Genomic DNA, 72,089 nt, shown 5'->3' with positions numbered 1-72,089 from the left:
ACTCAAAAACTTTTAAGTTAAGATTTTCCCACTTTAGAAGTCTTTTTTACCAAAAAAATTTACCTTTCAAAATATTTTCAGTTTTTTAACTGATTTATGCAAAAATTCTAAAATATAAATATTCTAAAGCATTTTTTTTCAAAAGATACATCCGAGCATTGTCACATATCTGAATTTCAAATAAGCTTTCTTAAGTTTCCTGTTATTCATACTGTTGAATTTATTTAGAAATAATAAACAGAAAATGCTCTGTGATTCAAAGTTGCGAAAATATTCAAATGTAACTTGATTAGAAAGAGTTAAAATATTCCAATAAATTTTTGTTGGTGCATTAGAATTTTGTTACTCAGATTATGATGAATAGAATAAAATCGCAAAATCATCAGATTTTTATAAATGCTAAAAACCTTCGAATTAATTGAAATTTTAAAGACATTCACAATCTATTTAATTTTCAATGAATGTTTACGGTTTTTCTCCTTGTCGATAATCAATGTAGTTTTTAATTTTCTTACCGTACTACTTTTAGAATTTTTCACGTTCTTACGATTTCGTTTTAATCCTCATATTTTGGATCAAGAATTATTTTTCACTTTTTAGTATTATTTTTTATATAGAATAAATTGTTTATATAATATATTTTTTAGTATAAGCTTATTATTATTTTTTCATGTTTTTACCTTTAACATAATTGATCAAGTTTCATAGTAAATATTTTGGATTTCCTGCAATTTTATGTCAACCTTTCAACCAGACGTTGCCTGAAATAAGTAAATAAAATTATAAATAATATAAAAAATCAAATTAAAAGTTATCAACTAAAAGATGATTATATTCTCAAATTATTTTAAAAAAAATATGTTGTCATAAAGAACGACAACAATTAAAAATATCGGAATTTAAGAAAGTGAACGAAAAAAATTTCACTGGAAAATTCTGCAAGCATGAATTTTACAAAAAAAATATGTTAAGTTAAATAAAAGCATGTTTAATAATTTTTTTCCTAATAATTGAAAGGTCGCTGAATCTTTCTCCATGTTGCTAAATAGACAACAGATGGTAACTTCATTTATATTTCACAATACTAAATATCCACAGTAAAAGTTAGATCCTCATCACATTTATATTAGCTTTTTCTCTTCACTTTTCTGTACTTCATGAAAACAATCCATCAAAAACTTCCGAAAATATTATTTAAATACCTAACCATGTGACATGAAATATAATAATGAGAAAATGAGTGTTCTCAAAGCTTGAAGCTCTATGATAATCACATCCTCATTATCTTTAAACGGAATCAGAATAAAAAAAGAAAGAATCAAATCTCAATAAGCAGAATGTATACTTCAAAATTCTCAGGACAATGGACGTTCTCCATTGGTTCTTAATAAACAAAAATAACTTTTGCAGCTACAGAAAAATAGGTATGCATAGGTAAAAATAGGTAATAGGAAAAAATAGGTATAGGTATGCATAGGTAAAAATAGGTAATAGGAAAAAATAGGTATAGGTATGCATAGGTAAGAATAGGTAATAGGAAAAAATAGGTATAGGTATGCATAGGTAAAAATAGGTAATAGGAAAAAATAGGTATAGGTATGCATAGGTAAAATAGGTAATAGGAAAAAATAGGTATACGTATGCATAGGTAAAAATAGGTAATAGGAAAAAATAGGTATAGGTATGCATAGGTAAAATAGGTAATAGGAAAAAATAGGTATAGGTATGCATAGGTAAAAATAGGTAATAGGAAAAAATAGGTATAGGTATGCATAGGTAAAAATAGGTAATAGGAAAAAATAGGTATAGGTATGCATAGGTAAAAATAGGTAATAGGAAAAAATAGGTGTAGATATGGGTAGGCAGAATAGGCACATCTTTGCAAAACATCATAGCGAGCCTCCTAACTGTGCCCTGGGATATGAGGAAACCTAAAATAAACTTCAATCTAGATTAATTGAAAAAATATATGCGCTTGCATGTATGTGTGTAAAATAATTTTTGCAGATCAGTGCTGATAAGAAGATAAATTAGGAATTTAGGATTTTATTTTCTCATTGGAAGACAAGGTTTGTACATAGGATGACAATGGAAACGCGTCCGTTTACATCGGAATACGAGCGAGTGAAAAGTTAAAGTTCTTTCCTTCAGCGCATTTACTCAAGCATATGTAGGGATTTCTTTGTCAAGTGTCGATTCAGGAAAGGAAATCTTAGGTATCCTTAGAAAGAATGCTTTTGGCGTTAGGAATTTTTATCCTGCTCTTGAATTTTGTAAGTTATATTAGTCATCCACTGAGAGTGTGCGTCGGAAAAAAAAAAATTAAATGAAAAAAGTGAGACTTGAATCTGGAAATAAGAGAAAATTTTTGAAATAAGTAATATGGACTAATTTAACATAAAAATATGAAATTAATTTTTATTTAAAACACACGCACAATCTTTCCCAGTTCATAAAATTACAATTATTAATCACACAGGATATATATATATATATATATATATATATATATATATATATATATATATATATATATATATATATATATATATATATATATATATATATATATATATATATATATATATATATATATATATATATATATATATATATATATATATATATCCTCTTCAACACCAGATAATTTAATTACTAAACCTAACAAATAGCATACTAAAGTGCATTACTTGAATGAGATCCAGTCACTAAACTTTTTAGTGATTTTTGTGCAATTGGTACGTTTTATTAGTTAACTGTTTTCAAGCAAGAATTGTTTAAATGAAAATAAAAACCTGAATGTCGTAAATAGTACTGATGAGGTATCATGAATTTCCTTTCTAAGCCCATTCATCTTTTTATGTAAATAATACAGTATTTAATTAACTTTTGGGTAAAATAAGTGTAAATAAGTATATAATTATCAAAAGTATAATATATGCACAATACTTTTAAAATTAATTATGCACTTTTTTTATGTCTTTTTGCATCTTTTTGTGTAAGTTTTTATGCTAAATCTGTAATGATTTCTTAATGAAGTATAATAGATGCTCCACATCTGTTTAATTCTTCGAATTATCAATTATTCTAATTCTAGGTGGAAAGTCATAGAGTAATGCTCTGCATCTGTGAACCCTGAAATACTCAACCTGGAATATGAAAATAAATTTTGCTGTTATTAAATTGCCCCATGAAATTTTGTTTCATAGGACAGAGATCAGGATAATACATTTTTTTATAGCAATTATCACTCATGCTTTTCCTTATATTACATATATTTAAACGTCCACTGATGCAACAGCAAACTCAAACTTCACACGACATATCACGTCATTCTATAAGTTTGGTCAGCCAAAGGAAAGGAATTAGGATCTGTGCGAATTACTTCTTTTTCTTTTAGTTTATATTGGTCAAGAACAATTGTATTCTTCGAAGATACTTTAAACTTGTTGTAGCTAATGATTATTACCGGTCAAAAATAATAGAAAATGAATTATTTCTAAGTGATGTTAAGGGCTTTTTATGAAAGAAAAGCATACAGAGACGAAGAAACATAAAGGTAATAAGAAAATAAAGAAACGGAAGATGAAAGATTACCAGTTTGGGAAATAGAAGACAATGAAAGTCTCAAGAATATGAGTGAAAAATGGGCGGTTGTTTAAGTAACCATTTACGTCGGCCGTGAAATATTAGAACATTACCAACATATTTTTAGAGGAAACGAAAGAATAAATGAAAGGAGGAAGAAATGTTTTATCTAGACTAATATGATTTTCTGTACTTTTCTAAACTTCATTGTAACTTTTATCAATTATAAAGTAAACCTTCTTTAGAAAAACTAGGACTGAGACATATTTGGGTAATTCATAAATTCTGTACGATTCTGTGAACCATTTCAATTTTAGTAATTATTTCCAAAATGTCACATTAAGCAGAATTTTTTAGACTTCACAATTCTGCTCAATAAGAAGTCAGTGCTTATTCCATGAATATAAGATATTTATTTACATTTTAAAAAAATTAAATACCACCGATTTTTGATTTTTTTTACTAATTTACTAATTCTTTTAATCAGAAAATATCTCTCAGGTGCTTGTAGTCCAAAAATTATTGTGAATTTATGACAATTTCAGTTACTTAAAACACAATACTAGGCTTAATATTATAGTAATTAGAGAATATTTTTCTACCAAAAGTTTGTAGTCCATAAAGGTTGTGATTGCAATATTTATTCGAATTTCAGTAACTTAGAATACAATATCTGGCATAGCATTCCATATTCTCTGTATAAAATCTGACAGTGAGGATTGTTTCTACTATTTCAATAAATTCTCGAGACAAATAGTATTGATCGCAATACTTTCTCAAACCTTGAGTGCAATATCTTCCGTCAAAAGAAAGTAATCGTTTGGTCTATCCCGATTTGGATACTTTATTTTAGAGAGAGAAAGGGTCCCGAATTTGAACTGACCTTCAAATAAGTGTTACGGTTGCTTACACATTTCAGTAAACATTTAGTATAAAAAATTATAAAAACAAATTTTAAAACAAACTTTTGCAATTGTACTAAAAAGCAGAATTTCCTTATTTTAAATATTCTTCATGTTTAATAATTCATTATAAAAATATTATGGGGTGATTAAAATAAGTCTTCTTTTTATTTGGTGACTGCATTTCAAATGAAATTTGAATAAAAATGTGTCGATTCATTGAAGACTAGTTTTGGGAATATTAAAATAAATTATGGTCATCGGGAACACACTTGTATACAAAAATGTATCATAAATGAAGTAAGTGAAAACTCAATTACAACATTTCATCACTAAAAACATGAAACAAATTGAATTAAATAAATATGAGTAAAAAAAACTATATTCGTTCGATTTCCTAATTATTTCGAGTTTTGGAAAATTATACTTAGAATATCACAACCTCTATGTAATCTTTATAGATGAGTCAGAAGGAAAAACAGTAGACATTTCTGTTATTTATGCTTTTTATATATTTTCTTTATTTTTTAAAAACAATAAAAGTTAATAATATCTTTGTTTTTGAACACTTTCATTTTAGTAGAATGAATAATTAGCTCAATATCCTTCAATCCTAATCATATTTAAAATGAGATAATCAAGATTGTGACTCAATAGAAAATTTTAGTGAGCTCATGGTGTTTGAATTATACTAATACATGACAATCGGATTGCAAAGAAACTGAAAAATTCGATTATAAAATTTCCATATTTGAAAAGACTTATTTATTCCAGTAATTATGTAGTTTTCTAAATGGAAATGTGCCTAATTCGTGTAATCTTCAACTGAAACTACCTCCCGCACTGATTCAGTTTTGAAATTAATTATTGAAAGCAAGATTTTCTTCCAAATAATTATAATTGTAATAGAGTTGAGATGACAAATTTCACGAAGAAAATTATTTAGATAGACGTAATGTCATTCTTCAAGCCCTTCTAGTGTCAACATTTTTTTCTTTTGTATTAGCCTTTGAACTTCGCAAGCTTTATATAAGCTCGGTTTAATGAATGATACCTAGAAGCACATAAAATTATAACCTTCATGTAAAACATGATTTTAAACGCATCAATATATCAGTGTGATATGAAATGTTTAAACTTGTACCTTTATGAAGCATTAATTAATGCTGCGAATGGCTATGATCTAATCTGAGTAGAGCCTTTCTACCATATCGGTGGCGGTGTGTCAGCTCCTGAAACACATGTGCCTTTGTAGATGGCTGCGCATTGACGTATTAACATGATTACTATGAAATACATATTGCAATATTCAGGACCAGTATATATTTTCACTTGAATAAAGATCAGCATAATGGCGACGAAATTTTCTTTTTATGCCATTGTATTTTATTTTCATGTGTCCCCATTTTCCCAAAACAGTAAAAGAGAATATTTTGTTCTTCACAAAAAATTTTCTTCGTATCATTTTTCCAGTATCATCGCATCATACAGACAAAGCATTTCCAATATCTTATTTAAATAATCACGTCACGAATTCTTATTCTTAAGTGTTTATGCTACTTCGATAGAAATTATAATCTGCACGAAGAGTATAATTGAATGTGAAGTAATGATTCGTTTTGCAAGAATAATTGTTTCTACAGTTGTGATGACTTATTTTATGAACAATTTATTCGATGAAAGAAATGGCGATAAAATACCCTCTTTTCAAACATGATACATTTTAAATTAAATAAGAGGGACATCCAGAAACTAAATTCCGTAAAACAAAAAAAGGAAACTATTATTACACTTTTATTACATAATGAAGTGCAATACTTAGATTATTTTTCAACATAATTACTACTGTTTTTGAAGCATTTATTGTAGCGAGAAGTGAACTTTATATGTTATCATTGCCCCCAGAGGGGACGCCTCATTTACAGGGATGAGAAGCTTCCGGATTGGTTCTCACCGCTCTGTTAAGAGCAAAAATTGTGTGGGGTAACTACTTCCTATCAACGACGGAACATACCTTCTTCTGAAGGGGTTTATCTGTGGCCATTAGGATTCAATCATAATTTCCACTATACTGTCGTCGCTTCAGATTTATCCGTGTACCTTGGTGTAGTCAGCTGTGAAATGTCTCAACCTTATCTGATCGTCTGATGTGATGAAAAAGTGATGGGAAAAATTGTGTGAACAATTGGATTATTTAATTGTTTCTAATGAATAATTAATATTGTAGTATTTACCAATATAATGTAAATCCGGTATAAATTACGGTGTTTGGATCTGGGTGTAAATGTAAATTCGGTAATGTATATCCGGTAAAATATGTAGTATGTATTGTAACATTTAAAATATTCATATTGATTTGATGAAAAAGCGATGGGAAAAATTGTGTGGGGTAACTACTTTCTATCGATGACAGAACCTATCTTCTTCTGAAGGGATTTAACTGTGGCCAGTGAGGGCCATTAGGATTCAGTCATTATTTCCACTATACTGTCGTCGCTTCAGCTTTATCCGTGTACCGTGGTGTAGTCAGCTGTGAAATGTCTCAACCTTATCTGATCCTCTGATGTGATGAAAATGTGATGGGAAATTTGAGGAAAATGCATTGACACTGTCCTAATGGCAAATCTAAGGGGCACCTTAAATTTCTTTTCAACGTCTGTAAGCGAATCTTCATAAATCGGACACTGCCGCCCACTTCGTTCTTCATCGTGAACATTCCTTGAACATCCTTCCTTGAAAGTTCGCACCCATCTCCTTACCATCAAATCAATCATCATATTTTGTCTGTAAACTTCATAAATTTGTCTGCGAATTTCAAATCGTTTTGTGTTCTTGGGCTTAAGAAAATTGATGACTGGACGCAACTCGCATGCGGGGGATTGTTCTTTCTTTATTTATTTTTTATATATATATTAAGCAATTAATGTGTAGTATATTAAAAAAAAACACCTAAAAATGACTTCTGTTTTTTTTTTTTTTTTTATCAATGAATCAGCAAAATGAACACGCATGCATTAAATCCTGATCCCTGTGGTTCCGTGATAAAAATGGAAAACAGGAACTTCATAGAAATGGGTAAAATTATAAATCTAGTTGGGGAAATTTCTGTATTTTTTCAGATTCCTTTGCCTGTCTTACACCGTAACCCACTTCATCGTAAGTAGATAAATTCGTTATCATCGTAAACTAAATATCTACATCAGTGTAGTATTACTAGATAAATTTGCTCGGCAATACGAATCTCACTGACTGATACTTTCGACCTAACTATGCATAATCATTAATCGAACGGGAATAATTTGTTGAAAAACATAAATTAAGCTCAAGATACTTGGTTCATCTTGAAAATAAGTCTCCTTCAGCCCAAATGGCATACCAGATAATATAAATCTGATTATTTCTCCTGCTGATTGCTAGTGTAAGTCTGTGATGAAATTTAAAAAGTGTCGATAGATTTCAAGAGAAAAAAGTTTATGTAATTAATTTTCGGAAGATAATCAATGGTGAGAGAATTCGAGCATGGAAGACTATGGAGAACTGGTGAAATAGCTTGTAGAAGATAGCCGTTTCACGACGATTGGGGAACCAGGAGACATTTCTTTTTATCTGAAATTGTCTTAAAGAACCTGTTGTTATGGAAATTGAAACCCATTCAGAGACATAAAAATGTTGCATTTGTAATCCTTCGTGCCGTACTGTGGTTTCTATTCCAAACAGTAGATTTCTATATTGCACGAATATAAAAGTTATTCTTACAGCAACTGCATTGATTGCAAAGATACATATCTTTAATATACAGGGTGTTTATAAAGTCCCGGACCCATTTTGATGTTTAATAACTCGTAAAATAATAAAGATATAAACAAACTTATGGCATTTATTGATGAAATAACTCATATATTTTCCTTTTCAGGTTTGAATATTTTTACTTTTGTAAATATCGTCTGCACGTGTGGTTATTTTCAGATAATTTCATTTTCCAGTCTAAATATCTGTACTTTTCTAAATATTGTCTGCTTATTAATTGCATTTTTCTCTCTTTTGTTTTTGGCAACTATTGCAATGTTATGTTTACTTTTGATGTGTTTGTTCTATGTAGTACTTTTGTATGTGATGTTTTATTCGAGTGGATATTAAGGAGAATGCGTACACCACAAGAGAAAGCACAGATTTTATGGTGGTTCATAGAAATGAAATCGATAGTGCAAGCACAGAGAAATTTCTGAAGAATTTACCAAAAAGATCCTCCATCCAAAAACAGCATCTTGCGGTGGAAAAAGAATTTGCTAGAAATTGGAAGTATCGAAGATAAGAAACGTTCCAGACGTCCTTGCACAAGTGATTTTGATGTTGAGCGTGTCAGAGAGACATTTTTACACAATCCTAGAATATCTGTGAGATCAGCGGCAACAGAATTGGATATGCTAATTTCGACGGTGTACAAGGTTATTAAGAAAAAATTAAGACTGCATGCATACAAAGTTCAAATTGTTCAAGTTTTGGAACCGAACGATAGGCCTAGGAGGATGGCCTTTGCAACAGATATGCTAAGGAGGATAGAAGATGCTGCTGATTTTCTGAAGAGCATGAAGTTCTCCAATGAAGCATCCTTTCATGTTTCTGGCATTGTTAATCTCCATAATGTGCGCAAATGGCTCTGTGGATGCCGACATGCTTGTCGCTACCTGGCGTGAAATTGACTATCGACTTGATATTCTCCGTGCGACGAAGGGGGCACACGTGGAAGTTCATTGACAAGGGTCATGAAACTTTTTGAGTCTATTTAACCATTTATGTTATTAATTTTAATCTATCTTTATTATTTTATGAGTTATTAAACATCAAAATGGGTCCGGGACTTTATAAACACCCTGTATATCATCATTTGGCGCATCTGCTAAAGTAAATGCTTTTATTGAACTTTTCTCTCTTTATAGCTCTAAGTAAACTTATTTTTTCGAAGCTCAAAATGCGCATGAATAAATTCGTACTCAGTAGAAGAAAAATATAACTCTGTAGTTTTTAAAGGTACAAAAGGTACTCTGTAGGTACAAAAATAAAGTAGATTTTAAGAATAATGTAGAGTTCATGTTAATAATCATGTAGAAAGGAAATTTCATTGAAATTAATGAATTTTCTTACAATGTATATTCATCTTACTACTGTGTAGCAAAAGCAATTCTGTTAAGTAGTTCGAAAGCCTGTTTAGCACATTCCTGCTTTATCATTCTTAGAAAACAGATAGATTGTCCTTCCATGATTTTTCATAAGTGAAGACTCAATCCACGCTAAGTTTGAACTAAATGTTTTGGCAAAGAGCCGAATAGAACGATAATCTATTGAGTCAAATAATCCTTCCTAATGCTATAATCCCCACAACTTCAGGTAAGACTCACCTTCCAATATTCTAGGTCAAACAAAATGTGAGTCATTATTATGAATATCTGAAAATGGCAATACAAGGTCAGTGGTGAATTGTTATCATTGCTCAATAACTTTAATCTATGTAAAACAATAACGATAATTTCTCATTAACTTTGCATCTAATTTTCATGGTGATATCTAAATATAAATAAAAATCATACATATATATGTGTTTCACATTTCCTATTAAACAATTGGGCTTATTTCTACCAAATTTTTAATACATATTATGTAATAAATGGAAAAAATATTGTTAGCTTTCCAAAGTACAAAAATAAATTAGATAATCAATTAGTTAGAAATTAACGAAACTACTTTGAACTATTCTCCCTTAATTTTTATATGATATCTCTTTTATTTTAATACGTCCATTGAAACACTTTTTCTATTTTATAGATAATGATTTTAATCATGCTTAACTTAAGTGAATTGGTTGAAGGAAGACAATTTTTTTAAGATTCAGCATTTGTGAATAAAATTTGCACCAGTAGTATAAAAAAATATAGTTTATGGAATAAAGTATCTACAGTGTATTTTAAAAATCGTCTGGTTAAATCGATACTCTAATTTCCATTAAAAGTAGACGATTAAAGGATTTTTAATGTTATAATATTTTATATAAAAGTAGTTTTTACGTTAAAAATATTATACGGGGGGAGTGTTTTAATTCCACACAACGCCGAGCATAAAAACTACTTTCAAAGAATGCATTTCATGCTTTGCTTGGTTAATATTTTTTCTAAATGAATAATGGGCTTTTCTTTTTCCTTATAGAGAAATTTAAATTTTTAGGTTGTATGAATTTATTGAACATTCAAAATAATAATAAATGATTATGCTTCCAGTCAGAATGATAAATACACGCTAAATAATAACTTTTGTCAATCTAAATTTTTCTCTTAAGTCAGAATAAACTATAATTCATATAATAAGCGATTTGTTTTTAGCATCTGTGGAACTGAGAAACTTTCAAAATCAATCAATTCAAAAATTTCAATGTAGATTTGTTTACTATTCTACTACAGCTAAAAGCATCCTACATCATTGCACTTTTATTGAATCAGCAAAAATCTTGTCGCTGTTTAGAAACCGATAAATTGGCGTTGAACCTTTTGAACTGAAACATAAATCCATAGAATCGTCAACAAAATACTTCAAACTGAATCAGTTGAATACGCTTCAAAATATTTTCAAAATTATATTTATTTCAGGCTCTAGGTTGAATGTTGCATGTAAACTATTTTATTCCTGTTCTAAGAGAGCTTTGAAGTAGCATATCCATTGAATGATAACTAAATCATTTTAGTTTTTACCAAGTACTTTTATATAAACTTTGTTACAATTTCCCTGAACGTTTCAAAATTCACTTAAAGCATACAAGCGAGCATTAGAAGTTTTAAATCTATCGCTTCTATTTTCTAAAAACGAAAATGTTTCTGTTGAATACCTGAGAGGCACTTCCTCCTGAAGGATTTATACCGCACAGTGAATCTCAAGTTAAAGGGTATTTACCGTAGACCACCCATGTAAAAGATGTTTTTTTAGCAGTTAAGAAGGTTGAAAAAAAGAAGACCAACATGAAACGATGGTTGAACAAGTTGAACACTTCCATGTCTGGCTCAACATTTTCCGCAAAGGATAAAGAAACATCTTTGTGAATCGAATAGATGTTGAAATAGAAATCTAAAAGGAAGTACTTTCTGTTGTCTCTTTAAAATCTTTCTGCGAGGATTCTTTAGGAGCAACACAAAAATCTGAAATTTATCTTACTAAGGAACATCATCCTTGCGATACGATTTTTGGTAAACAATGTTTCGATGCTTTCCACTTATAAATTATTCAAAAATGCTGCCTCTATTTCAGCACCGTAGAGAAAATTGTATGACATAGTCAAAAGAAAATTATATGATTCATAAAACAATTGTCTCATAATTCAGATAATTTTCTTGTACTTTTTAGTTTCAATATTTGTATTTGAATTATAGAGAAAGTATAAGACTTTCCAACTGTAGATTTTTTTCTTTATCGTTAGTCAGATTCAATGTTTGCCGATTAGTTCAAATATTTTTAAAATAAAATGATTGTTATTCCTACAACGTCATATTAGTTTAATGTAATTTAATCCTTATTGGGCCTTATTTTTTTATCAAATATGAAAAAATTGTGCCATGGAAAAACAATAATTATAAACCTATATATAAAAAGATTTTTAAAAAAACTTATCAGCTTTAGCAGTTTTAATATAATGAATATACTGTAAAACTATACTATATATTAAAGTAATAAGTAGTAAAGTAATATACATTGTATATTAAAGTAATAAGATCTTAAAATGTGTGCATTTAAGTGAATAAAAGCTTAGGTGTGAAATTCCAAGCATTTTAAGTTGTATTTGGAGCATTTCACTATTGGTATTTCTTTACATCAGCCAGCATAATACACTTCTGCCCAGCATAATTGTGTACGGTGTGCTGCCTGCATCATCTTTGAGTTTCTTTTTCTGGAAATATTGCATTTGATTTTCTTTTCCCTTGTTCTTCTAATTGCTAATTTATATTGTAACAACATTTTTTTCATATTGATTCCTTTGTGTTCTTGACCTATAAACATGATGAGATGTTAGTTTTAACATATAATAAAGTATATTGTCATTTGCGTTTGTAAAAGGCGATAGTATTTTATCCTATTATAATAACCAAATGCTTACAACCATTAGCATAAAAATCTGAAAATAAAACAAATAATAAACATTAACCTAAATATACCAATAGCTGCCACAATCGTCCTCTGTAGTAAGAGAGTCACAAAACTATATTTCGCAAATAGCAACAAAATGATTATTGAAATACGAACAAAAAGTTATTATTGATATAAAAATCCGTAGCTATTATGTACGCTTTTTCTTGGTTTGTAAACATCCTCAAAACCCCAAATAATGCCAATTGCATAAGATGGTTATGTTGATTTCTATTTACAGACAACTTGCAAGATATTTAATTTGATATTACAGGCTGATATTGCTACCAAACGTCATCAATACGGTTACTTATTGTAGTCAAAACATTATATAATAAGATATATATGCTATCTTGCGAAAAAAATTAGTAAAATGTCGATATATAAGTATCTGGCCAAAAAATTATATAGATTGATATAGGGTTGACATGACTGTAGTTATAAACTTGTTAGCTTCTTCCAAATCACAAGCTATGTAAAAATAATTAATTAGCGTCGAATACACATATATGGCGAATAAGCAGCTGGAGTGTTAAGCTTTGTCTTAAGATGGTATGAACGTTACGCATGTGAATATTTAATCTCTGAACCAGTGTTGGTATAGATATTGTATCAGTAAATCATAATTTTTATGTGGTTTACTAAAAACTAATGTATTTCTTTTGTACAAAATTCTTTTCTGGTGGGCGGTGCAGCTATTATTCTGCAATTCTTTAAAAAAACCTTTCAAAAAGGCGTGGAGTAAATCTTACATTATCCAACTTTTAGGATTTCACTTCTTTAACAGAACAATTTTGCTAGCGATGTAATTACAAAGAAAACGGTTTTTGTAATATCAGTCAGCCTGAGATTGCAGAATTTTTTGCATGCAGAATTGGTTGCATTAAAGATTATTTGGATGAGATTATTGAGGACATAGAAATTAATGTGCGCAGAAATTGTACTGAAAAACAAAAATACTGTATTATAAAAATCTTATATAATTAAAATAAAAACATTTTAACTACTCCACTGAAATGTTCCTTCAAATGCTTCACTGTTTTCCGTAATAAAACTATACGGTTAAACAATCGATATGACATGAGTATCAAATCGATATGGCATGAACATTTTTACAAATGCTTAAATGCTCCAAGATGGAATATAAAGAATATTTCTCTCAAAACCAGATTCTGCTTTATTTATATATACAATAATTTCCATTTTGCGGAAATTAGAATACATTCTCTGTCTAGCTCTCTTTTTCTTTCTGGCACTGATAATCGACGTGTTACTTTTTTCCGACCATCTTATCTCCAAGTGGTTACAGAACAAGTGCCTTATTATTTCTTCTTTATTGAAGCAACTTTGCCTGCGAGTTGACGAACTCTGACAATTCATATCGCAATGAGAATATTTGTTCCGATGCCAGCAGTCGTTTGCCAACGATAAAATCGACTGATAAACTAAACAGAGGAGAAACATTTTCAGCTAAGAAACCAAAGTGTTGAAACACAGGTCAAAAGCATAGCGTTACTCCTATTGGACCTAAGATAAACTGGTTGACGATAAATGCTGTAACCCCCTCTGGGAATATAAAAAAGATAGCTGTCCGCTACTCTAGAGATATCAAGGAAATAATTGTTTTCACAACAATGCTTGTGGATAAATGCAACAACTGTAGTTTCACATGTGTCATGATACTTCATTGATTCATTTGATTTTGTTTGAGGAACTAAGATTTTTCAATCGAAAAAGAAGTTGATTCGGATTTCTCAAACAATTAAAAATTGTTTATATATTCTACAGCGGAAGCTCATTAATTCGGATGATAACAAAAAATAATAAATAAAAATGGCAGCTAAAATAAATAAATGTTACAGATTATTTTAGAAAAAAAGACTCTATTTCCAATTCTTAACCTATTCTTGAAAACATTTGAAATGCGCTTTTAATCGTCTTATATTTGTTCAATTAAAAGTTTCTTTTCAAATTTTCGGTTTATACAATGCTTGTACTACAAAACGAGCTAAATATCGGATAAATATGAATTTTTTTATAATTTTGCTAGATAATACAGGGTGATTACAAATAAATTTTCTGTCATTAGTGAAAGCATCGTCAAACCTGGCCCTTGCGCTATTAAGCGCACTAAACCAAACTCAAATTAATACGTGAGTAAGGTGGTGAGTTAAGCCATTGTATGACTAAAGAACTTGCATCGAAGGAAGAAAGTCATGACTTTTATCCCAGCCATAACCTTAACCACTATTATTTAAAAAGTAAAAGACCAATGGCACGCTGTGAATAGCATTTCGGGTAAATTGGGATTGTTGAGGGTTTCCTGGTTTTCCTACCTTCGAAACACAAATATGGGACAATCTCCACTGACAGTCCTTTAGGAAGTCACATACCCTCATTTGCTGGAGAATGAATCAGATTTCCCCCTCAGAGTGCATGTTGGTGTTTACTTAATCATCAGGAGTTGCCATAGGGATCTTATGTCATCTGTCCTAGGGGATATTTAGCATGGGACCTAGAGTCATAGATTGGATCATTACACTAAACAAAACGGTATTCGTTACAAAACAGCAAAGGATTAATTTCTCAATAATTTGCAAGGGAACCAGGAATACGAGCGCTCGTAATAATAACATAGAATCCCTGTGGGGTGGGTATAAACACAATGTATAATAATATCTATGAAATTACAGACTGTAGAGTAGGCCTATTTTTCAACATGAACATGTTGTACAGACGGAATCGCATTTAGAAGGATGGTGAGATTATAATATACAAATAGTACTGTTATTGCTCATTTCAAAACACATCTGAAGCAATACAGCACTTCAGTCTGCGTTGTGGGAATTCCTTGATCCCCAATAATTAATTCCAACAGGGGTTGAAGGAAAAGTTTATCGATTTTTTTTCAAGGAAGTACAGGGTGTCCCAAAAAAATGTATACACACTTTAAATAATTGTAAATTTGGGGTTTATTATAATTCGAATAATTTTCAACATGTAAAAGATTCTACAAATATCATTCTATTGTCTTGTTATCGCATGTTCTCAAACTGATGTCCTTTCTGCTCCAGACACTGCTGACAACGTGAAGCGATGGAATAGCACCCATGATGGAACAATTCCCTTGGGATATTCGTACATTCATGCTCAATGGTTGCCCTCAATTGAACAACTGTTGCAGGTTTATGGACGTCCTGAACAGTTCCATCAGCTTCAAACTTATCTCTAATTCGAGTGATGGTAACTCGTGTATATGGTTCTTTGTTAAACTCCCTCTTAAATTGTCTTTGCACTTCTACTGCATTTTCATACTTCCAGTAGCATTTTAGAATAAATTTCCTTCTTCAATACAGAATAAATTTCCTTTCATCACTCGGTTCAATGGGTTCAGTCTGTAAACAAAGAAGTAATAACTTACTTATCAGCTTCTAAAATGTGTATACATTTTTTTCGGACACCCTGTATTTCAAGGATTAATTTTCCGGCAGTTGTTCGATTTAATATAGTATACTCGCCTTTTCATCACATCATCACAGTGACATAGATTTGGGACCATATAATTCTATATAAAATGATTTATTTGTCTGAGTTTTATCAAACTATTAAACATTCTTCCGTGTATTTACAACATGATCAATAATGATTAACATATTTGAAATTTCAGACTTACATTATTGTTATTTAATTCTTTTAATAATCCTGCCAATACCACAATATTATCTGCCCTTAATAATGGTGTTACATCCATGAAAATTTGACAAAAAAATTGACAAAATTTTTCCAAGAAATTATATATTTCTGAAAGTTATGAATTATACCCTGTGTCTGACGAGTTGGTAAGTGTGGTGTGAAGATTATGTGATATCTGATGAGTTTATTTTGCTAAATTCGAAGACTGGCGAAAATCAAAGCTTACCAGAATAGTTGCTTTCCGTTTCTTAAAACAGGTGACTGAAGGTATCTAAACTATGAGAGGAACGAAAGAAGTTCGTGCTGAGTTCTAGATAATCATATTTATTACAGCGCTATTATTCCTCCAAGGTAAGTTAGATTTAAACTTACCTCTATCTCATCAACTGCACTCGACTGTTTGAAGTCTCAAGTCAGCTATAAACTTTTCTGAACCATACTAAATTGTGTTATAACTTTTATTTTTTAGACAGTTTTCAATAATATTAATTTATTAATGGATGATATTATCTCCTTTGCTCTGCATCTGTAGTTTCTCAAGAGTTAAATATTTCTCTAATTTATTTAACTAAAATAGAAATTAAATTAACAAATGTAGTTGATAAGATATAGCAAGGGTCGAAAGAGGCTCTTTTTTCGTATTATGATTAGAAATCTTAAGTAATATATTTTTTAATCTCTCAGGCTATGTGCTTCTTCATGAATAATGAACAAGTAAAACTACTCTAAGTATTAAATTAATACAAAATAACATTATGAAAAAAAAATTCGCTTATGAAATTCAAAGATTTTTTATAATTTTTAATACAACGAAATAATACTTAAAGGTCTGATTTCGAAACGATGTACTCAAATATTAGTTTAAGCTGATCGTACCTCATTAATGAATCTCGAGCATAATGGACATTGTTTTTTATAACTTAATTGCAAAACTCCTTCTTTTGTTGGACTCCTTTATAATTGAAAAATGTGATCTACTTATTTTTTCCCCCTAAAACCATCCGTTGTTTCCGAAAAGGGAGAGAGTTTTGGCAAAATTCTTTCTAGAGAGAAACTCTCTGATATTTCGAATATGATGAAATTTATCTGAATCTGCTTTAAATTTTTTTCGCATTCTGTCTGCATTTTTTTTAATACTTTTGTGAATTGTTCCGATTAAAATAATTACAGAATTTTATGACTTGCTTTGTTATAGTTAAATTATTAATGTGTTGTTTAAATATTCCCATTTAAATTTCAATCCAAGTTTAAAAAGACTTCCACTATTTCATTTCTTTTTTAATGTATTTTAATCCCTTTGAAAGTATTTCAAGCCGGTAGGATAAAATTTAGCATTATTCTGATTGGTAATATTCACCTGGTAGAAAAAAAAAATTATATTTAAATATATTCACAAGTGTACTAATTTTTAGATTAAGATTATACTTTAATTTTATTTGTGAAAAATGTTGAAATGATGTCTTGTCTGAGATTGAGCTCTTGAGAAAATGTATTATTAATTTAATAAATAGCTATTCCTGCTTCCTTTCATGTAAACACGCTTAATATTTTGATTTTGAATATTTGCAGACAAATTCTATCTAAAAACTTGTTTTGCAATATTACCCATTTTATTATATTTAGTGCATTTTACAAAAGACTGTTCCTTATAATATAATCACAAAATACCTTCAAGCTAACGAAAAGGCGAAAAATTTCTTTTCTCAAAGTTATTTTTTAATTTTCATTATTTCATTAAAACGTTCAATTTTTAGTCTTTCTTAAAGATTATTTGTTAAAAACTTTACACCTTTTAGTCTAGTTTGGTTACATTAACTTCCAGTTTGAAACAGGTGAGGGCTAATATGGGAAGGATCTAGTAGCTTTAAATCCCTTTCGAAGACGAGAACGACGACTGATCTGGCAGTTTTTCTCCACACTTCGGCACAAAGTGAAATATTGTTTAAATAAGTATTTTTTAATTCTTAGGAATTTATTAACTTTGAATATTAATTTTTTATATATTAAAATCTAAAAGTTATATATTTTGTAATTGTTTAATACGAAAAGTAAATTAGTTATTATTACTCCTAAATATATAAAAATAAATATGATGTCAATTATAATATACTTTTTATAAACGGTATACGTTTTATAGATGAATCAAAACGTTGGAACTGAAATTTGTAAAAAATTTTTCAATTGCCCATTTTAATACAATAGAAAGGCCGATGATGCACAAGTTGTTAAAAAATATTGATTGTTACATGAACAATCGATTGACAACAATCTTGATAGCATTTTCTCTTCCGAAATGACATTTATTAATAATATGAATAAACTTTTAAACATAATTTTATATTTCCGTTTCAAACAACATAACATTACTGAGCTCTTTTATGTACCATTTTGATGGCTATTTATAGACAGAATTTATCGTTTTTTAAGCTACGATTATGAAAACACGATTTTATAAGAACACGATGGGGATCTACTCAAAACGCTTATACATGCTCTCTAAAAAATGCCAGAGAACGCTTACATTGTACTGGTGAACAATAGTTACGAAATATGAAACTTTCATGGGAATTTGGAATTTTTCTTGAATCTATCGTGTGATGCTTGGAAATTTTTTTACAATTAATCCCTGCCATATAGTAAATAGTTTCCAAAAACTGAATTTGTGCTTTTGACGCTTTTTTCCCAACCGATTGAAAGAAAAAAATGATACAGAGTTACACTCGTAGTCACAAAATCATGCGACTATATTTAAGATGTTAGGTGCTTTATATGTTTAAGATATTATGTTTTGGACTTACTTTGCTTTAGGTTATATTAACGTCCCGTTGTAAAGCAGCACAAGGGCTATTTTGGGACGGACCTCGTAATTTTGATCCGCGGTCAGATGACGAGGACGATACCTGAGCTGGCAATTCCCTCGCCAAACCCAAAACAGCGGGAGGATGTTTGGCATGACGGATTTAACGTGCAACAGAACCCCTCACACGATGGTTCTTCTGTGGAATCGGGTCTCGAACCTGAAACCTTACGGCTCACAAGATAAGACCTTACCACCAGGCCACCGCGGAATATTTCGCGTTTGAGTAATAGCATTTGCATGTTTCTGAACGTTCAGACCTACAAACTGCCAATCCCTTGTTGAATTTGGTTCAAAATTTGACAGTTGTCTACACTATAAATATTAAATCTGTGTGCCGAATTTCATCCATCTGGCTCTCTTCGTTTTGTATTTATCGCGTGTTGAATTATATTCAAACATTCGGATAGACAGGCATCCTCTTAACTAAGTTTGATCAAAATTTGATAGAAATCAACAAATTTGGTGTATAGATTCTATAAAAAATTCAAACATCTAGCTCATAGCGTTTTTGAGTTATCTGCTTCACAAACAGACAGACATAACACCAAAATTGTGCTTTCCGAACTCAGGGAGTTTTGAAGCGTGGAAATTCATCAAAATCAGGAGTTCGAATGTTTTGATGATAACAATATTTTCTCTTTACTTCCTATACGGGAAAGTAAAAAAAAAAAAAAAAAAGTAATTCTAATCAAAGTAAACTTTTAATATCCTTGGTACAAAGTAATTCAAATAAGAATAATTTACTATGTAAGTCCGAAATGTATTAATTCGCTGTGAAGAGGTGACATTATATCATACGTCGGTTGCAAAGCATAAAATACTAGGGCATAAAATGGATGGTGAGCATGAATGGATTCAGCATGGATTCAGCATTACCCAGCAATCCTGAATTCAAGATTCCAAATTCCGACGCAAACCTGCCGCCATATTGCTCAGTCATTCAATTATCTTTGATGCTTCGACGCCACAATGTACTTATAAGCTTGATAAGACCATTATGTTAAGCTGCAGAGTGCATTAAGATAAATCACTTTAAGCATCATCGCAAGTGTATTGACCGATGCTGTTTACAAGAGCTAGACCCAGATTAGCGTCGTAGAACATATGGGCAACTAGTTGCTCTTGTATCCATTAATTAAATACTCAGAAAGGAATAGTTCGCATGATGTAAATTATGTCAAATCGCATCAATGTACTTATTACATTACATTAGATTAAACAAAGAATAGGCCATCACTAAAAGAAAATCTCCACGAAGTTTTAAATATTTCTCCAAATTCTCGTTTCACAACAACAAAAATCAGAACACTTTCAAGCTTTCAGACAGTTGATAAAAAACTGACAATTTTTGACATCATGTCCTTCAGAGTTTTAAGATTACTTGGTACCATCAGTACTGTATTTAAATCATTATTTTCCATTTTCAGATTTTTTCTTAGTTCCGAGATTTCTATGCATTCCTTTAAATAGTGGTAAATAGTACCGATTTCTCCACAAATGCATTTATTTTCCTGCATTCTTCCAAATATTTGGTAATATAAAGGAAATCTCCCATGTCCCGATATAATTTGGATTACCAGTGGGTGGTATCTTATTTTTATTTCTGGATTGGGAATAAAGTAGTAAGTTACTCTTCCTTTTTTGGACATATACCATCTGTCAAACCATTGTAGCTTTATTTCTTCTCTTAATTCCCATTTTAAGACACCATTTGATTTGGGAACAATTATATCAATACTATCTTTCTATGCCGCCTACTTTGCATATTGATTCGTCTTTTCATTACCATATATCCCAATATAGGCCTTAACCCTTATTCAACTCTATCCACCATTTTGTAATACTGTGCAATTTTTGTGAAACTTATACAAGCCTTTTGAGAATGTTGTAACATTTATTAATTTCCACTAGAAATTGCCATAGTGTCTCATTTTTTTCTCTAGCAGAAATTTCATGAAATTTTTAAACGCTTCAGATCACAAACTCATTTATAATATGCATTCAGATTTTTTTTTATGATTAAGTAACTAAAATGCATTTATTTTGCAAATATAATTTATTTTATACATATTACACAAGCTTCCATCAGATTTCTTTCAAAACTTTACCACCTCAAAGGCAATATTTTTTAGAAGCTATCATGCTGAAGCAAATCTGCTGAAAATTAATTTTCCATTAAACAATAATGGTAGCATTCAATAAAAATATGATAGTTAAAATTTAAAAATAAAGTCGAAAGAAAAACATGCAACTTTTGTCAGTCGGAATTTTAAGTTTCAATCTTTGAAATCCAAGTATTCACGCTGGAACATTACTCCTCGGAAGTCTTTGCAGATATAGAATAGATTTCGGAGCCTTTGCAAACAGATTTTAAAGCAGAACACAAAGTATATACAAATGATCTGACAAATAGCATGAACTTAGCGGATTGTTAATTCTAGCGGCAGCAACAGTTCTCAAACCCTTTTCTTGTAAATTTTTCAAAGCTGAATTGAAAATGAATACGATGTAGCTCGACTTACTTTAAACTCAATTCGTATTGTGCGACATTTAATACATAAATTGCTAAACATTGTTCTTTCGGTGTAATTATCATATAAATCATTCGTATTCTTTTAAATCATGTAAATCATTCTTATTATTTTAATACTTTATTTATTTATTTTATTAGCATATTATAAGGTAGATCCTGCTAAATGCTGTAAAAAGTCAGTTGTTAAAGAATATTTTATCTTTTGATTGAGGTATTTCTTTGTTTCAGCAATACATTAATGCAAAATTTTTTTAAATCTTACTTTATTATTTTTTTTTAACTTTTAGTGATGGATTTATTGTTCATTTGTGTGTATTCTTGAAGTTAATTTTTTCTTAAACTCGCTACCACATGAAGCCACTTGTAAGAAATGAAGATGAAATTGGTCAAACAATTGATTGGTTAATGAAGGTAATAATTAAATTCTGGATATATTTAGAGTATATTTTCATCAAAAATACAAAAGTATACAATATTTCAAAACTAATACGAGCACTTTGGCTAAATATGGTTCTTGCGCCAATAAACAACACAATGAAAACCAGCTCATGAGATAAAACGTGAAAAATCAATCAGAATGTCTTATCTTTTCACAAATGAAGCAAGGCAAGCTGAATAAATATGTATAAAAAGAACCATTGCAATGATTCTTGCATTAAGTAATAATGCAATTCTTTTATTGGAAGTTGGAATCTTGTCTCACCATTTTTTATCACTGTCGAAACCTATTAATTAAACATATTACATCCGTAATACAACAAATGCTATGACGTACTCATAATAATTCGTATAATTTTGGCATTTGCACTGCATTCGACTGCTAATTCCATTTGGCATTTTCCGCTCTGCTACTCATTTAATCTTTGGTACAAATGTCCTGTCACTGAAAGTGAGATTAGTTTTGGTTCGACCCTTTTTGAAATAATTTGGTACGGACCTGGTTATTTTAAACCTTAGTCAGATGGCAAGGACGACACTTGAGCTGGCAACCCCCACTAAAACTTTCGCTTCATAGCAGCGGCTCCTATTAACTGTCTAGCTTCGATGAATTTCGCGATCACAGGCCTATATATACAGCAGATCTTCGACGAAATCAGTTTTGAACATAAAAACCTCCTCTCCCGAAGCAACCATCGAGTTACTGTAATTTCATAACTTTGGGTGAGGAATTTAAAATGTAGTTACCCTTCTAATGTCTGGTAATTACCATTCCAAATTACTAAATTTTTTCGTAAAAATCCCCTATGCATAGTTCGAAAACCTAAAGATAATCTTACGAACAATTAAATCAATATACCATAAAACAAGATATTAATTTGTAGATAAATATTAAATTCCTTAATTTTACATTTGCTTTCAAACGCAAAATAATCTTTATGTTTGTTTATTATGAAGGCTGTCCAAAAGAAATTTGTAATTTATTTTATTCTTTTATGGAATTAAGCTGAAATCAGATCTTACTAAACTTGCTTGTAAGAATACAGGTTGTTTCCCTTTTACTCGGTTATATTCTCAAGAATTTTACAATATCTTTTATTCTGCATAACAAGCCTCATTAACACTTCAATGATATTTAATTGTGATTTAATTTAGAACACCTGAGATTGAAATGCTGCGACAATGAGGTGAAATTTCAGAGTGAAATTACATCATCCATTTTCTCCTTTATAAAGACACATAAATTATTTTCAAATACGTATAATTTGCTCTCTTAAACTGAATTTATTCTCCAGACAATAAACATGAGTATTTATTTATGCAACTTTGCATTTATCATCAGTAGGTAATGATCTCAAGGGTAATAGTTAATTTTCTTGAGTCTAAAGGAATTGAGAGATTTATTTAATTCTTGACAATTTATAAGAGTATTAAATATTAATAATTTCAGTATTTTAACTATCAAAACGTTGTATGTCAGTGCAAAATTGTTTAATGTAATTGTCAAAGCAAATTCCCTTAGCAGAACGAGTTACTTTCCAGTTTCTATAGCAATGTAAGTTAATAAAAATTTCTGATTCTTATTATAAGCTTTAAATATTCTCTCAAATATTTAAAATAGTTTCCATGTTTGAGTATTTTTTATTTGGTATTTCACACATTTAAGCTGTTTTCCCCGTTATTAAACATCACCGAAGAGCTTTATTATTTTTCGTTCAAGATAATGGGTTTATGAAAGGTAAAACGGGATTTCATCGTAAATTGAGTTTTTACAAATTTTCATACAGCTAAAATATGTATGTCTGAAGAAGGCGCAGTACAAAGAGGTGAAATATATTTATATTCAGCCATTTACTAAAAAATGAAAAACAACAGATTTAAATTAATTGGTTTTTTATGAAATTTTTATTTCATAATGTTTTGGCCATGATTTCATTTCTTAGTTTCTATACGGACAAAATATCAATATTTTTAGACTTAAATTATCATATTGATGTGTTTATATTGTTACGAACCTGTGATGCGGCTTCCCAGCATAGCTGGTTCCATAGGAGATCCCAGAGCTCGTCGACAAACTTTGCGACCATTTGCCGACTTGGCGACGAATATAGATTATACTCTAAATATCGAGAATTTTCCCGATTCGTCCAGTAGGAACGGAGATACGCCTCGAACGTTCCTTATTGGTTGAGAGGCTTCTAGCCCTGCCTCCTGAGACCTATAACAGGAGCTGCAGCTGCCGGGAAGTGGACGGTGAATTGAGTAGTCGAAAAGTAGTCGGAACCGACGATAAAGAAATGGCCTTCCAGATATAAGCGGAGCAGCGACGGATTGAAGCTAGTGCTGAACTAAGCTGTGTGCTACTGTCTGCAATAGAGTCTGTTGTATGCTGCTGTTTATGCTGTTTTGTATGCTGCACGTCACGGCTGAAGATAATCGTCTTTTGTGCTGTATATAGTTGTCGTCTTTGTGCTGTCCTGTGTGTCTTCGTGTAAATAAACGTCTTTGTTTTATTTTCTACTGCCACCTGGTTATTGAGCGTTCTTCACGCCATATAACTTCCACTATCCAAACGAACCCCGGAAATTTCGTAACAATATGTTTGGTATAGGAAACTCATGTTATCATAAATTTTAAAATTCTATTCTTTTTTTCCATTTTGCTAATTATTTTGTTTATATGTAAATTCTAATTCTAATATTAATTTATTGCTATAAATATATATATTTTTTATTTTTCAATAAATAAATATATCAGCATTGATGCTTCAAAGTTTTAGTTAGAATGACTCCGAGGTTTTCATTTCTTAATATACTTTCAGTTTTGGAAGGAAATGTTCAGTTACATTTTTTCAAACACTATAATTTCAAATTTTATCCCTCTTTGTTTTCATGAGCTTTTATGCTTTATAAAAAAATCGACATTCCTGTAATTGATGTTTTTAGATATTCCAGACAGTTAAAGAGCTTTCATGTCTGGAGTATCATCTCAATTACCGTGAATCGACAATTTTGAAATAATTTTGTCTTTTCTAAATGTAATTCAAGTTTCATCATATAAAGAGATTTTTTTTTAATTATTTCTGACCCGGGGTGATTTAAGTACTTAAGAGGCAAACAGTTATGCAAATGATTTCCTAACCCTTCACAATTTTAAAACTCTATGTAAGATTAGAAAATAATTTTTCATGAAGCAAATTGAAAATGTAATGAAAACACTATAATTTAATTGGAATGGTAATTTAGAACAGGAGACTTTAAAAGTTTCCAGATAGTTTAGGAAATCACTTTAAAATACTAAAAAATAATAGCAGTTTATAGAAGCAGGAGAAGACATATGGAGGATTATAGGAGCAGGAGAAGACGTCCTGACATAAGGGTAGCACGTCTTCCCAGTGATCTGGACGTCCCGTGTTCGAGTAACTGTTCGGGCATGGCTATTCTTCATCTGTGTTCTATCTGTGAGGTGTTGAATATGCCCTAATGTAAAAAAGGGTTGTGTAAGCGAATACGCATGAGTAGATAAGACGCACTCTTGGTCCTGGATAGCGCTACTGAAAAATAAGAGAAGCTCACTCGGTTTAAAATGGCTGACTTGTCTATGACAAGTCCCTAAGAAACAACAAAAAGCAGGAAAATGTATGCCTTTTTTTTTGTCAAGTTACTCCATATATCATCAAATATCCTATAGTTTCTCTCTAAAAAAAGTCATTTTGCCTTTTATTTATCTTTTTATATCTGAGCAATTGAATATTAATTTTGCTATATTAGGATAACTGGATAGTCATTCGAATCATCAATTTCAGAATCATAATTTTGGATGATTCAGAAGCATCGAATAGCATTTTCGATGTTTTACTTTATAATAAGAAGATTCATAAGGGTGTGGGTTTCAGGGTATTTAATTTGCCAATGAAAATAACATGTTACCAAACACTAACCTCTCTCCTCTTTTTCCCATGCATTTTTGAATTTAAAAGCCAGACCTTCTTTGTCAAAGATTTACAATCATTTCGTAAATGTTCTATTATTACATGAGACTAATTCATTTATAAAGTAATAAGTAAAATATTCGTAACAAAATAATTTAATAAAACGTAAACAGAAAGACTTATCCTTCGATAAGCTATGATTCTTAATATTTCAGAATCATAATGTTGGACGATTCAGAAGCATCGAATAGCATTTTCGATGTTTTATTTTAAGATTCGCGAAGATAATTATTATATAAATTAAAGTATAGGCTTTAGAGTATTTAATGAGCCTGCGAAAAAATGCATTACAAAACACTGACACATTACCAATTTAAAAGCGAAACCTTCTTTGTCAAGATTTACCATCACTTCGTAAATGTTTCTATTATTTCATGTGACCAGTCCATTTTAAAGTAATAATTAAAATATTCGTAACAAAATAATTTAATAAAATGTGGACACAAAGACATATTCTTTCGGAATAACTTTGATTTTTAATATTTATTGAATTATTTTTATTCACATTTTTTTTCCTATATATGAAATCAATAGTGTCGTGATGACACTATTGATTTCCTGACAGTAAAAGAGATACTTCTAAACAGTAAAAATGATGAACAGATTTGAAAATTCATTTTACAATCCTATCTTATGTAAATTATCTTTTATTATGCATTATTTCGATCCCTTTTATTTATCATAATACATTTGATTTGCAACAGAATATTTGATATGACAGTAATCTGTCATCACTTATTTGATTTGACTGTAAATGCCTCAGTCCCCTTCTTAAATTGATTTAGATTTCATAAAAGCATAATCAATTCCTGTTTTCAAAAGATTTCAAGTAAACTAAAAAGGGGGCAGAACAAAAACCAATTAATCACCAATCATTTTGCAAATATTCGAACATGTTGTTGGGTGAAAAGGATAATTATTTGAATTGAAATTCCAAACTAACATTTAGCTTATGAAAGAGTTATTAATTATTTTGAAAAGCTATGTCGCCTAATGAATACCCACTGACGCATAAGCTTCTCACAAGAGGATAATCAAAAGTTTGAGTTCTTAGTAAAAGAGAATATTCTCGACTTAATTATCAATATGGTAATTTAAAACGAAAAATGTAAAAAGGAGTAATTTATAAACATTCAACATTTTTAATCTTGAATGATAAATTATTTATTTTTCAATTTGAACTAGATGTTTTTATATTGAAACTGTTCTTTGACGTGTGATGCTATTAATTAAATTAGATTTAAGCTTACCTTCATGTTTCTTCTTTATTAATTGAATTCACCTTTCAATTCTGAGGACAGGTTATTGATAATTATTTTTACCTCTTTATATAAAGCGAGTGTTGTTTACTGTAAAATGTGCTATTAATATAACATAACTTAAACATTTCCGCTTATTTTGCTATTTTTCCTATTAAATTTTTTTAAAAAAAATACTCAGCATTGAAACCGAAAAACACTACTAGGAAAATAAAATAGATTATTCGGAATTTTACAAAACACAAGCTTTCACTTTCATCCGTCTAAAGACCCTAGATCCAGAACCGGAAGATCCCCGAGCAGTTGAAATGGATAAAAGTGGAGTAAAGGGGTTGGCATAAAAATAAATATATGAAAGTAGCAAGGAAAGAAAACTCCTAAAGAATAATGATACGTGTCTTTAGCAAGATAAAGTATTAAGATAAAAATATGAAAAAAAAATCATGCAAATCAGTCAATGAATATACATTTGGTAGTTCCTTACAAAAAATGTTTTAAAATTTTTTATCCGAAATCAAAAGCATTCAATTGGAAAGTTTATTGTCCAGTTATACATATGAAGCAGTTGCATTGTTTAACGAGAGAGTTTTATAAGTGTATATACCTAACTTTCATGTTCTGTTAAGAATCCTTGTTGGATTCGTATATGAAAAACTAGTGATTTTTATCAGAGCTATTCTCTCTAAGCTGCACCTACTGAATCATGCTTTTTGACTCCGTAACAAAAAGATCTAATCATAAATCTACATGAAGTTATTCTCAATATTATCGACCCGCCTTCTCACCCCAACAACCTTATTCACCCCGAACATAGGGGATCTGCCGTGGTCATTCACCTTCCGACCCCCTACGGTCAACCCCACCCTTCTACATCCCTTTTATTTCACCAAGAATCTTACTCTAGAAGAAGGTAGGGGAGGATGTCGGAAATAGTTCGCCTTTCCCTGGTCAGCCTTTGGGGGATATCAGACTGCCATCTAGGATCATTAATTCTTAAAAACCACATAGAAAATTATTCAAAATTATTGGTTTTCAACTGTTGTACGACAAATGACAGTTTTTGGTTTTCAGATGGAAAAAAAAATATGATCTACAAAAGTCTTAAAGGTTTTGTTTCATCATTCCATCATACTCAATGATGTAAAATGTCAAGTTATAAGAAAGCATTTAGTATTATCTGAAAAAAGGAATGCTATATTGGGCTTCTCCAACTAAACATAGATTGACATTCTAGCATTCATATTGCAAATTGAGATTTCATTGGTGAATGCATGTCAGGAGAAATATGCTATTAAATAATTAATAGTGATATGACGCTACACGAAACATGACAGAACAGGTACAAAGAATCCCTAGTCTCAGTGTACGTAAATTCAGTTTTTATCATCATAAGGTTTTAGACGAATCAACATTTGCAACCGAATGCACAACTTTTTTTTATATACCATGTAGTGCAGTTTTTTATACTGCAGTCTTTTTTACGCTAGTGATTAGGCGGATTGGTCTGTTAGTGTTTTATCCCACATAATTAAGATCATTGCACTGTCAGAAAGAGCACTTGATGTACACCCAGTGAAATACGCATTTTTATTCACTGCAAATGTTGATTCTTCTAACATATTATACCAAAAAAACTATTTCCCCGGGATTACTTCTAATATAGGTATGTGAAACTTCCAGAAAGGAGGCTGATTCTCGTCACCCGCTTGGTAAAAAAATGGAGTATGGTGTTGACTACCCTCTACCAAAGAAGGGACGTGCCTCCTACGGGAGGAGTTGTACCGCGACCGATGATGACCTTTAGTACTCAATCTTAGCTCTTTCCAAAGTAGTATCGCGGCGGTCCAGTTATTCAGATTTTCCCATGTGTCTTCGGAAGGGTCGGAGTAGTCAGCTATAATATCGACAAAAGCTAAAACTTCTGTTTGAAGGATTTCTTGGCATGACATCACTTGTTTTATCGCTTCTCTTTAACACAACGATACATTATCACTTGTTACGGGACGTGCCTCCTACGAGAGGGATTGTACCGTGGCCGGTGACTTATATTATTTTACAACCTCTATCTCTTAATATCTAGAGAAAAAACCCCTCAAAGTTCAGCTGAGTGGAGCAAATCTAAAAGAACACCAGTCTCATTTTTATTTGGCCGCACATTATATAACGTCGAAAGTTTGTAGAGAATTCAAGTACTAAGCATCTTAACTTACACTTCAAGTTCTAAGAGTTTTTTTTTTTTTTTTTTTTGGAAAATTGGAAATTATTTGCATACATAGAAACAATTTTGGAATATAAGTAAGGATGCATTTGAAAGGCAAACTTCTAATATGCCAATACTATAGTAGCGCAAAGATATATAGGATCAAAAGATAAATGCATCTGCTCTTGGTTATTACATAAAGAGTAAATTCTTTTTGCGCGAAAATTATGAGTTATTTTACCAATGTTAAAACGGTGTTTACTAGATTATGTTAATGTGGACTAATAAGTGCTGTCTTAATCTCGCAAGAATATATTTTAGGGATGCTGCCACATGGGACAAAGAAGAATGTAGTATCATCCATCACATATCCGGGGGAAGCGTATTTGTACAAGTGCTGTCTTATTCGATGAACAAAAAAAAATGGTTGATCCATATTCAGAGAGCTAAATGACGCAAAGGGCCATCGATACGATCTCCCAAGGACCTAATGTGATGAAAGACAGATATATTGTGGTCATGGATCGCGATTTTAACCTACAATGCTTGTTTTTATGTTTCCACTTAGGAAAAAAGTAACGTAAGTGATGTATATTTAGCATCTGCACAAGTTAATGGAATCTTCTTTCTTGATCAATTATTAGGTGCTTCTGACCTTTCTAGAAATATAGATTAAGATGCATACAAAACTTTTAAAATAAAATCTAAATTATATCATCTAAAAAGGTATGAAAATTTGTCTTGAAAACTCATGGAATTTTGTTTTGAATAAGAGTTACAATACCTCTAAATGTGTGCTAATATTTCCTTAATTTTTAAACATTCTTTTTTGTCGCTTAAAAATTGACTGGTGAGGCAACGAGGAAAATAATGCTTTATGTCAGTAGTATCGATTTGTGAATTATACTGCAAAGGTTTTTAATATACAAATATGTATTAAAAATTTTCTGACGTCTCGGATGTCTCAGACACAAAAAGTACATGTTTGAAAAGTAAACTGCGACAAAGTGTAAAATTGAGCATTCTATCATTACCGATGTAGAAAAATGCACAAAAGCATTTTAACCATCAGGAAACGTCGATTGCACATGTCATTCGTTTTTGACGTACCATTATAAAGCATTTTTAGGAGCGAACTTATAACACAGTTTGAAATGAATTAAGTAGAAGTTCATTCATAATTTTTTAAGTTAAAATACTGTTGTTGGTGATAATGGCACTTGCCATGGACAAGTTCGCTGACGAAGTCAATGATTTTAAGCCAAGGGAGCGTCTCTTGTTTTTAGTAGCGCCAACTAGGGCCAAGAGTACGTCTTAGCTACTCACGCATCACATTCCCTTGCACAACCCCTTTTTACAGGGGGACACATTCACACATCTCACAGATAGAACACGAAGAACAACCACGCTCGAACCAGGACTCGAACCCAGGACACCCAGGTCACGGGAAAGACGAGCTACCCCTATGCCAGGACGCCTTCAAGTTAAAACATAGTCTTATTAAATCTCTTTTCAATTCAATAATCTAGATCATTAAGAAAAACTTTAAATTCAGAGATTTATATTTAAAAAAAATCAGCATCTGTACAAAAAAGCCCAATCTTACAAGGATAATTATTTCTTCTTATAATTTCCATGATGCTAACATTTTTATTATGGTTTAACCATCACACAAAATATTATCATATTAAATGACTTTCAAATATTACTTGATCTCTAAAAATAAAATTGTTTTGTACATTTTCAGAAACTTATATATATCGTGTAAATATTCTGTGCATTACGGATCTCAAAAGTTCATATCAAATATAAAAAAATATATATCAATACTTCATAAATTGCTCCCGCAAAATAAGTACCTCGAAATGAGTTTCATCTATCTCGTTCAAATTCAATCATTAACATAAATAGTTTCAAACATTCATACACCACTTCAGTTGTTAAACAGCAGAGTTTGTCTCCTAAAACAGATGACAGAAAACTATTCTCTTTCTCAGAGTTCTTCAACGTTCTCAATTTATCTTATAGATTGCACTTTGTGATCGAAAAATGTGTCGTGCTGCAGCAGATAATTACAAATCTATCTTTCCACGCACAATAATTTTTTATTATTAAGTTTAAAAATTTTTATTAAGAGCAAACCATTATACATAAAAAAATTCGGTTTTCAGATTTCCTTCGGCTATTACTTAATCTCCTAAAATGAAGTTATTCGAATATTTTAAAGCCATGCGTACTATTTAAATACCCTGTGTATTACGCAATCTAAAAGTTTGCCTCAAATCTTAGAAAAGTTCAATTCCTCATTACTTGCTCCCCCAAGATTAGTTTCCCAAACTCCATTTCATCAACTTCGATCAAATCCACAATCCCCCGATCATTAGGATAAATCCTTTCAAACATTCATGCATGGCCTCCGTTACTAAACAAGAGGGTTGCTCACCTTCTAAAGGAGATCTTCGAAAACTTTTCTCTCTCGCAGAGTTTGGGAATAAGTGAAAGGAAGCGAGAAATAAGTAAAAGATAGAAAATAATATTTGATCTAAGCTCCACCCCCTGAACCTGTCCCCTTACTTTTTCGGAGGAACCCGATGATAGGTGGAAAATGTGCGTTTGCGCAGAGGGTGCGGTGAAAAAGGATTAAGAACATATCAACCTCAGTCTGTGGCAGCACACAGCTAGTTGCTCCTCCGACAGTCTTTCAGGAAGACGCGCACCATCTTCCTGCTCCTTCTAAAGTTCGACTCTTCTTCTCTTGAGAACTTTCTCGTTCGTCAGGTGGTTGGTTCTTGGAAAGGCTCATCCGAACATCCAAAGCTCATGTGATAGTTTGAAAAGAAACATCCGAAGTGAGAGGAGGGTAAGTTTTATCAATAATTTTAAATTTTAGGTAGTTTTGAAAGCGTTAAAACTTTTTTAAAATAAAAGTAATATTTTAGAAAAACATTTTATCAATTTTCTTACATCAATAATAACAAAATAAATTATTTAAAATGATTGGAAAGTTAATTTATTTAATAATTTGTGTATATTTAAGTAGTTTTAGAATTGATATTACTTTTAACACCAGAAATGATTATGCGGTTATATATTTAATGTAAGTTAAACTGTCTTTAAAATAAATATTCTGTTGTTTAATATGCATATTTATATTATAATTTATTTCGATTAATTTTTTTGTTTGCTGGGTGCTTAAATAACTGTCACTTTTTCTGAAATAACTTTCATATAAATAATTAAAAAGTCTTAAATGCGTAATGATGACGATATATCGCATTTAACATTTTTCTGAACCGTATTATTATTATATTTATTGGAAGTATTATATTTTTAACACGAATTTATGTTTGTATTGTGATGATTGAATATTTTTTGATTATTTATATTTGTTTTCTTACATTAATATTTTTCCGCATATTTAGTTTTTTGCGAAAAATATTGAACGCATCTATATAATTAGTAATTCAATATGCAATTAAATAAAAAAATATTTTTCACTTTCCGGAAAGAGATAAACAGTACTTGTCTATTATGGCAATTTCAGGTTTACGGTATACTTTATAATAATAATAATAATATCATCCAAGTTTCAATAAATTTTACAGATTGCTTTTCTCGTTCCATCTATATTCGTTATAGTTTAAAAATTACTGAAACAAAAAAATATAAAAAATTAAGATACATGAATTTTTTTCTAGTGTTTTCGATTGCATTGCGCTCACTTTTAGTTAAAATGATTGCTCGCAGCAAAAGAAAAAATTGTGCATTTCTGAGATATATATTGAATGGCAGAAAATAAGGTTTATTTTTCGGCATTATTATATGCACTGCATTTAATAAGTAGTTGAATGTTAATATTAATTCAAGATATTATATTTGGTATTTTAAATGAATAATTGCTCAGCGAGTAATAATTTCGCGAATATATACCGCTCCTCGATGTTATTTATTTCCTTGAATATTAATAAATAGAATGTCGCTTTATCATAGGTAAAAAAGCGAGATCTGATTAATTTATTTTACGGAACAAAATAATAAAAAATATATTTTTTTTTTTGTTTCTCGAAAAATGATATCATAAATATATATACATCTTTCATACAGAATATGACGAAGACAATTCTCAATACTTCGTTCTGTCCAGTGTCAGAATTTTTTTAATAAAAATTACAATAACGTGTATAAAATATTAAAAAACAGAAGACAATTATGTAGCTTATAAAAACTTAAGGACATAATTTTTAAAATCTCATTGCAAGTATCGTCCGAAACTGTATAAGCTCTGACTTCTGATTTTTCGAAGCATTGACTTTTGACTAACTGAATTCCGATTTTGTTTCATGTTTTGAGTTTTCTCGTGATGTAGCCAAATTATTTCTCCTTTGATATCGTACTTACGCCACTAGGATCCAATTTTCGCTTGATCATCGCTGTTGTGGCGATTTAAAACAAGAGGAATAAGATGTAGTTTTATATATATACTACGCACAACAAAGATTTTTTGTATTTATTTGGTGTAGTGTTTATTATCCAAATAAGAGTTTTTATCCGGTTATATGAGTCTTCAATGAAATTGTTCGTTATCCGAATCTAAAAGTCTTTCTTGAAAATGTTCGATGTCCGAATGAGAGAGTTTCTCAAAAGCGTTTGATGTTTGAATAGCATATGAATCTTCGAAAGTGTTCCTTGATCAAATATAAGTCTTCCTCGGTGGTGTTTGTTGCCAAACAAGAAACGAAACGGATGTTTTCGTTGCAAATTTTGTTGGCAATATGAGCTATTTTGTCACTGACCATTCACTGCATTCTCCCGAAATTCAAGATTTGGAGGCGATTCTGATTTTCTTCTCACACTTTTATTTCTATAAAAATTATTATTCTAAGAAAAAAATTCCAAGTTTTTTCAAAACTAAGCTTAATTTTTTTAAAAAAACATTACAGTAATGGAAGCTATGGTGCTTTTTTGTGTCAGATTGGCAAAAAATTGGAATTATTCCTTTGTATCGAAAAGTTACTAGAAAGTATATATATATATATATACATATATTCAATTTATATATATATATATATATATATATATATATATATATATATATATATATATATATATATATATATATATATATACAATTTTAAAAGACTGATATCAGGCGAATATCGATATTTTCCAATTTTGTCAATTAATTACAGATATTACGATATCAAAGGAGCATATGAATAAAATAATTCAAAAATTTAACTTTTTATAACAAAATTTGATATATGAACTTGGTACCAAAATTATGAATGCATATTAAATTTTGGTCCCATGAGATCAAATTGAATAAGACCAAATTAAAACTCAATTCTCTTTACAACGTTACAAAATGAAATGCAAAAAACAAACCGTGCTGTATCGACACAATAGAGAGTTAAAGTGGATATATTTCCATTGACTGATTTTTAGACAACGAGATCGCAATTCTTTTATTTCCTTTTACTTAGATATAAGCACAAGATGTTATTCGATATATCGTGAACTCATAGAAGTTAAGCCTGCGAGCACAGTTTCGTTTCATGTAGTATAGGTACTATTATGTCTTGGAAGTAGGCTGTTAGTTTCAGAATAATAGGGATGCTGGTTCCAGCCCTGATTCCATTGATGATCTTACGCCGATTATCCCATTAACGGACTTAGAACACGGGCTAAATCCAATTCAAATCTGTCTTCGTCAACTGTCGTCAAGCTGATTTGTTGTGGAAATTTTAAGAAGGTTTTCATGTCAGATGCAGTCAAAAATACATCCTAAAATGGCCTTTAAAGAATTATAAAACGAGACATTAACGCAAGTAAACTTAGCCCATCCGGGAAGGTGCATTGGAGGTCATTCCCATAAGCCGAAATTTGCAATTCAATATCATTGCACACACTGTGTGCTATCAGTCTTTTGATCAGAAATTCTTTGCAATCATGATCTGCAATCCGTCTCGAATAGGTTAACTTTTATATTGTGAGCTGTAAATTCAGAAATGGTGACAAGAAATCCATATTTGGGGGTGACAGCCTTTTTATCAATTTTCATAACCGAATGCTAATAATTCTTAAAGAATCACTGAATTACTTAAAAAAATTATGTTGATTTTGCATGATATCATTGGGGTTTAAATGTTATTAACATAATCATAATCCCCTCTTTCAATTTCTTTAAAATTAGTTTGTTTTAAAAATCAATTGTTATTTTTTACGTCCTTTTAAATATTTAACATTTTATACATTTGAGTGTCTTATACTCTTGAGCTTCATAATTTTCCATGCAGGATTTAATTCAAATTTTTAATAACTACCTCATGCTTAAAATTTAGAATGTTTATGAATATTATTTCCTTTATATTTAAAAAATACATAAAGCTGTTCATTTTGAACTTTAGTATTGGATTATATACATTATTTTTTTCATGAAACTTAGCATGCATGTATGTACAGAATGTACATACATACATGCTAAGTATGTATGTATGTACAATATGTACATACATACAATAGTGCTTAGCAAATGTACAATATAGTAGTATGTACAATATCAAATCATGCCTATGCATAGGTTACAATGGAATTCATATTTACAAAAGATATTTAACATTAATAATACTTCCAAAATTTATTTTATTTACTCAGTTTTTTCTTCTCTTTAAAATTTTATGTTAATATATATCCCAAGCATTGAAAGGTCTTAAAGATTTGAATTTTAGTGTACTATTGAGCAAAAAATTCTTTTTAAAGAACTGAAAAAAAATGTTTAAACAACTTTTGATGAATATCAAAAATATAAATTCTGTCTTCGTTCACAGCTGTTTCATCTAATAAAAATTTAGGAAATATAATTTTTGCAATTTCATAGAAATTTCTTTTAAAATTCTTAAAGTTCATCGAACTTAAATTCTCTCTGAAAGAATGACAACATTTATAATGTAGAAATACAAGATCATTTTTTTTATATTCAAAAGAAATTTCTATATGAGATAAATCTAATTGCCGACAAATTATAATTTATATCTATCCTAAATCAATTCAATAAAAATTTATAAGACGCTTTTCCTAAACATCATTAATATTTAATGCTTTATTAAGATGCAGTTATCTCGAAATAATTTGAAATTATGTTCAAGCATTAATTAATTTAGTTCACATTTGCTTTTACAAATATAATTAGAATATTATATAAACACTTACTTTATTTTCAAATTTATTATTATGTCTGGCTTAAATATATTTTGAAGTATAAATTTGCATGTGGTTTTTTTTTATTTAAAAATGGTTTTTATATGTGATTATAAATATTATTACGACATATTCCAAAGCAATAAACGAAAACTTTTAAATTCCAAATAATCTCTCTAATAATTTAATTTTTGAATATTTTTATTATCAGTGCTCATATTTTTTATAGATAAACTAACTAATATGGTTTGCAAATATATGTACGAAAAAACTTTATTAATTAAAAAATCCTAGTTAAATTATGTAATTTTTTTATAATCAAATAATCTTTATTTGCATTGCAAATTGATCTGATGCTGGTAATTTCAAATATTTACCAAAACATTTTTTTTCAACTGCGCACAACAAAAATAAAATTAATCATTAGCGAAGTTAAAGGAAAAATCAATGACAAACTTTAAAAAAAATTCTGATGGCTTTTTTCTTCCATAAATAAATCCAATCGTGCCGAATAAAGGCACGAATTCGACATAAGTACCTAAGTGAATTTTAATTCTTTGTGAAACTCAAATATTTTTTTAATTCTTTTGCGTTCTCTGTTCAGTTTTCAGTTCTTACATATTTTATTTTCATCCGTTATTAAAACTGCTCTTATTATTTTATTTTTTTTATTTTATCTTAGTCCTTTCTAAGACCTTCTACTAATTTGTAATGTATTATTTTCTGAATATGCATTCACAAAAATAAATTGTTTATTTTCGTTTAAAAAGTTTGATTTTTTTTATTCAATTGTCAGCATTGTTTTTTGAATTTGATGAATTTTTTAACTCAACATAATCATTATGTTATTGTTTGAATTGTCCAATATTTAACAAAGTTTTATTTCTCGCGCAAGCAGCAATTCCTCGCTGAGTCAAACTCAAATAAAAATCACAAAAAAACATCCCTTAACTAGAACTATTTATTTCAACCAGAGCAAACGCTCACACACACGAACATACGCACGCACACACATATGCATACACACATACACACACACATACACACACACACACACACACACATATATATATAACGTAAATAGTGAGAATTATCATAATCAATATGTTATTGTTTGAATTGTCCAATATTTAAAGAAGGTTTTATTTCTCGCGCGAACAGCAGTTCCTCGCTGAGTGAAATTCAAATAAAATTCATTAAAAACATTCCCCAACTATCCGATGGATGTTTTTTTCTTCTCATACTCCTCGAAAAATCAATCCAAAAGTTGAAGGAGAAAAAGGTAACAAGTTGGGAGAAGCTAAATGATTTCTAAGGGTATTGTAAATCCAAAAGATCTTTAGTTATTTTACCACTTACTCCGAAGTTCCGCCTTAGAGACAAAAGAGTTGGAAAAGAAATTAAATGTTCTTCAAACTGAACAATACAGAAAAGACGTGCAAGGCAATACTATTATTCTCTTACGCTCGCCGGTAATTAAATTTACGTGCCACCGGCAAAATGCAGCAGATGTTTGTCAATTATGCAAATTCAGTTCCTAATCCATGTTCTTCTCATAAGGTATTAATAGCCTGTCATAGAGGACTTCCACTACAAAATGAGGTTTACGACTCTGTGAATGTCAAATTCTGTGTGCGAAATATTCTTATCAGACGAACTCGTTTCGCAGTTTTTGAGATTTATTTCTTTCCTTCTCCAGTGCTGACGTGTCAAGGTCACTGGGGGGGAAATGAACCATGAAATTGCTTTAGAATAGCATGTGCAGCGTCTCTATTTCTTTTCATGGATCATATATTGGAAAGAGATAAAAATTCTAAAAACACGCATTTCATAGCTTGTTGGATAGCCATGCATGATTTCGATTATATGAAGCCTTATTTCAAACCATTTGCTTTTTATTTTTAATCGTTTTATTACCATTGGAAATATTTTCTGTGCATGAGATTTTACTGCTGAGCTAATTCGAACTGATTAGATCGTTTCTTTTTTAACCAAACTTCAATTCCAGGAATTATTTTTTTGATAATTTTATTACTGAAAATTTTAAGTAAGCGCAACTTGTTGAATTTTGAGTCAAAACGCACTTTCAAAGTGTGATATGCATAGAAAGTTTCGTGAGATTCTCAATAATAATATTATATACAATATATTGTCAATTTTTACATGCATTGCGTAGTATTTTTAATTATTTATATGAAAGTGGCAATATTGTTAAGTTGTCCAGTAAACTTTTTTTTAAAAAAATGTTCTAAAAATTCTTGGAAACTTGAAGGTGTATTATTACTTCAATGAATAAATATATTTTACTGGAAACGAGCGACAAATAAGAATAATGAACACATTTTATATTAAATATATACTTATAATGCTGTGGTGACGCTTTATAAGTCAGATAACAGCTAGTGACTCTTTATAAGCCAGATAACAGCTACGAGACATGAGAAATTTCTTTTGTCTAGTGGTCTTGTTACTCGGCTACGAACCCAAAGGTTGCGAGTTCGATCCTCGCTTATCGCCAGTAGCAACATTGGTGACCCGATGACGAAAATACACAACCTTCATACAACTGTTGTGGCGCCCTCTACCAGAGATAAATAAAAAATCAAAAGCTGATAAATAATCAGCCAATAAAAAATGGAAAAAAAAATGAAGCTGATAAACAATCGGCCAATAAATAAAATGAGGCTGATAAATAATCGGCCAGTAAGAGGAAAAAAAAAATGCAGCTCATAAATAATCAGCTAATTAAAAAAAAAATGGATAAGGCGCAACAACCAATATATCACCACTAATAACAGCAAAAACAGGACAAAAAAAATCGTTCCTCTCACCTCCGACGAACTGAAGGAGGAGTAATGTGGTGACGCTTTATAAGTCAGATAACAGCTACGAGACATGAGAAATTTCTTTTGTCTAGTGGTCTTGTTACTCGGCTACGAACCCAAAGGTTGCGAGTTCGATCCTCGCCTATCGCCAATCGCAACAATGCCTAAAAATGTTCAGTTTATTTTATTTAAATGTTTTATTACACATCGGTTTGCGGCAACGGTACAGAAAAATAATATTAAAAGGCAAAAGTACAAAGTAGCGTACATATTGTGTATTGTGTTAGTAAAACATTTCCCATCACAGTTAGCATGGGCCACTATCAAATAACTGCTTTTTTGGTTAAATGCTGTATGGTGGGAGTTTCGAAATTCGTTATTAATTAATCATTATCTTACAAAATGATAGCCGGAACTAATTGTATTTTTAACTCAGTTATAAAAATTTGGCACAATTGTATTCTAAACAATTGGTTATATTTATTCTATCATTTTGGAGACCACACAGTTACACATTTGTACAATTATTTGACGAAAAAAAATTAGGTCTTCGTTTGTTGATGCTAGAATATATAATTTGTTCTTTTTCGCGCTAAAATATCGGAAAGAAATTTGTCATCAGTTCCAGAATTAATGTTATTTTGGAATAATTTGGTACATTTTTTTTAGTAATAACTAAATCACAGTCATTCTTTTGGTTAATCAATTTTTGTACTTTATTATATAGTCTTCAAGTGTTTATCTATTCAAATTTGACACGTGAATTTTAATTATGTTGGCATTTCCAACATATAAGACTTTAACATATCAATAAGTTTTTTTCTTCTTTTTCTCTGAGACCTTTCTCCTCCTATATCTTCATTCAGCTCGTAGCTGCTTCACATCTAAGCCAGCAGGTGTTGGATTTTTTTTATCATTACGACAAACGAGAGAGTGGCGGGATATTTGCATATTTTTTTCTAACTTAGAAAAAAAAAAGGAAATTTGATTTTTCTTTAGGACATACTTTCGTTTTGGTGTTGCTATTTATAAGAAAGACAAGACAGAGAATTTAATTAGTCAGAGGTTTGTTAGAATCATTATTTTATTGTTTTAAAGAAGATTTCAGTTGATGGATCCAATATATAGATAGATTAGCATTTCCAACATATAAGACTTTAACATATCAATAAGTTTTTTTCTTCTTTTTCTCTGAGACCTTTCTCCTCCTATATCGTCATTCAGCTCGTAGCTGCTTCACATCTAAGCCAGCAGGTGTTGGATTTTTTTTTATCATTACGACAAACGAGAGACTGGCGGGATATTTGCATATTTTTTTCTAACTTAGAAAAAAAAAAGGAAATTTGATTTTTCTTTAGGACATACTTTCGTTTTGGTGTTGCTATTTATAAGAAAGACAAGACAGAGAATTTAATTAGTCAGAGGTTTGTTAGAATCATTATTTTATTGTTTTAAAGAAGATTTCAGTTGATGGATCCAATATATAGATAGATTAGCATTTCCAACATATAAGACTTTAACATATCAATAAGTTTTTTTCTTCTTTTTCTCTGAGACCTTTCTCCTCCTATATCGTCATTCAGCTCGTAGCTGCTTCACATCTAAGCCAGCAGGTGTTGGATTTTTTTTATCATTACGACAAACGAGAGATTGGCGGGATATTTGCATATTTTTTTCTAACTTAGAAAAAAAAAAGGAAATTTGATTTTTCTTTAGGACATACTTTCGTTTTTGTGTTGCTATTTATAAGAAAGACAAGACAGAGAATTTAATTAGTCAGAGGTTTGTTAGAATCATTATTTTATTGTTTTAAAGAAGATTTCAGTTGATGGATCCAATATATAGATAGATTAGCATTTCCAACATATAAGACTTTAACATATCAATAAGTTTTTTTTTCTTTTTCTCTGAGACCTTTCTCCTCCTATATCGTCATTCAGCTCGTAGCTGCTTCACATCTAAGCCAGCAGGTGTTGGATTTTTTTTATCATTACGACAAACGAGAGAGTGGCGGGATATTTGCATATTTTTTTCTAACTTAGAAAAAAAAAGGGAATTTGATTTTTCTTTAGGACATACTTTCGTTTTGGTGTTGCTATTTATAAGAAAGGCAAGACAGAGAATTTAATTAGTCAGAAGTTTGTTAGAATCATTATTTTATTGTTTTAAAGAAGATTTCAGTTGATGGATCCAATATATAGATAGAGCATAATTCATAAATAAGCAAGTTGTGATATGCATTTATAGAAAAATTACTTATGTTATATTTTTTTTTCTAACTAAATCTTTTCGAAAAGCGATGAGATATTTTTTTATGTTTACGAAGACGGCAATGTCTCATAGTCGATCAGAATTTGTTATGATCATCTTTACCCCTCTGGGAAGTGCCATTTATCCGGAAATGCCGTAGATGGGAAGTCAAGATGTGCTCTACCACGGGAAACTCTCTGCTAATTGCTTGCCCATAGTAAAAAAAATCTCTCCAAACAGACTTTGGAGATTTGTAATGAATAGACTTATAGTACGGCACCAGGTATAATGGAACAACTTTTGTTTTAATGATGAAGCAGATCATTGTGATGCGTTATGGTATACGTTCATTTCAGAAATTATGATTAAATGTTGATTCAGAATTTCTGTAGATGGAATGTCAGGGAATTATTTACCATATGAAGTTCCCTACAAATTGCTCATAGTAAAAAGGAATCTCTTTTTGACACACCATGGCGGTTAGAGATGAGCAGGCGTTTAGTACGGTATGAGCTGTAATCGAATTTTTTTTGTTTAAATGATGAAGTAGAAATCATGATTCATGATGGTCTGCCTTAATTTCATTGTCTTGTCTATAAGTGCTAAACTATGATTCGGGTTTGTGTTATACGTTCAGTTCACTATCCGTTATTATTAAACGTTAATTCGGAATTACCTTAGATAGAAAGTCGGGAATTTTTTTATCAGAGGAAGCTGCCTGCTAATTGCTCATAGTAAAAAGGAATCTCTCGATGACAGACTAAGGCAGTTTATGATGAGCAGGCTTTCAGTTGGGTATCAGATATAATCGAAAAAATTTTATTTTAATGATGAAGCAGAAATTATGATTTCGCTATCTATAAATGAATTATTATTTCACTATCTATAAATGAATTATGATTTCACTATCCATATTTTTTTGTTGTTGTTGTTTTAATGATGAAGCCTTAATTTCACTATCCATTAGTGCTAAACTTTGATTCAGGATTGGGGTTTGGTTATAGTTGCGATTACCTTAAAGCATATTTTTTTGAATTTCATTCTTCTTTCAACATCAAGAATCTGTTATATTATGGTTTGAGAAAAGTTTAAGAAATTTAAAGCTTTGAATTTAGGAAATAAAATAATAGAAGCTTTTAATATTGGATAAGAAAAGTTTGGAAATTGAACATTCTGATTTGTTAAAATTCCTAGGATCCATCACTTGACCAAGATTGTTTCTGATTTTTTTTTCCTAGTTAACTATTTTCTGCTTTTTTTTTTAAACAGTTTTTTTGTTGTTATGCATTTGTTAAAATATGTCATTCAAGCAACATTTTATAGCTTGTAAAGGATTACGCGATCGTTTATGATATGTTTTAATACAATTGTTATTGTTTTTAACAAACGATGCTCTTTTTTGTAATTTTTCCAAATTTTTCATTCATTATTTATGTAAAAATTACAGCTAAAACGTAGTATGAATGTAGTATCTTAGAATTATTTTGTAATTATTAACTCTTAATTGTATTTATTCATATTTGTATTCCACCTGACGTACTATATGAGAAAAATACATAATTATTTATAAATAAAATAAATTATTTTTAGTGCTAAAATAATTGCAGATTTACAAATTGTGCTGAAAAGCATATATTGTATGCGTGAATTATTTGTCAGTAAAATTATGAATCCATTTGTTTGAACATCCATTCTTATATTATTTGTGAATGTGAAGTTTGTTGTTCGGTTTTGAAAAATTGTCGAAAATAAGCTAAATAACAACTTTATATTGCATCTTGAGGGGGAAAGACATGGAGGAAGATTGATAACTTTGGCATTAAGAAAATTATTCTTTAACTTGAAGTAACTAATAGATGAATAACTTGTAAACATTTTTTCTTCCTTCCTCCAACATACTTTGATCAATCCAGTATTGTATTACGAACAATCTCAGACTTTATAACTCATGTCATAGGCAATTGGGAAATTGATTGATGGCCTTGCATTATTTCCATCCTTTTTCAATAGTTCTAATCTCTCAATGCTTCAGCAAAAATATTTAACTAGCTGTTAAAAGTTGTTTTTTTGTTATTCTTACAAAGGAAGTGTGCCAAATTTCCCAAGAATATATTTTTAAAGTACTCATCTATTGTTCTAGTTAGAAACAGATAAAAAAAATTTTTTAGACTATTTAGAACAACAATTTTTTTTATGCTTCTATTTTAATCTGTTTCTGCAAAATTCTGCATTAAACTTTTGATGAAATTTGTAGATATTCTTTAAGATATATACTATATATACTAATGAAATTAGGGTTTAAAAGGTTCAATATATTAACAATAGTAAGAGCTTAGAAAATAAAAGCAATAGAAATATACGAAATAATCATAGGTCTGTGAAGTGATAGCCAGTCATGAAACCAAATGATATCGAATATTAAGGAAAAATACGTATCTTGCAGCCCTGAACATTGAGTTTGATAGATACATTGTACTAGGAAATAAAGAGTATCGCACATGGAATTATTTTTTTCAACTGAAAGTAGTTTTATTTAAGTTCATGATTGTGCAGTCGCGCAAAATAAAAGAAACTGTATTAAAGGGGTACTTTGGAATTCACTTCGTAAATCTGAATCATGGTCAGATAACGAAGAAGTCATCCGAGTCATTTTCTTGAATCATTTTAGCCATACTGTGTGCGTGTGTGAGCGGGTGGGGGTGGAGGGGACTTGAATTCCAAAAAATATAAATAATTATAAATATCATTGAATGAAGAGCTATAGGACAATGCCTGTTAATACAGAAAAACATTTTTATTCCTTTTAAATCTATGAAAATACAAAGCACTAATCTATTTTTTGAGAAATCCTTCACAGAAAAGATCACAAGAACATAAATTTCACAGATATATGAAGTACCAAAAGGCAAGAAATTGTTAATTGAAATTTAAAAGTTAAATTTTCTGTGAATCTAGTATAAAAATTTTACACAAAATAGTTATAAGTGTTCTTTATTACATAATGGATTAAGAACAATTTGAAAATATCCTCACTCAAAATTTGTGATTTATATTTATATCTACAAAATAATAATTAAAAATTATGCTAAATTACATAGGCATGCTGGCGCAGCATGGCCAGATGTGGCCCTTGTACCACAAAACCTGAAATAACAACAACAACAACATAGGCATGCGAAAAAAAAAATATTTAATCGTTTGATTTAATATTTTATGTGTGTTTTTACCCAATAATTTTTTTAATGAAAACCAAACAATAATTTGGAATTCTTTACAGCTTACATTCGAATTAGAACTTCAAACTCATTAAGATGAAAGAGTTTTAAAGAGCCATTTTCAGTAACGCAATAGAAAACTGTAACATAGTACATGACAAGCCCTCGACTCTTGAGAAATAGGCAAATATAATCGTTAAAGGTAATTCATTCGTCTGGAAACTTATCGTCTACGGGCCCCAAACAGGTGATGAACACGAGACTAACTTGGAACAGAAAGTTTCTACCACATCTCGCTACCGTATTTTCTGACACTGATACGACAGGCTTGATTAATGTGCATTCTAAAAGCGCCCAGATCTTTTCTAAATGTGAATCTCAGAAATTGGTCTGCTGTTAGCCAAAATGACTATAGCTACTTCTACAATAAATCATTCTACGAAGTAGTGCTTTAATATCTCTAGCATGAATGATCTAATTTAAATAACATCGAAGATTCTGCAAAATTCATGCCTTTGTAAGCACAAACTATCTTTATAAAAGCATAGATTTAACAAGTACCCAGTAAGCACATCATATTGCACAATGTTGTACAATATTATATTATTCAATACTATTCAAGATTGTGCAATATTATATTATTCAATATTGTTCAAGATTGTGCCATATTATATAATTCAATATTGAAAAAAATTATGCAATATTATATTATTCAATATTGAACAATATTGTGCCATATTATATAATTCAATATTAAACAAGATTGTGCAATATTATATTAAACAAGATTGTGCAATATTATATTATTCAATATTGTGCAATATTATATTATTCAATATCGTGCAGGATTGTGCCATATTATATTATTCAATATTGAAAAAAATTAGGCAATATTATATTATTTAATATTGAACAATATTGTTCAAGATTATGCAATATTATATTATTCAATGTTGAACAATAGTATGCAGTAATGAGAACTTTCTTTAATATCATACAATATATGAGAACTGCTATGTGTATGTGGACAATGTAGTATACTCATGCAAATCCATAAAAGGAATTTAACAAACTAAACGAACAAAAGCTACTAATTCTTAAGCTGGTACTAATTAAAATAAATTCCCATGACTTCCTTTACTAACATCTAAGTCTCGCACTTTGCTTTTTTCGCCAAAAATTCTGCCATTTAGATAAAAGTGATAATAGATTGAATTATACCTAAAATGTAGAATGATTATAGAATAACTAATGCAATAGAATAACTGATGTAAAAGACGGATTGAAGGTAAAATTAAATTCTTTGGATTTAACAGGAAATATTTTTTCTTGTGTGTGTGTACATTAAAGAAAAATAGATGCACAATTTAATGCAAGAAATAACAGTAAGAAGAACCAATGGCCAATTGAAAAATAATTTGCTTTTATTGCAATATGCATGAATTAGTAAACATTTGTTATCTCAAACGAAATTATATTATTTTGCTGTATATAATAATTTAATTTGGCCGTATTTCAGAGTAAAAAAAAATTGGTTATAACCTCTATGTAGTTTTATGTTGAAATTTTATGGTATGAGTATTTAAGACATTTTTAGTTTATCATTTTATTTTTAGCATAGATATTTTACGAAAAGGAAGTGGAATTTTGAGAAATAAATTGGTAAATTGGCTTCTTGTAAGACGTAACCAAAGAGACAATGCTAAATTAGAATTAACCAAACATAATATAAGCATTAATAAACCATTTAAATTTTCTTCACCTTTGGTTATCTCATAAATCCCCAGTTATCTAATAAGTCATATAAGCTGGGCGAAATAAATGACATCCAATATTATAAGCATCAGGAAACCGATCTGTTTTTCTTTATCCAATAATTGCATAGGAAATTATTTCGTTTACGTGGTCTGTACGCCAGGCAAAACTGACTCGATGAAAAATATTTCTTATTGCCTGAAGCATTGAATAACTTTTCCGCTGATGTTAACTTTTCCGTTAATATTTTTTATCCACAGTAAAAAAAAAAATCGATTTTATTTACTTATTGCAAAATTTTTTAAGTAATGATAATGTAATTCAGAAAACAAAAATGGCATTTATTTTTGGTTTTCTAAAGAAATATTAATTAAAAATAATTTAGAAACGCATTTGACTTTAATCAGAATAAAATGTTAATATGTTAAAACCACATTTCGATGTGTTAGGTCAAAAACACTGAACACTTTTATCATATTAATTTATCGATATTCTTTGAAAATTAGAATTATAGATGATTATTGCATAAAGAAGAGCAGTAAATTTTCGTAATTGCACAGTTGAGATCTTGTATCGTTATTTTAACAAAATTATTGCAATAAATTATCATATTTTTGACTTCAAATACACTAAATGTACCAACTTTAAAGGCATCTGCACGTTTTGTGATTCTTGATTCAATTAAATTCAAAAAGAAATTGCACTTAAACCTAATTATGAAATTCAAATTCGAAAAAAAAATGTATAAAAGGCTTTTGCGTATTGATCCTGGAAATTAAAAAGTTATTTAAAAATTAATTCAGTTTGTATAAAAAATTAAGTGATACACACATATATTTAGACAGGAATTTTTAAAATTATTATTGATTATGGTTGTTATAATCATAGACGTACATCGATTCTTTGGGTCTTGCCTGTTGATTTATTAGTTGCGTTATATTAATGCCTAATAGAACAAATTAAATGAATCTGAAAAAAAATTCAGCGTTTTGTTTTAAAGTTTCCAATTACTTGAGGATTGAGTTTTCTGAAAAACGCTTCAATATAGATACATTTTGAAATTATTTCATAAAATAAATTGCTAACATATGTATGAAACTAAAAAAAAAAAAAATAAATAAATAAATGCCAAAGTATAGCTATAGATGATTTCTGAAACTTGTGAAAACGATTTTTACTAAAAAGAGATATAAAGCTAAAACTTTCTACCTCAGAAGTTTATCAAATTATTTGTTCAAAATTTTGACTATAGCCTAAAAAAATATAATACCTAATTTCGGAACTAACAAATAGGTTATATTTCTATCCAATCTTTAAATATTAGAATTCGATTGATAAATAGCGTGAAATTTTCAATTATTTTCGCATTTTAAAGCATTAAAACAGCTATAGAATATTTCATAATTAATTGATTGCTTATTCGTCTAGTTCAGAAACTTCAGAACATAATGAAAAGTTACAGAATTGGAACAATATAGAATTTGAACAAAAAATTTGCGTTCGAGTAAATTTTTGAGGTGAACTCCAGGGAAATCCTTAAGTAAAGAAATCATCGGAAGACATTATTGAAATGTTTGCATGAAACCTATGTAAACTATATTATTCAGTTTAGTATTTCCAGTTCAGAAAAAATTGGGCGAAATTTCTTTACTAATCAGTTACAAATTTCGGTGTTTAGAATTTGTAAAGCAAGTGATTATTTAGAACTACCAATTTTTTTATGTTCCCTACCCTATAAAAAAATGGAACTTGGAGAAAATAATTGTGAGGATAGCTAGCATTATTCTCTTGATATGAGACTTGCATAAATTATAAGTATTACATAGCTAATAAATGCTTTATAATATGGGTTGCTTTTAGTTCAGCGAACTGGAATCTATTCGATTTTTTTCTCGAAAACATTGAAAGGTATAAAGAAGAATTATTACAGATAATATCTTGCTATGTAAAATTTTTATGGAAAGACGAGGTAAAAAGGAGATAAAAATTTTTGTGGAACAATATAATCAATCGGTACACAAACAAGTCATAGAACAAATTATTGATTTCGAATTAATAATGTTTAAAATATTCTGACTAATAACATTGGAAAATTATTGAGAACTTGTAAGGTACAGATGTTCTTGTCAGGTATAAGTGAACTTGAAAAGCAAGTCTATAAAAATGGGAGGCATTTATCATCAGATGCATAATTTTGATGCATTGATGCTAATGAATCATCAAAACGAGTCATAAAAGTGAAAAAAATTAGTACTGCATTAAAAAAAATTGAATATTTGGTGACATTAATTCTACTCTAAAAGATTATTTAATATTTGCTTCTATATTTATTAAATTGATATTTTTAATATCGTGCAATTTATAACTTTTCATACAGGCCGAAGATGCTTTTTTTTGTATAATTGTTTCATTATTACTAAAATACTCATAACTTTAACGTTTTTATTAAAATTTATACTTTATAATTAGATTAAAACCCAATTTCACTCTTTCGACTTTTCAATAACCAAATAATTGTCTTCTGGCTTAATCTTCGCCAGTTGAAAGTAGCTAACCACGAATTTTATTGGGAATGATAATATACTGTATAAAAAATGTATGCAGGTAAAGAATTTCATAGCTCATTATTTTCTAAATAGTTTTCTAGAAAAATAACTAAATAGCCACTAATTTTGTTAGAAATTACTTGAAGATTTCGTAATTACCATTTTAATTAATGCGATATTAAACTGAAAACTGAAATTGCGCTTATAAAGGAAAAAATATAATTTTTGCGTTTATAAAGGAAATAGTATACGTAATTTTTGCGCTTATAAAGGAACTAGTATAATTTTCTACTATACAACATATTGTCCTCTCATGATTTTCTGACACTTGAAATCCCCAGTTTGCCAAAATTCAGTTTCCTAGGTTTGAAATGTGATTAACATTAATGAACTGAAGGAATAGGCAACTTCTATAATTAAATTCATTATGAATAATGAAATAATTATGAAACCAAGATGATATACAGAACTCTGTTAACTCTATAGAGAATGCACATATTTCATTTGCATTTAATAATCAGATTCCTATCAAAGTGAAAGCATTATATACAGTCACCATCCGTGGTGATATTCCTGTCGATCAGATTCGACATCCTTCTCGAAATTTCTTTCAATAAATTTCAATTTACTGAATGTCTATTTTTTAAAACTCGGAATGTTCTTTCATCTTTTTTCCAGTATATTTCCAAATTATTTGCATTTGGATTCGCCTTATAATGAGAAAAAAAGTATGAATTTTGGAACATTTCCCTGTGAACAAATTGAATTCGAATTTAATATAAATTTAAAATGTTGGTGTTAAGACCCTGTATTAAATTTATATTACGCATTTTTTTATACTTTTAAAGAATCATGTTTACATGCACTCGAGCAGACAGATTGATGGATGGTTGGTCATCCAGTAGACAGACTAGGTAAAAATTTATTTGATGCAAATCAGCAATTTTAATTATTAAATCCTATGTTAACTTTATTTATTTTTATTTGGTTTCCTATACCAAGGAATTTGAAATTTTAACTTGAAAGAATTTTACGTAGTCTGGCGCAGCATGGCCAAATCCATGGCCCTTGTGCCAAAAAGCCAAACTAAACCAAACCATATGTTAACTTTTTGCGTTTTTGAATTATAACTGTCACATTCCTACAGATGAATAAATAGCCCTCGTATTAATAAATATCGAGTGCACTTTACCAGGAATCTGGAATTTTATAGTAAAGACTGTATTTTAAAATTCATAGTAATAAACTGACGTTTTTGATGAATCATATTCACAAAAAAATAGACATAATTCCGATTTTTTTTAAAATCTTTATTCCGGGTGTTTTAAAATGCAGATAATTATCAAAATCATGACATTAATTTTTTTGACAATCAAAATATTCTTCTTTGTATTCTTGATATATAAGAAAGTAATAACACTATTTATGAGGGACTAATTTCTTAGATTTATATTAATCCAGCAAGAGATATGTCCCAGGAGACACCTCAAATATAAGGATGAGAAGCTTCCAACATAGTGGTTTGGTTCTTACCACCCTGGTGGGTACAGAAATAGTGTGGGGATGACTATTCTTTACAAATGATCGGGTGTTTCTCTCACGGGAAGGGTGGCACCGTAGCCGGTGATGGCACTTAGGAATCAAACATAATTCCAAAGTTGTCGTGGTGTTCGAGGCATGCAATATTTTTCCGAATTCCTTCCTGGCATGGCGGATTAGACAATTGTGGTTAACTTAGCAAGAGAAAAACATTGTTTAAAAGATATTGAAAATATATCTGCTCATTAGACTTAAGAGGGTGCTGAGATAGTTTTGTAAATATTGGAAAGGATTTGACATAAATAAAGATAATTAATTTTTATTACACAAAATCTAGCAATCATATTCTTTGAATTAAGTTCGATTTCCATCTTATCGTTTAATATAAAATCTGTTTAAAAATTAAAACAATAATATTTCTCTAATTGTTTATGATTGTGAAGTGGAATGCAGATTTAAGATAAATATTATCAAATTTAAAAATAAATAGGTTTTGTAAAATTTGATAAAAAAAATATAAAAGTGATTGTCCTGTAGTGGCATTTTAACCTGCATTCAGTGAGATAAAGGAATGGGCTAATTGCTTTATTAAAAGAGCTATTTTAGACATTCCTCTAAACTCCCATCGTTTTATATTCACATGAGTAATTACTGCTTAACTATTAAATGACTTATGATTCTCTATGATGTGAAGATTCGTTTAGTCTCGGTAAACATCTCGGACAACGGTTTTTTTTTATAAACCATTTCTTAAATTATCTTCCTGCTTTAATCTTCACAATCATTAACAGTCTTCATGAAATCAAGAGCTGTAACTTTACTCGAATGAAATCTGAAGGTATTTTAATTATTCTATTAAATAATATAATTACATTCGAAAATTTTATTCTGTAAATTTGTGCATTATTGTTCAGAATACAAGAGTATACAAAATTTCAGATTTCTAGTGCATCAGGGAATAAGTGAAAAATAAATTGCAACATTACTTCTTTGTAAAACAAGTTCAATGAATGTGTGTCGAAACAGAATTACAGTCAACCCCATCTGGTAGGCTTAATAACAGAGTGCGCTGATTTGCATAAAGAAATATAAATGCAAAAACTTTAAGAATGTACATTTCTACTTTTCCTGTGCGTTTTCTCCCACAAAATTAGTTTCCCAAAACGATCCTTGGAAACTTTTCTTGCAATCGCTAACCTTAATCTCTTTTCCCAAAGTGCCCCCTCAATACTATGCTAAGGTTGTCGACAATCAACTCTTTCTGGGTAGCATAAATTGACGTAAAAACACCCATTTGCCACTGATACAGGAAATAGCATTAAATCTTTCACAGAAAGCGCTCTTTCGCATCTAAAAATAAAACAATAGTCCCTCCGAGTCCTTCTTTTCATGGAAGTCCTCTTCATGCTCCAACAATTGTCTGAAATATTTTATCTTTGATCCGGATATGCGGGTACCATTACTGGGAGACACCTGCACAGAGCTCACATTTTTCGAAGAATTCTGAATTTGCAAAAGAAGGGATGCCAGGAGAGACAAAGTATATAGGTCATTGTTTAGACAGTTGTTAAGGGCTAATAAGTGTCCTTTAAAAGATGTTTTATTTTTCGAAAGTTTCTACTTAACAAAGCATATGATTCGAGGAAAGGAAATGTTTTCGTAAAAGAGTTATGTAAATACCAGTTGTAAAGATCCTTCACAACAGTTTATAGTGAGCTATAAATATAGCATATCGATTTTTTAAGTTTTAATAATTATTTCAAGAAGAATCACTCCGTCGAATCATTCAAATACGAGTTTTATAAATTATTTTTCTGTAACTAAGCATGCGAATCTCTCTTTTATTTCAAATTTATTCTAATTTCCTCATGAATTTTTGTTACTCAACTTCTATTTCTAAAATTAATATAACTTTTAAAAAATTATTTCAATCTGCACAAGGTTAAAATTGTATGATTTTGTCTGTTTATTACTTCTTTTTTTTGTTCATAATAAAATAATAATCAAATAAAGCAGTAAAATATTATTAAAACCTTACCTCATCTAAAATATAGGTATAAAAAGTTGTAAAATTAAGCAGATTTTTGTTTCCTTGTTAGATAAAATAATGGCTTAGGGTCAAATTACTTCCACTCCAAAGTCGGGTCATATCATCTAAGGAAGAGACAGACGCATGGTCCACGTCATAAGAGGGTCCATATTAGTGCCCGATAAATTATGCTGCTAGTCAATTTTTCAGATCTCTCTGTACGCATTCACAAGTCGTAAGTACCTCGTTGTGATAACAAAATAAATAATTAAAGGGACTTAATCTTGGTCACCTCCACTTTTTGGAAGATCACTATATTTCTTTATTCGTATTGGTAGGAAGGTTTTTCTAAAGCAAACTTATATCCAAACATTACCGTTATTTGGATGAGACACCCGGGGGGGGGTCCCTCGAAAAGAGGATGAGCTGCTTCCGGTATGGTGGTTGGATCTCGCCACGTGGAGGGTACATAAAAAGGTGAGGGATCTATCTCCTTCCATCGATGACGGAACTTACTTACTTCGGGAAGGGTTGTACCGTGGCCGGTGATAACCCTTAGGACTCAACCACAGTTCCCGCCAGTGTTGCTGTTGCAGCGGTCCGGTCATTCAGTTTTCTTTATCTGTGTGCCTTCGGGCGGGTCGAAGAGTCAGTGATATGACTTACCGTTATTTGGGTAAAAGAGACTGCAAAAATAAATTTAATTCTGACATCTCTGAAGTTTGTTTGAAAACAGAGTGTTAATACTAATCCATCCAAAACGCCCTTCTAATTAATGTTGAAAATTACACTCGAAACAATTTTATGGTGAATCGATTTCCAGATAACCAAAAATAGTATTTCCATTCTGTGGCATGACAGACTGTAAATAGGTATTCTATATTATTAAGGTATGTAAATAAGATAAATTTATTTTTCTGTGATCATTCTGTTAGTGCATTAATAAACTATTTTCCAGAGTGAATTCTAGTTTTCCCATCATTTTTGTTTGGACAAACTCTATTTTAGTTTTTCTTAATGTAAATTTTAATAATATTATTTGATTACTTAAAATATCAAAAATACAGAAAACTGAAATTCCAAACCCTTCTTTCAAAAGTTACCCTGTAATTTGTATTTCTATATTTTTAATTTGTTAATCATTTTCGACTTTTGTATGGAGTGTAATGAAAACTAAATACAACTCTGCATGCAACTCTTTTATCAATTTATTCAGCAAAAGGTGATAAAAGCTCAAGAGAAAGAATGTGATTTTTAGATCACATATTTTTTTTTTGTTAAATAATTGGATAAGTAATTTGAATCATAAAAAATATTTATACACGTGTTAACCTTAAAATAATGTGGAATTCTGTTTCGTGACAGAAAACGATCTTCTTATCAAAATGTTACCTAATTTGATCGACATACGATTCCTCACATTCCTCCTTTACGGATATAAAATTCTTCCTTTATATGTATATTACCAAATAACTGTCTTTCGAATTTAATAAGTACGAAATAAAAGCATACAGCCAATCTTTATTGTTATAGTAAAATTCACCATTTTTGATTAAATAGTAAAATAATTAAACCTGATTGTAATTAGTTTTTGAAAAACTGCATGCCGCAGAATACTAGTTTGTTAGTATACTAGCTTTCTCTGCCAGCTTTCTGCTTCTCAACCATGTCAATAATATTAATTTTGTCCTGACAACCAACATCGATGAAATACATCTTATCTCAACTAAAGAAACTATTTTTTAAATTATATTTGCCCAATAACTGCAGAATAAATTTGCTCACTGGTCAGCCAAGTTTGAGAAGTGGATGGATAAATTGATGAAAAATAGCAGAAATCGATCCGACTTCTGAGATTGGGGGTTCTGGCAAACTTTTATTCTGCAGATCTTTTGTAAAAATGGATGGTGGTGGGGACTGAGAAACCTTAATGACATAAGTAGAGGTATGAACCTTCATATATAACAAAAATTGCCAATATTGGAGTATTTCGTGCTAGGGAACTGAGATTTTGATTTGGAAAATTATTTTACATATATAAATGCCTCATATATTTGTATAATCATTGAAATTCTGCAAGAACAACAACCTACTCCAGATAAAAAAGAACAAAACAAAAACATTTTTTTCTGAGAGAGAAAAACTAAGTAACTATTAAATGTATTCCATAATTCAAAATAAAAACTTTCGTGAAAATATTTCTTAACGTTTAGAGTAAATCTGCTTAAAAGCATTTTTTTTTCCAGATCAGCAAGGCAAAATGACAAATCCTGAAGGGAAAAAAAATCCCTTACTTAAAAGTAAAGCACGAATAAAATCCTTAACTAAATATATTGCTTATCAAACATTTTTGCTTATTAAATCATTTTTAGTGCGAAATTATAGTTTTTTTTAAAGAAATAAACAACTTGAAATGTTGATATACAAGTTCAAAATAATGTCCTAATAACATCAAGATTGAATTCTAAAAAGCTTGTTATAAAAAGCAAACATTACTAGGATTTAATATTTTTTTGTTTTATACTACAAATTCAAATGTATTACGAGAAAAATCCTAAATTCTGAAAAAAAAAGGTTATTTGAAAAAAATTGGTCAATTCTAATAAGAAATAAAGGTGCTAATTAATTTACAAGACTTATACTTTACTTCTTCAATTAATTTAATTAGAAATCAAAGGTTAACCAAACTCCTCTAATTAAAATAAGCAAAAGAAATCATAAACTTTAGAATAAAAAGAAGAAAAAAAAAAACATCATTAACTTTTTAAATTCTTAAAATGCTCAATAAATATGCTCACTCTTATATCAAAGTCGAACTGAAAATATATCTCAATTATTTTAATTATGAATTATAGTGATAACTTCAAATGTTTAGGAAACTTCAAAAATACAAACTAATAAAAGTAATCCTCACAAATTTTGAGAATAAGACATGTTTTTGTTTTAATATGATATTTTCTAGACAAAATGATTGAAATAAAAATCCTAAATGTAATTTAAAGGATCTAAGACAATTTGTTTTATTTGATACCACGCATTTCTTACAGACATCGTAATGATTAAAAATGTTTTTTTAATTCTCTTTTAAACATTTTTTTTTTTTTTTTTTTTTTTGGAGAAGGAGGTTTTGAAAATCCTCTAACATAACAATAAGCTAAATCAATTAATAAAGGAAATGAAAAGATTAAGGACAGCACAATGTAATTAAGTAAAAATAATTTGAAATTTTCAGTACACTGAAAAATATGCATTCTATTTTTTTTTTCCATAACACGTACATTTATCATAGCATATACATGATCTGCCAAAGACTTTATGAAAATATATTTTAACCGAAACTTTAATGTGTAGTTTGGGAATTCCATAAATTTCAGGATAGCACTCTATGACATCACATTCTGAAACAAACTAATAAAAGGCTGTATGAGTTACAGCTTGCAATTATTTTCAAATAATTCCTTATGGTCAGGCTGAAGTTTCATCTAAATTTTTATCATATATTCAATCTTTAATGTCTTCAAATGCTTTTTCTTCTATGAAATGCAGTATTTCTCATTATAAAAATTTTAAGTGTTTTTCACTGGAATAGAACCATGCGATAATTTCTCATTTTTACTGTCATATGCTCCTATGTAGTTTTGCTATTAAGTATAAGGTAATTCTAAGCGACACACTTACAGAAAGAAATTTTCTATACCCTCATCTTATGACTTAAATAAATAAAGTAGAAAGTTCACACTTTAAAATTTATTTTAGATTCACACACCATTAAAACTTTTTTTAAATGTATTATATGTTTGTTTCTAAGAGATGACAGCATTCATGAATTAAAATGGTTTTCAATTGTTTGCATATACAATAAAATATGCTAAGAAATATGTTAGTAAACTAATTTTACAGACATATTCTGGAATTGCTACTTAAAAGAGTACATGATAATGTTTTAAAAAGAATCTTTACACTTACATTTTTATTGCAATCTGCAAACAAGACAGACTTATCTTTGCAAACAACAATTGCAGATGCAAAATAATAAAATGATTATTCTTCTTAAAATACGTTAAGCACATTAATGTACTTCAAATGCATGTTTCTATTTTATATGAGTAAATGCTTTTATTAAATAATGAACTTTCATTCAAAAACAAACAGCACTGTTTCATTCCGCTGAATATTTGAATATATCAGTAATTCAATTTTACGTTTTCTTTCACATATGTATTTTCCACATTTTCTGCATTTTATTGTAAATGACATATGCAAATTATCAGTTGTTTTAGATAATGGGAAAGAAACCTTCTATTTGATGCATCTTTTGTCATTTGTTGAAAGGTTTTCAGGTTACTCAAATGTAAAACAAATATTTAAATTCTTTAAGTCTTTCATTATGTTTCATTTGCTTTTATTCGATACAATAGCATGGGTTTTCTTATTTCTTAACAATGACGGATTTCAAATATTTTAATATTTTCTTAAATATATTTAAATATTAAGTTGAAAAAGTAATTAGATTCATTCGTTTAGATAGACAAATCCAGAATGCGCGTGTTTATTAGATTAATTCTGTAAATGAAAATATTTGAAAGTATACAAAATCTGTTGAAAATTGACCTTACAGTTTTTAACCTTTTGCAAATGCCGAGGAGTGCAGTCTTTAATTTTTGACATTTCCATAGCATAGCAGCTAGAAGATACTTGACTCTGAAAGTTTCACATAGTAAAGCTGAAAAGTTATGTATATTTAAAAAATTGCACAATATATGTAAAATGCACACAATGATCACTAATCTAGATATATGAATTTGAATGTCAGTTTGTTTCTTATAACGTTTCTTTATTTCTTATATATTGAATCTTATAATAATTCTACTTCCCTTGACAGTATCGAACAAAATTTGGCACACATTCTCCTTACAACTTACAGGAATTAATTACGTTATTCAATAAAATTGCTCGCATCCTTAAGGGGTTCGAAATGGGGGGTAAAGAATTCTTACTTTTATTCATCATCTTAAAATTTATAACATTGACTTTTGAGTGATGTAGCTATCATGTTTGAACATCTATATCTGTAATCCACTTTTTAAAATTAATTTATAACAATACTCTTTTTTTATTACTTCTATCATAGATATAAAATAATTTCTATTCAGATTAGTATTCAGGATTCTAAAACATCCTGAGGAATTGAATATAAAAATTCAAAAATTGCTATACTTAAAATAGTATGTATTTGGATTTTTCTTACACACACACAAATATCTATATTCAAAACATATAAAAAAATATATACAGGCATACCCTCGGGTTCAAAGCTAGAGAATTCTGAAATTCATAAAAAAACCTTGTGCGACGACGAGAGCATTCACAAGGCTGAGTTTACTTCACTGTATGTATAAAAAATTTTCTAAGATACAACTTAACTTCTGGTCTAACTTCTAGTCAAAGATTTGAACTAGTCAGAATTTCTGCCCCATAAACATTCGAGCTAAACCCCTAGACTGGACTTGTTATCATGATTGTCTATGTCGACTGTTTTTTTTTATTGGTGGAGAATCTGCTGCAGTGACACAAAACGTCATGAAAGAACCCAAAAAACTTTTTTTTTGTTCAGAATACTTTTTAAGTCGGTGAAGATTAATGAGCAGATAGAATAAAGACTCTACATCCTATTTTTGAAGCAGTTTCGGAATAAAAAGGAGCTTTCAGGAAATTTATAAAAATTGTGATGATTATACACTACACTCAAGAAACCAATTCTTTTCAAGTAATGACCTAGAAGACTGCTAAGAAATGCAAGGCTAGGAAGATAGTTTAGTATCCGCAGTTTTCTGGCCGTAATTTGATCGCTGCCGTTAGAAATTAGATTACACTCTTTATTTACCAGAATCACCCCATTGTGATATCTTTTTGTTCAGAAACTCAAAATGATTACTTGGGAGGGAAGAATTGGGATTATGTGGAGATGATAAAACGTAACGCGACAAAGTATTTTGAGAGTATGATATCTAAGGACTTTCAGGAATGTGAATAGGGATGGGATAGGTATATTGCTCCAAATGGGGAATGTCCTGGAAATACCATAAAGGCTGATATACCATAATATGTTCCAAATAAAGTTTTTTTGACAAAGTTCGTGTATTTATTGTATAAACGACATTTCCTAAGTGAATAAAATTGCAAATCTAGATAAAATATTGAAAAGAATATTTTCATTTTTTTTTATCCTTATTTCACCGAATTACAACCGAAACGGTAGGAATAAAACTTACAGTAAGAAAAAAAACCCCACTTAATCTTATATATCTTTTGTTAAGAAACGCGCTTGTCCTTGACTCTCAAGGACAAAACACGTTTCTTACGAAATTAATTGCATTTAAATTTATTCAATAATATGAAAATGCAAATATCGCAGAAAACATTCATTTCATGTTTTTATTTCCCATTTTCATTTTCATTAGCCTTATTTAGACACTCCATCCATGAGTGATATTTTAATCATTTTTGCATGCTATTTGATTATGATGACGGCATCTGTGCCCTCCCCCCCCAGCTGAGTTGAAATACACGCCATACCAACACGATACTGACATTTATTGTATAAACGACATTTCCTAAGTGAATAAAATTGCAAATCTAGATAAAATATTGAAAAGAATATTTTCATTTTTTTTATCCTTATTTCACCGAATTACAACCGAAACGGTAGGAATAAAACTTACAGTAAGAAAAAAAACCCCACTTAATCTTATATATCTTTTCTTAAGAAACGCGCTTGTCCTTGACTCTCAAGGACAAAACATGTTTCTTACGAAATTAATTGCATTTAAATTTATTCAATAATATGAAAACGCAAATATCGCAGAAAACATTCATTTCATGCTTTTATTTCCCATTTTCATTAGACCTTTCCATTCCCATTTTCATTTTCATTAGCCTTATTTAGACACTCCATCCATAAGTGATATTTTAATCATTTTGGCATGCTATTTGATTATGATTTCAGCATCTGTGCCTTCCCCCCCCCAGCTGAGTTGAAATACACGCCATACCAACACGATACTGACATTTATTGTATAAACGACATTTCCTAAGTGAATAAAATTGCAAATCTAGATAAAATATTGAAAAGAATATTTTCATTTTTTTTATCCTTATTTCACCGAATTACAACCGAAACGGTAGGAATAAAACTTACAGTAAGAAAAAAAAAACCCACTTAATCTTATATATCTTTTCTTAAGAAACGCGCTTGTCCTTGACTCTCAAGGACAAAACACGTTTCTTACGAAATTAATTGCATTTAAATTTATTCAATAATATGAAAATGCAAATATCGCAGAAAACATTCATTTCATAATTTTATTTACAATTTTCATTAGGCCTTTCCATTTCCATTTTCTCATCTTCATTTTCATTAGCCTTATTTAGACACTCCATGAGTAATATTTTAATCATTTTGGCATGCTATTTGATTATGATGACAGCATCTGTGCCCCTCCTAGTTGAGTTGAATTACACGCCATACCAACAAGATGCTGACATGTTTACTCCTACTTTGTAAGCTTTAGTGTGCACTGGGCTCATAAGAGGTGTGATTCAAAGGCATTGTGACCGCAAGGCTAAAATGCACGGGTTAAAGACACTTGGCAGATGTTGACCATGAAACCTCTTGAAAACAATCCTAATGTTGCTTCAAAACGAGACATTAATTTAATTAAAATAAGTTTTCTTATAGCATCATATTATAGTAAAGAAAGATGAAGAACGTATTTTGGTTCACCTTCCTTTGATCTATTGGAAAAAAATTTAGTATAGATTAATGATTTTTATATCTAGACAACAATCTAGTTATTTAACTTGCATGTTAGTTTTTGAGTTTGATATTCTCATAGAAAAGAGAAGAAAATAATAGAGCTTTGTTTCCAAATTTAATTCAAAATTATACACATACATTTTTTTTTTTTTTTGTAAAAAATCATACACTAAATTGCATTAAAACTTTTTGTTAAGTTTCTGACAATCGCAGTAGCATGCATAACTCAGTAGACACTCGATCAATTAAAAATTTTGAGCAAATTTTGTTACAAAGATACACACACAATTTCATTAGTATAATAACTACCATTTTAAAATTATCATACACACATACAGAAAAATTCCAAAATTTTCCTCATTTGGGGAGGTTTGAAATGAGGAGGTTTCAAATAATTTTGTGCATTTAATACACAAGAAACTAAGAATTAAATTGAAAATATATACCAGTTTTCCAATTATTGCAACACTTTCCTATATAGATCTATGGATAATTTTGTGCTTTATAAATTGTAGAAAAAAGGAATTTATGGAGAAAAATCTGTTCCTAAATTTCCTTCAGATATGTATATATTTAGCTTTCGTATTCCATTCCATTTATAAAATCTTGTCTTTCAAATCGAATACATTTCAAATCAGAAACTTTTGGGAATTGTTGAAGTGTTTTACCACACATCGTAATTCCGGCCATGGAATACTATGAATAAAACATGGATAGCATCTCATTTTGAAAAGGAATCAGTTGAGATTCAGTAACAAAGTTTTTGAAAGAACTTCCTTCTAATAAAAGGAGCTTTAAATTCACAAATAAGGAACACAAGTAAGAGACAATCGCTTAAATGCTTTCGTAAACAAAATCTACTTAAGAGGGAAACATTTGACTTGATTTCTTAAAAGCTACGGAATAAATTAACAAGAAACGATTCGTGAGACACAACAGAGCAATTTAACTCATTTATTTGTCTGCAATCCTAGACTTGTTTTTGCTCTGACGCTGCATATCTTGTACTCCTCTGAGGTTTTAACTTAAATAAACATCTCTGCGGAAACTCAAGTAAACTAAAACCTCACGAAGGAGAGGAATTTTTTTTTCAGACAGTATTTTTCTTGATGATTTTTCGTTCTAACTTAGCAGTAAAAGTCATTTGGTGAGTTGTATGGAGGAAAGTAATAACGTATATGTTGTAAAACCTCAGAGATTTTTTTTTTTCGTAATTAGAAATGCTGACTATTTAATACTCGAATTTGTTTACGGAGACATTCCAAATTGACTAATTTAGTATTTACTTCGCTTAAAAATTCACAACAGTTTACTTTACTCCAGTGTGATTTTTATTTGTTTTGTGATATGTTTTTCGAAATATTAGTGATAGCTTTTCTTTTTTCTTTCTGTACAAAACTTTCTGATTTTTTTAATTGTACAGATCTTTCTGAGATTTTTAATTGTACAGATCTTTCTGAGATTTTTAATTGTACAGATCTTTCTGAGATTTTTTTTTCTTACTGTATGGGCTTTCTGAGAATTCAAATCTTGACAAATTATTATTTTTTGCGATCAATGAGCAGATTTGAAATATAAATTGTGGAATGAATATATGTAAATCAGAAAATAATTTCTTCATCCAGAAAGTAACAAGGAATGCATGTTGAAGTTCATACAAAAATGCTTGATAAGAAATCTGTTTAGTTGCACTCAAACCGCCGGTGGAGTGCTGGTTGACTGATGGTAAGGTCTTGGCTTCGGACCCGGGGAAGGTATTCAGGGAGTCGCTTACGTCGAACAACCACCATGTAAGGGGGTCTAGGGCACACTAAAACCGTCGGATTCTACCGCCCACTCTCTGGTGTGGTGTGGAAGTTTGGAGAGGGGTGACAGCTCAGGTGTCGTTCTCGTTATCCTATTGCAGTTCAAAATTACAAGACCAGTCCCAAAATAGCCCTCATGTTGCTTTAAAAAAACGGGACGTTCATATAACTAAGCTAAACTAAACTATACGTATCACACTCAAATTCAAATGAGGACAAGTAATTTCATTACGTTTATGGTAGAGATGCACAAATGAAACTATTAAGTTCATTTCACATAATTTTTTAAAATTTTTATTTAATTTCTCTTGCTTCATGCTTCTAAATTTAGAGATCTTTTTAATCGATTTTTTACTGTCTTCCTTCAGAAATATTGAAATTTTCTATACTTTTGTTTTCTCAATGCAATACGCTATTTAATATTTTCGGAGATAAATTATCAGTCAAACAAAAACGTAATCAAATTTTTAATTTATACTAGCGTCATCTGTAGATGAGTTTGAGAAAAATTGATTCCTTGATGAAATAATATAACAATTCAACATAATATTTTTTTTTTAAAAGTAGAGAATAAGTAAGGTAAGAAAGCGTTTTAATGCTGTATTAAAAGGGTTTTTCTTTAGTTTATATCATTTTCCGAAAGCAAATAATAAATAATTTAGAATTAGTCTCACATATATTATACTACATGCAATTCTTGCATTTATTTCTTACATTTATCTTAAACTTATAAAATAATTAGAATATATTTTATTATATAGAGTATTAGTACAGTAAAAGATTATTCGTAAAATAATGAATGATAATTGTAGCTGATTTCTTTGACATTTTAAGACAATGTGAATTATTGCTTGCCACACACGATTGTTGGATAAATATGGACTTTTCTACAATTTTGTGTCATTCAATATTGTTTCTTTTATAAAACAGAGCATTTACAACCAGAACTTTTGTGGTAGTTGAATTGCTAAAGCTTTCAATTTAAAACTTATTTATGCTTAAAAATATGAAAAATTATACAACTTCTTGAAGAAGAGAAACACCTTTATTAGAAAAATAGCTCGAACAAGACATTGAACATTTATTAAATATAAATATTAAATGCTACTTTATCAAACATTTATTAAACATAACTATTAATTCATTAAATGTAACTATTAATGTTATTTTATTTCAATTAATAAATGGAAATAATCAATTGCAGTCATCTTTTTCGAAATTACGCTAATATATTAAGAAAAGGAATGAATACTTATTAAATTAACAGTAGTAATTGTCATCAGTTAGAAAATTTTTTTATTTCATTTCATGCACTTAACAAATGCTAAGATAATTCAAAGACATAAGCAATCCGTTTATTTTTATTCCAATAATCATGCAATTTTTTTTTCTTCTTTCCCTCCTGTTAGCAATAGGTTTAGTTAATTAGTTTTCTAATCACAGCTTTAATTACAACGAACATTTCTACATAAAACAAAGTACTTATAAAGGAGAAGATTTTACTAATTAAAGGTTTGATGTTTGGTGCTTTTTTGGGGAGAGGGCGATTGATTCACAACTATTCTATTCTAACAAAAGCCGCATTTACGTCAGTCCATCTGTGGCAACATATAGAGGAAAGTGCAACTTTTTATATGTTTCTTGATTACGGGAACAGGAATGATATGCGGGAGTTTTCGCACTTCCGCATATCATTCCTTTTCCACGGTATTTATAATTAGAATGTTCAGTTACCTAAGAAAATAATTAGAATTTACATAATTAATCCAAAAATATTTTAGTATTTTTAATTTAAATGTGTATAGGCTATGCGTTTTCCAAAAAAAAGTAGTATGTTTTTTTTATTTTATAAAAGAATAAAAGGATCATTTCAAATGCTTTATAGCTAAATAGGGAAAATGATGAAGTTATAATTCATTAAAAATTAATTTTAATTTAAAAGTAAATGCCTATAAAACTCTTTAAAGACAAATCTAAAATCTACTCTTAGAAATACGATTGGAATTATGCTATTTTATCCCACCGGGCAGAAAGTCCTTAAGTTATATACAAAATTATATGAAATCTATTATTAGCTGCCTTTCTTTTATCCTCGAAATTTGAAACCAGTTGATAACTAATCAAGATAAATTTTGAGAAAATTTCAAATATATACCATATTATATGATTTAATTAAATGATTTTTAAACAAAAGTTTTCTAAATTGAAATTTATTGACTCGATTACGTGATAGAACTCGTAATTTTCACTTGAAGTCAAATGCCAAGGGCATTTCATAAAAATAACTGCTGAGAAAATGAAATTTAAAACCAAAACGACGAAAGATTTTTCCAATGAAATTTTTCTCTTCATTTCTCTTTTTTTTCAGAAGTAGAATTTTATTAAAATTTTTTTTTAAAAAACACAAATTTTAATGTTTTGAACAATGGTATGCTTCCGTAAAAAATGCACCATTTTTATATTTAAAAATTATGTTTAAACAGAATAAATAGATTTTATTAAATTTTTATTCAATATGAAAGGAGTTAACTAATGTTAAATTTGAAAAGATTTTCGTTGATAGGTTTAAAGGTTTCGTTATACAAAAATAAATATGAAAATAAATTATGGAACATATTAAAGAATAGACAGTAGAAAAATCATTAATTATTTTTAAATGAAAACAAAAATTTACAAAACTGGGTGTACTATAAACAATACAATATGAAAATTGCATTGAAAATAACAAGAAAAAAAATGTCTTAATTATTTGTTGAAAATTCAGATATATTGTGAATGTGCCGAAAATTCAAATATATTGTAAATGTGTTGAAAGTTCCAATATACTGAAAGTACTATCGCTTTTAAATCTCATGATTTTGTTATATATTTCTACCCCCAGATGTTTTAAAAAATTATTTTTTACTGTTTACTTCAAGATTAAAACTGTTTTCTTAATTTTTCTGATTTCATTAATAATTATTAGTGATATAGTCACTTTTATCATGAAAAAGATCCATGCTGTTATATTTGCTGTGTCCTGTTTACAAACATTTGTTTATACACTTATCTATATGCGTGTAGTTTTTGTAAAGGTTTCGTATAGAAATGACGTTACAAAAAAGAAAAAGAAATTCCATTTAGTTCAAATGCTTGGGTAAAGAACAGCAAAATTAAACTAATAAATACACCTACAAAATACAAAACAGTAATCCAAATTTCATTTTATTGCATTTATAATATCATTTCAATTTTGTAAATCATTTTCTTATATCCGCGGAAGTTTTTTCTGCTGTTTCTGATCAGATTTCAATAGAAAAATGCTTTTTAAAAAATTACATTGAGTTCCAGACTCAACAATTGGAAACTCGGATAAAAATCGTCTGCTTCATAAAATTATTTTATAAGAAAACAGCATAACTTTATGCATATTTGATTGGCTGCTCTTGATTTCATCATTTTAAATCAAATGAAGAAAATTGACTCTAAATTGCCCTGATTCAAGTGGGATATTAATAACGCATTTACTTGGAAAAACAAATCACATTCCTTTCCAATATTCTTTCAAAGCATCGCCTTAGAGGAAATGGAAATTACTATTTGCCTCAAGGAATCTCATCGTTCCTTGAAAGTTTCTGTTAACGAAAACGCTTTGCCATTTGCTTCAACGTTAACGCATCTTAAGAGCTCTCGATAATTTTAAGAACTTTTTCAAATGGAAAGAAGAGTTTGAAAATGATAATAATTAGTTCATATAGATTTCAAAGAGTTCTAGTTCTTTCGGCTTCGGATATTTGAGAAAAATTTGAATATCTCAAATTGTGCATTTAAAGAGAATTAGATGTTATTAAGATCAAAATGATCCATGATGAGATTTTGATAATCTAATTGGATTGTATGTTCACTTAGCAATTTATTTTTATCACAATTATGAACTTAAAGTTTGTAACAGTTAGAAAATTTTGAATGGTGTATAATGGCATTTCATCATTAAAATATCTTCTCTTAATCTGTAATTCATCTGATTTTCTAAGAATCTTAAATCTATTACAGATATTTCATAAAAAATAGCAAAATTTACAAATAATTTTAATAAGCAGAGCAAAAATATAATTGTTAAGTTGGAATGAACTATTTTGAACAATTTCACTGTTTTCAGACTAGTTTTAAATAAATGCTCAGGAGAATACTATTGTACTATATTATAGTAGAATATATATCTCAGGAAATATATTCTCCCATTCTTTTAATATTCTACTCATATTTATCCGTAAGAATGAAAATATTTTAGAGTATGGGCATTGTGGTAGGAATTTAGAATGAATTGAATCTCTGCAATATTACATTTCTTTTCTTTGATACATTACTTGCATATTATTACTATTTCAAAATTTCACATACCAATGTCCCAAAACATTTTATAAATGCAAAATAATCATGAAGAATAACTGTATCTGTTCTCACATTGTTATATGGTATATACAATTTTTAAATGTTATCACAAAATACTTTATTTATTATTTTTCTAATGTTTGTAAGTTTCGTTTGCTCTTGGGTTTGTGACAAGCTACTTTTTAATATGAGAGTCAAATATACTATATATAAAAAATTTTGTGTCGATTCTTCTATGTCCCATATATATTTTATGAGAATACGGCGGCTATAAGAAGAAGTTCCATTCTCGTTTTCTTTCAATTTATTTTCTAATGTGAATATTCCACAAACCTAGGCATTAAACTAGCAATGAAATTTATAGATATAAAAGTAAATAGATATAAATTTATAATATATAAATTTATAGATATAAAAGTAAATAGATATAAATTTATAATATATAAATTTATAGATATAAAAGTAAATAGATATAAATTTATAATATATAAATTTATAGATATAAAAGGAATGGAATTTAATCAAAAAATTATCGAATTTAGAAAAACGTGTTGTTCGATTGTTTCTATACATTGGATAGTATCTTAAGAAAAGAAAATAATTAGGAATATAATTTAATCCTTTGCCATGTACAATTATATAAGAAGTATTAGGCTGTAGTATGTTTTCTAATTCGAGGTTTTTGAATGTTTTTTAATTCTAGGTGTAAAATGTTTCTAATTCTCAAATTTTCTAATTTGAGGTTCTAAACAGGTCAATTAGTTTATAATTCATATATTTATTTTCTATTAACTTTTATGCGAAAAAAAAGATCCCGATAAACGTTCTTTAGACATTTGTCATAAATCCCAGGAGTTTTTTTTTCTTTTTTTTTAAGAAGCAAAAACATTACTTAAAATGCGATGCAATGCTTCATTCATTTTAAAATAATTCAGTTATTGGTCAAGATGTAAATAGAAAAATTTGCATTTTAATGATTTTTTATTTCAAAATTCAATTACATACAATTCCTTTCGAGTATGTATACTTGAATATGCATACACATAATTCAAATTATGGGGAATTTGTAGAATATTGTTTGAAATTGTATCAAGTGAAACAAGTCTGGGGAAATTTAAAATGAGATTTTATAAGCACGCATGAAATCCTAGCATCCTCGAAATATTCTATTTAATTTTTCTATTACAGTAAAGTGCCTCGAGGCCCAAAAGTATATATGGTAAGGCAACTGTTATAAAATATTTTGTGCATAATGTATCTCCAACCAAGACTAACAGCAAAATGCAATTTTTATTTTTTGTATAAATATGCTTTTAAAAATTTTTATGTAGCTAATGTAATATATTCAGCAAATATAGAGTTTTTTTAGCAAGCAACATTTCATACTAGTTTCGAAAAATGTAAGAATTTTCATTTTAAATTTATTAGTTAATTATTATTTATTTTCTCATCGTTACTGTTGAAAAAGTGATGAAGAATACAATAAAAGCTATATTTATAAAGAAGTAAAACAAGAATAATTTTTCCTTAAAAGGTTTTACGACAAGTATATTATTCTCGGAGCGACAAGTATATTATTCCTTATATTTGTGTGAGTACATTAAAGGCTTTTTTTTCCTATTAAAAATTTAAAACTTTTTTAATAAAATTTGATAAAATTTCATCTGGCTCTTTTTTTTTTCTTACCAAGACTTTCTTTATGTAGGCTGTATCATGAATTGACCAAAAAACTACGCATATTGCAGAATGAAAATAGGGTAATATATTTTTTTCGACTGAGGCAATAAATTATACTTATTTATATTCGCATAATCATTAAATTCTATTTTGAATGGGAGGATAATCCGAAGTAATCTTGTTGATAATTTATTTTTATTATTTGCTTTAATACTTGAAATCTCCAAAATTGAAAAAGTAACTTATTTTATTTCTGGTTTAAATCTATGAATCTTGTTACAGAATCAGCCTAGTGAATTATCTAAATTCGGGGAATGTTATAAATCTCCCAAATCTATTAAAATAAGAAGATATAATAAATTATTTTTAAAGTCCTCTCTTGGCAAGCCTGTCAATTTGAAAGAAAAAATATTAATTATTTTTCTTATTCTTTATTTCTCAAATAACGTGCAGATACTATATTTTAATATAAATAAAAGACATTGTGGGTATGTATGTATGCATAAATGTATGAATGCCTTATGCTACGCATCTCTTCCTAAACGACTGGACCAAAATTTTGCATACTTATTCCTTAGGAACAAGAGGAAGAAAACTAAAGTGCAAATGTTAGTTAAGTATTCAATTAATTAAAATTTTATTAAAAATTTGTCATTTTTTTCAACAACTTTAAATTATTTGATAAGAAATATTTGTGTACCATTTTAGAGTTCAAAATTTCCCCTTTTCAGTAATACCAAATTTCTTTCTGTCAAGTTTCCTTACTTTCTGTTAATTTAACTCAAACGATTTCACAATACTTTAACGACAATACTTTGTTCTATTCTACTACTATTTTTTTTGAAATTTCTCTTTCATAAATTTTGGAATTTTTTTTATTGTTGGTTAAAAGTAGCTATTTAACGATGCCTAAAAATTTTTAAAAAATTGAATTACCCTTCTTTTTCAATTGATTGTAAGTTAAAAAGGCCCAAATACACTTAATTGAGTGATGTATTGTAATAAAAGGATTATGCGTATTATGATGATTTATATAAAATTAGCCTTTACATTAAAAGTATTTTGACAGAAAAACACATAGAACAGTAAAAACAGAAAAGTATTTTGACTCCGAGTGTGTCAATTAGTCTCTATATATGTGCATGTGAGCAAAATGAAGATTTCAAAAACATATGTTAATACTTTGAAAACATTTTGCTATTTGCTATTTTTTCCATTAATTTGTTCAAAAATTTTTATAATAAGGTTTGTTTTTGTTGAAATAATGGCAAAGCTTTGTTAGTTTGTGTAAATAAATATATAAAAAAGATGTTTTTAAAGAAATTAGAGTTCAGAGCAGAGGAGAAACCAAATTGTCGTTTAACAAAAAATAGAAGTAGATATGGGTTAAGTATTTGCAAAATTATACCTGCATAAAATTCTTCATTCTGTTTTCTCCCAGCCAAACATCTAATGTGCGGAAGTTTTCATAAATTTTTAAGACAGTTTCACTTAATCATTGCTACTACCTAAAATTTTTAAATAAAGCTTCAGTTAATGTTATACCGGCATTAACAATTTAGACAGGTTTATTACAAGAATAAAATGTTTTTCATTACTTCTTCCGCATATATTTATCATCTCTTTTATTAGAAGTTTATTAATATGAAGTAAGCATTTTTTCCTGTCTTTGTCGATCCTAGAATTTTTAAGGGCTTAATATATTCAAAAAACAAACTTTCCACCGAAAGGTATTTTTTGAGTTCAGCCTTTTGTTTGTGATCAAAGAATGAGGTAGCCAAAATAGATGTAGATATATCTTAACCAAAATATCAAAATGGATGAAAGTGGCAGTTCTGGCCATGCTATAGGATAAACCCTCCCTTCCGTTTTCTCTTTAGTCGGAAATAAAGCAAGGAAAAAACTCCAGCAAATTATGCAGCGTGACTGTAAAGTTTAACAGCAAGTGAATAATGAATACAACGAGTTTAAATGACGAAATGCCATTAACAAGTTTACGAGAAACTATCAGATGTACTAATTGGCATTAAAGGCACGCATTTTTTGTTTGAAGGTTTAATTGAGTGTGCTTAATTTCTGCCTCTAATTACCGTAAAAACCGCCAAAAAAGATTTCTAGGAGACTAATTATTATTCAGCAACTTTATCATGGCGAGGACGGGAGCTTTCAAGTTTGTAACAAAATATCCAAAAAATGAAGCAAAATAATTTATTGACTGGAGAGATTGGTTGTTGTATAATTATCACTCATAATGAAGATCGGTGGCTAAATTGCGCAGAATTTTAAAAGAAATTAAGGCTTTGTTTCGCTGGAAGTGGGGAATTTCGGCTTTAAATGTTTCTGATGAGTAAATAAGCATTGCATTAAAATAAGGATATGGAAAAAACTCGTTTTGATGTGATTTGTTTATTGGTACTGAGAAAAGATATTTTTATGACAATAAATTTACCAAATAGGGAAAATTTGAATTACATTTTTGAAAATCTTACTTATTCTATTGTAATAATCCCCGGGAGAGCACCTTGAACAGAGGATGAGATGCTTCCGGTATGGTGGTTGGATCTCGTCACCTTGGAGGGTACCCCAAAAGGTGGGGGATCTGGCTCCTCCCATCGATGACCGGACGTACTTCCTTTGGGAAGGGTTGTACCGTGGCCGGTGATGGCCCTTTAGACTCAACCACAGCTCCCACCAGTGTTGCTGTTGCGGCGGTTCCATCATTCTATATTATCCATCTTCTCCTTTTTAAATATAGAAGGAATAAGCCATTCCATATTTAATCAAAAATCATGAAAAGAAAAAAAAAAAAGAAAAATCTTTTTTTTTTTTTTGCATTGTTCTTTAGTTTGACTGTGCTATTTTTTAAAAAAAATGAAATTGCTTTCTTAGAGTAAAATTAAAATGCGAATTTGTTTGAACAGTTGCAACATTTAGTATTTTTCCATTATGCCGACGCAGGTGATAAAGTCGCCAATAATGATGCAACCAACGCCAAACGGAATATCGCCAGCGACTGTGTGCTGTCGCCAAAAAGTCTGCTTGGCGAGATTTGCGGCCGGTATAATGGAAAAGTACCCAACATTTTTATGAATATTATATTAGAAACGACACAGAATCTAATTATTCATTTAAACTATAAATTCAATATTTTCCTGGAATGATAACAGTTTGGAAATTATCCTAAGTTAAATTTATATATATTTATTACGTATAAAAAACTAACATCCATTTGTCTCAGTATTCTTATATATTATTTCTACAAAAAGTTGCACCGAATAATTTTAAAACACAAAATTGAATTACAGAATCTGAACTGCTGATTTCTTCACAATCATAGGATGGTCCATAATACATATTCCCAGAAACCCAATTACGTATTTATGAAATACTTAACAAAAACTCCTCTTAATTAGTTTTCCTAATATGATATCGAAAGTTCT

This window comes from Argiope bruennichi, chromosome X2, assembly GCF_947563725.1.
Source record: "Argiope bruennichi chromosome X2, qqArgBrue1.1, whole genome shotgun sequence".
Taxonomy (NCBI): Eukaryota; Metazoa; Arthropoda; class Arachnida; order Araneae; family Araneidae; genus Argiope; species Argiope bruennichi.
Note: the sequence above shows the minus strand (reverse complement) of the source record.